This window comes from Pseudonaja textilis, chromosome 2 (assembly GCF_049901715.1).
Source record: "Pseudonaja textilis isolate UNSWEBS1 chromosome 2, rPseTex1.2, whole genome shotgun sequence".
Taxonomy (NCBI): Eukaryota; Metazoa; Chordata; class Lepidosauria; order Squamata; family Elapidae; genus Pseudonaja; species Pseudonaja textilis.
In genome coordinates, this window is record NC_141991.1 from 241,756,955 (window position 1) to 241,829,043 (window position 72,089).

At 41.2% G+C, this 72,089-nt stretch overlaps 1 protein-coding gene across 1 annotated transcript; it reads right to left on the reverse strand.

Moving 5' to 3' along the window:
- Positions 1-17,869: 17,869 nt before the first annotated feature.
- Positions 17,870-45,938, reverse strand: ST8SIA3 (ST8 alpha-N-acetyl-neuraminide alpha-2,8-sialyltransferase 3). Its single transcript, XM_026714134.2, has 4 exons — positions 45,591-45,938; positions 41,481-41,603; positions 22,596-23,153; positions 17,870-20,354 (listed from the first exon to the last, which is right to left on the reverse strand). Exons 1-4 carry the CDS (start codon positions 45,767-45,769, stop codon positions 20,072-20,074), a joined length of 1,143 nt encoding a protein of 380 aa, XP_026569919.1. The 5' UTR covers positions 45,770-45,938; the 3' UTR covers positions 17,870-20,071.
- Positions 45,939-72,089: the final 26,151 nt, after the last annotated feature.

Genomic DNA, 72,089 nt, shown 5'->3' on the forward strand with positions numbered 1-72,089 from the left:
CACTTGGGCTGAAATTCATCCTTTTTTCATGAATTAAGAAAACCCAAGAGTTGAGAGTTGAAGATTGGAGAGAAAAGTTTCTTCTTCCTCTGCTTCCTACCCCTCCCTCCACAGCCCACCCACCTACTTCTCAAGGATATTTCCAACTGGCTCCCCTCCTTCTAAATCAGGGCTCTCCAAACGTGGCAACTTTAACACTTATGGACTTTAAGTTGGAGTCTTAAAGTTGCCAAGTTTGGAGAACCCTGTTCTAAATCAAAGTCACCTAAACTGGAATGTTGCCAGCTCCATTTTATTGAGAAAAGAGAGAAAAATAAGGTGTGTGTCTCTGTGTGTATGTGAATAGAATTGTGTGTGTAAGAGGAAGCAATGTGGGTCCTTCCTCAAGGAGAATTTAATCCAGATTCCAGCATTTATACCCCCAGCTCAGATGAGTAAATTGGACTCTCCTGAGGAAACTGGGAATTGATGCCAGAATAGGGCGGGGCCTTGCAGTGGTGGACTTTGTAAATGACGTTGCCTAAACGAGTCAACGGGCACTGAAGGAGGAAATGCCAGTCTGCTGTGGACAACGTCAAGAATAATATGAAATCGTTTATGTATCTATGGGCAACCAGCAAGGTCGACACAACTACAAGTTCTTAATTGTTGCTTTTGGTATAGCTATTTTTATGGTTAGTATTATTGGTGGAAAAGACCTAGGACTGATTACCCTTATTTTAGGATTTTTGGAGAGTGCCCCTTTAACCTCAGAGGAGCCCAACAGAGGGCTGAAATGAAAGAAAAGGGGAATAATACAAAAACAAAAAACCATTAGGGTCTGGTGCCTATGGCAGTCCCTCCCTTCTGTCCCAGATGAAGTTTTACATCTGTCCCAGATGAAGTTTTATATCGGGCAAGGGAGAGAGCGGGGGGGATGGAATGCTACCGGTTTGGCCTGGTTCTATAGAACCGGTAGTTCTGAAAAGCAGCAGACACCAAACCGGTTCAGTGTGACAATTTTTTGGTTGGTTGTTTGGCCCACCCGCCCGCCTGGGCTCTTGGCTGTCCTGTATTTCCTGCTTTTTCAACCTCAGCTGCTTCGCGCGGCACAGCTGAGGTTGAAAAAGCAGGAAAGAAGAGGCTTTTCAAATGTTGTGCATCTGCGCACAGCGCTTGTCAGCTGTCCAGGCGGCACAGCTGATGTTTTTTTTTCCAAATGCTGTACATGCAAAATGCACTGTCACTGAACCGGTAGTAGCACCAGTTAAATCCCACCCCTGGGAGGGAAGGAGAGTGAGAGAGAGGGAGGGAGGGAGAAAGAAAGAACGTCAGTCTGTTCTGAACCAAATCGATTTGAGCAGATGCATTTCCCCAACATGTGAACCATTAATCCAGGTCAATATTTTGATATTTCAGCTGATGTGCAGTTCAGCCCTTTCGGCTACCTTATGGATACTGTACACAGTGCGAACCCACAAAATGTGTGAGTTCAACTACTGGATAAAGTGTGAAGGCAGTGTGAATACAATCAGGAGTGGGCTTCAAAAATTTTAGCAGTGGGTTCTCTGCCCAATTGCTGGGTGGGCGTGGCCATGGTGGGCATGGCCTAGTCGGCCTTCTGCACTATGTGTGTGTGGGGGGTGTTTTTGCCCTCCCCGGGCTCTGGAGGCTTTCCTTGAGCTTCCGGGAGGGTGAAAATGGCCTCCCTGGGCACTGGAGGCTCTCTGGAAGCCAGAAACGGGCCCATTTCCAGCCTTCCCGAACTTCCAGAAGGCCCGTTTTTTGCCTGAATCTCCACACACACCCTGCACTTACCTGCATCCAAAATGGGCCGCGTGGGGATTCCTGGGAGGTGAGGGGCAGGAAGGATTTGGGATTTGGGCGGTTCTCTGAACTGCACAGAATCTTAGCTAGGGGCTGTCCTGAACCCCTGTGAACCCCCAGCAGCCTGACCCCTGAATACAATGCCCAGTGAGGAAGGAAGTGGGCTTTTTTTCCCATTCTCTTGGCCATCCCAAGTCAAGAAATTTGGGTGAAAGGGATGAGGGTGTAATTTCTAGCTAAATATTGACAAAAAGGCCCAACCAAACCTTCATGGACCCAAAACAGTGTTTCTCAACCTTAGCAATTTGAAGATGTGTGGACTTCAACTCCCAGAATTCTCCAGCCAGCATGGGGGATTCTATCTATTCTATCTCTCTTAATTTCTCTCTATTTATTTCTATTTCTATCTCTCTTAATTTCTCTCTATTTCTATCTCTCTTAATTTCTCTCTATTTATTTCTCTCTCTATTTCTATCTCTCTTAATTTCTCTCTATTTAGTTCTCTCTTAATTTCTCTCTATTTCTCTCCATTTCTCTCTCTCCATTTTTTTATTTATTTTTCTCTTTTTCATATTTATATGATCACCCATCTCACAAAATATATCTCTATAATCAAACTATAGCTACAATTTTAAAGATTCAGCAGATACAAAATTTAAAATTATTATTGAAGGCTCGAAGGTCACAGATCACACATCATAGAGCCTCCTCCTCATGGGGTCACGATCGCCATTATAGGCTCCTTCTGTTGTTAACAAAACTCTATTGTTCAGAAGGACATGTCTATCTTCTAGTATTAAAAATCACAGCCTCCCCACCAAGTGTGGGATTCTGAGTTCCATAACTCCTTGACCAGTAATGCACATTGTCATTGTGGCTGAAGACCATGGGAATAGAAATTCTACACATGTGGCTAATCTTGTAAGAAGACTAGTGAAAAAACCTGAGTAAAGATCTGGGAAATCCTTGGGTTAAAACCCTTCCCAGAAGAAATACGCTTTGTGTGAGCTCTTTTGTTCTTGGCTTTGACCCTCCTCTGCTTGGCAGAATTGCAGTGGATTATACTGAGAAGGTATGTTTGAGGCATTTTGGACAAGGAAAAGATGCTGAATAGGTTATTGTCCATCCAAGACTTTTGCTACAATTCTCTTTTCAAACTTCTGTTTTTTTCCCTCAGCTTAATAGACCGGTCCTAGCTTCCCAATCCAACAGGCCTCTGTTTTGTCTTTGCTCGTCCTATTTCCTTCTCCTTTCCTCCTTCTGTCAGGCACAAGGGAAGTCTGTCTGTGTGTGTGTGTGTGTGAGTGTGTGTGTGTGAGAGAGAGAGAGAGAGACAAAGACAGAGAGACAAAGAGACACAGAGAGAGAGACACAGAGAGACGAAGACAGAGACACACAGAGAGACAGAAACAGAGAGAGAGAGAGGGAGACACAGAGGGCGAGACACAGACAGAGAGACAAGGAGACAGAGAGAGAGAGAAAGATACACAGAGAGAGAAAGACAGAGACAGAGAGACAGAGGGAGACACAGAGAGGGAGACACAGACAGAGAGAGACAGAGGGAGACAAGGAGACAGAGACAGAGAGTTAGAGAGACAGACAGACACACACAGAGACAGACACACACACACAGAGAGTGTCCCATAATGCCAGTTGTGATATCCACAACAGCTTGACCAGCAACGTATTAACAGGTGATTAGGCCTATCTGCAGATTGTTCCAAAAGACACTCCTCCAATTCAGGTCCCAAGAGGTTTCCCTTTCTTTCTGCTTCCCCTCCTGGTCATTTGGTGACCTCTCTTGAGGTTGACCTCCTCTACGAGATCGCTCCACTGTCATCTGATACAAATGGCTCCCGTCATGAAGAGACTGGCCTCCGGAAGTCCTTGCGCTTTCAATGGAGCATCTCCGAGGTGATGATCTAATCAGCTGCCTTCATCCATCGATAGCCGAGTCCACTCTAACCTTTGCTTCCTGGGGCAGAGAAAAAAAAAACCCAAAGGTCAGCTCCTTTCAGCAGAACTGGCCAGTCAAGGGCAGTTGTATTTTTTTTTCCAGTGAGCTCCCGGCTTTTATTCTGAACACCAGCAGGTTGAGTGAAAGCCAATGACACACAATCTCACTTAAAGTGAATGAAAGGACAACAGCAACAACACACACACTCACAGAGGGAGATACCATTCACTTCATTAATCGTTTGAGTTGATGGTTTTAAAAAGGTTTTCTCCCTTGGAAAACACCCTCACGCCCTTATTATTATTATTATTTCATTTTAAGCGGTAAAATGTAAGATTTGCACCTTGCATCCAATCTGCAAGTCTATTTGCTCCACAGAAAGTGCTCCCCCCAAAAAGGATTAAATCCCAGATCGTGCATATTGGGCAAAAATCCCAGCTCCTTTTCTGGATCAGTTCTGGTTCTTTCGATCCCCTTTCCCCCCCACAGCAGCTTCCTATGTTTGACTTGGAAACTTGCCTGTTACTAGTTTTGTTGTGGTTAGCCGGCAGCAGGTGCGGACGGTGGGAGAGAGTGAGGACTTGGATGAGGGGCCGGGAGTGGACTGCTGCCTTCAGGGATTGTGGGGGCTGGCAGCAGCAATGAGAAGTTTCCCAAGGAGCCTGTGCCAAGTGCATGTGAGCACAGGAGGATTCATAGAAGAGAACAGCTGGAGCAGCACGGACAACTCGGGAGTAAGGATGCAATGTAATGGCCCCTCCCTCCAGGGAACATAAGCCTGGTTTCAAAAGATTTTTTGCCTTTGCAGAAGACAAAAATGCTCTAAGGACCCAGCATCCGTGTAAAGTGTCTGGCTTATCTGAAGAATTCTGTCAAGGCTTTTCTGGTTGGACTAATTGGCTGCAAGCCATCTTTTATCTACGAAGAAGTTTTTTTTGTAGATTAAAGCTGTGAAGGTTTGAGTTGCTGCGTTTGAGATTTTCTTGCTGGTACCAGGGTTGGGTTAGAACAAGTTTGTATGAATTCTGATGACAATGTTTCCCAGATGTTTTGATATAGAAATGAGTGAGGAGGTGCAGAGGAAAGGAAAAAGGAAGACACAGACAGTGGAGCTGAGTTTCAGAAATCAGGAGTGGGCAGACAATACTCAGGAGATTAGTTTTCCTTCATATTCATTTTCCTTTCCTAATCTGTTATTTGAGTTTCTTGATTGAAATATGCCATAATGGCAACAACTGGCTGATCTTCTGCAGGCATTTCAGGCATCAAGATAAAAAAAAAACCCCTAAACTGGAAGTTTTTAAGAAGAGACTGGACAACCACTTGTCTGAAATGGTACAAGATCTCCTGCTTCAACAAGGGGCTAGAACAGAAGACCTCCAAGGTCTCTCTCAACTCTGTTATCCTGTTATTCATCTATGTTTTCAGTAGATAACAAAGCGTCTTATTTAAAAGCAATGTATTCTTAGGTACACAATTCAGTTCATGCTTCTAGCATGTAATTCAACAAGCCAGTGCAAATTCCCAACTAAACTTACTTTTGTTGAAAATATTGAAAACAATTGTTTCAACTATTGGGAGAAATATCCACCTGGTTCAGTTCCAAGCCAGGAGAAGGACACAGGAAACATGGAGGCTGATTGAAAAGATGGTTAATGATGAAGCAGAACCACCAAGCACATGTGATTCTGGGTAGCTGACCACATGGAGTTGAACGTGGAAGGTTTTTATACCTTCTCTTGGGCTTTGCATCTGAGCTTCCTGTTCCTGTGCAAGAACATGTATTCTATTGGCTGTTATCAGACTCCCATGGTGCCATTTACAAATCTTAGGAATTTGTCTGAGCTAAGCTTGGTTGAAGTTTGGCAGATGCAATGAAGGGGCTTTGGGCAATTCCTATTGTGGCTGAGGGCTAATCCTACCTTTGTTGGATATTGGGTATTTTCTTATGAATAGAGCTAGCTATCTCATTAACTCTTAAGTGCTGACATCTGCTGGGGGCTATTAAGGAAGGTGGAGGCTGCTTTCCAAGAGCATGTTTCTCCAATTTCTCATCCAGGGAACTATAATATTCTGCCTTTTTAATATTTCTCCAAATATTTCATTTTTCTAGGAGAAGGGTAGGTGCTAACATTCTACAATACCAATTTCTTAACTGCAATAATTATGCAATTATTTTTTTTTTTTGGAAAAAAGATAGGGATGAGCAAAGAACACACTTTGGGATACAATCTGGCTATAGGGAATCCCCCTTATTTCCCTCTGACTTCATTAGGACAATGTGTAGGTTTTTAATGCTCCTAATGAAAACTGTGAGAGAACATTAAACATGTTAATTTTGGCTGGATGGTGTCTTGTAATTAACCAAAGCAAATATTTTCAGATATTTTCAAGTAGTTCTTGACTTGTGACCCTTCATTTGGAGATCTTTTGAAGCTATAACAGCATTGACAAAAGTCAGTTTTAACTGGTCATTGCACCGATGACCAGTGCAGCATTCCCCATGGTGACATGATGAAAATTCAGGCACTGAACCATTGGCCTGTATTTATGAGAGTTGCAATGACTCAGGGTCACGTGATTACCGTTTGCAGGTTTCCTAACCAGCTTCTGACAAGCAAAATCGGGGGTGGGGGTGGGGGGGAAGCTGGATTCATTTAACAACTTTGTGATTCTCTTAATGACCTAGGAAAAAATGGTAATCAAATTAGGCATCTCACTTAACAACAGCCTCACGAAGCAATGGAAGTTCTGCTCCAGATTGTGGCTGTAAACTGAGGAGCACCTGTATATTATATAAAAGAGCAGTGGTGGTGCAGTGGTTAGAATGCAGTATTACAGGTCAATTCTGCTGACTCCAGCAGTTGGGCAGTTCGTTGTGTCATTTAAGTGGAGTCTCTGGAAGGAATGTGAGCTCAGTATTTATGTGCATGTACGTTGGTATATATAATGTATGCCCTGTAAAACTTGATTCATTGGTCAATCTCTAGATTGGGGTTCCCCAAACGCTTTAACTCATCCACTTTTTTTAAAAAAAAAGTTCATATTGTTCCTTGATTCCTTCAAATAATTATAATAGAAAAAATAATTTAATAGATTACTTTAACTAATAGCACTATGAATAAACCCTTCCATTCCCCACCATCCAGTCAGAGCTGAAGAAGCTTCTTGGATGAGAAGCGAAACATCTTCAAAGAAAAACCAGAAAGTCCAGTTGCCTCTTAACAGATAACAGATAATTAGAGTTGGAAGGGACCTTATAGGTCATCTAGTCTAACCCCCCCACCCAAGCAGGAGACCCTACACCATTTCTGACAAATGGCAGTCCAATCTCTTCTTGAAAATCTCAAGTGATGGTGCTCCCACAACTTCTGAAGGCAGGCTGTTCCATTGGTTGATTGTTCTCACTGTCAGAAAGTTTCTCCTTATTTCCAGGTTAAATGTCTCCTTGTTCAGTTTCCATCCATTATTCCTTGCCTGTCCTACAGATACTTTAGAAAATAGCTTGACCTCTTCCTCTCTGTGGCAGCCCCTCAAATATTGGAAGCCTGCTATCTTGTCTCCCCTGGTCCTTCACTTCACTAGACTAGCCATGCCCAGTTCTTGGCAACCATTCTTCATATATGCCTTAGTCTCCAGTCCCCTAATCATCCTGGTTGCTCTTCTCTGCATTTTTTCTAGAGTCTCAACATCTTTTTTATAGTGTGGTGACCAAAACTGGATGCTGTCCTCTAGGTGTGGTCTTACTAAGGCTTTATAGAGTGGTAGTAGTACCTCACTTGATCTTGATTGTATCCCTCTGTTAATGCAACTTAGGATTGCATTAGCTTTTTTGGTGGCTGCTGCACACTGCTGGCTCATATTTACCTGGTTGTCCACTAAGACTCCAAGATCCCTCTCACAGCTCTTGAAAAAGCACAAGTGGCCTGTAAAAGTAAAACAAATCAATTATGTTTTTTTAGCTTATTTTCTGAAAAAGTATGCTGAATGGAAAAGTATTCTTGCTCAGGGATTCTATTTTGTGTATAGGACTGTTGGATGGAGAACACTACAAAATAGTTGATAAGGAAGACAGAATGGTGGAAATAAAATGCCTCTTCAAGGGAATGTGAAAGAGGGCGCTGATTTGTTAACCATTGCTCTCTTTCTCTCTGTTCGGAGAATCCATCCCTGCCAAGGGGAGAGGAGAGACAGCGAGGTGTCCAGACCTTCAGCAATCTTCTCCCCCACAGAAGAATATCATAAGCACCCCTGAAATCCCCTTCCTGCTCTCCCAGATTGGAACCAGCATCTTCCCCAGAGTGGAGATGCTGGTTGTGGCCCCCAGATTCCAGGGCGCCCCCCCGCAGAGGGGGCCCTCCTGCATGCGGACTGGTCCCCTTCCTCTAATACAGTGGTTCCCAAACTTTTTCAGTCCAGCTGTGGCCGTCAGCAATTGTCGTGTATGCGTGTGATGTCGCACATGCGCAATAAGGACTGACTGGGCAGGGAACGGAGGAGCGGGTGGAAAGGAGTGTGGCCAGCTATGGGCCCATTTTATTGGTTCTCCAAACTACCGGGAATGGTAATGCACTGGTAGAATCCCACCCCTGAATTGGGACCCACCTCCAGCACTCCTCTGCCACCCCTTGTCTCTTATCGCCCCTTTAAGTCATCCCAATGCCCCCCCAGGGGGCGGTACCACACACTTTGGGAACCACTGCTCTAATAAGACTAATAATTGGACTCCTGCCCAAGTGCATCACTCTAGGGAGAGGGACAATCAACAGCCCAGCAATGGTGCCTTCCTGCTGGCTGTTTTCCAGGTTGCCAGGGTTGCTTTTCCTCCTATGTGGGGAGATATCGGCCAGCTGGTCACCGCCATTTTGTGAGCTGAGTCTCTTTCTGTATTGGCAGTGTGGCAGCAATTGCAGTTCCCATGGGCCTTGGCACAGGGTGCCATTATCTGCATCCTGGGAGCTATTCTACATGCTAATTGTCCTGTGCACAAATTGTCCAGGGTGAGGGGATGTGGGAGGAGCAGGGGTGGGATTCTACAGGTTCGCACCTATTCTAAGCAGTTCGGAGAACTGGTTGTTAGAAGAAATTACTGGCCTAATCCTGTAAGGAAGGCAGGAAGGAAACATTCTGGTGTTGCTTACAGAAACTGCCTCTCCATTAACCCTTATTACATTCTTGGCAGGACTAGACTTCCTGTCTCAGGAACTTCTTTGGAGTTTTTTCCCCCTCCTTTGCTGGTACTTTGCTTGTGTGGAGTGACCATTCAAAGTTACAGTGGCACTGAAAAAAGTGACTTATGACCATTTTTCACACTTACGACTGTTGCAGCATCCCCATAGTCATGAAAGGCCAGGCGAGGAGATGCGTGCCTCGATGTGAGTGATGTTGAGTTGACCATACCCAGCCAATAATATGACCACCAAGCCACACCCACCCATCACATGACCACCTAAGCCATGCCCACCACCTAAGCCACACCCACAGAACCGGTTGTTAAAATTTTGAATCCCACCCCTGGGGAGGGGTGTCCGGTAAGGAACACTCAGGGCGTGGAGGCTGTGGCAGTGCACCATGGAGGGGTGGGTGGGACAGTCCATAGGGGGAGGGGTGACCATGGGGGATAAGCTGGATGGGTGGAGCATGGCAAAGTGACTGGGGCGAAGTGCCTGTGGCCAATTGTCCTAAACCCCATGCATCTTTCCCTCCAAATTTAGAGACGATGAATAAAAGCTGTGATAATGAACAGCCCACTGAAGACCTGCAGAACCATGTAATGTTACATGTAGTGTTAATGTTACCTGGTGTCATCCCAACTGCATTGACCCATCCCACCGAGTCAAACAAGGAGGGTATGCTGTGTTTCTCATTGTCCAAAGAATTTTGACTGGTGGAATCTAAGGAGGAGGGCCTTCTGTGTAGTTGCCACCCATCCTCTTACCATCCATCTTACCTTCAGAGATGAGATCAGTCCCCATTCTTCTGGTTTTCCAGCTGAGTGTTAAGACTTGGCTCGAGGGCACTCCCTCTGCCTTGTTGATTTTCTTTTTAGCCTTTTGAATGTTTAAACTTCGATTTACATTTCTAACTTGTAATGTTTAACTTTGTTCTTAATCCTGTTTTTTTTTTTATATTCATGAGTTTATATGGTTCTGTTATGTTGTTGTAAACGGACCAGAGTCACATGCTATAAGTGAGATGGCCCGTACAAAAATTTAATCAATAAATGAAATATAAATATAAAGTATTAGAATACAAAGATTGTATAACATTGCAAGGTTGACAAAATCAGAAATGAGGAGGTGATAAGCCTCCTGGGAAAGCCAAGGGTAATCATCAAAACCATTAAAAAGCAAAAGGTAGAATATTTCAGACGTGTGATGCGACACTCGGAAAAATAAGGCCTACTTCATTTAATCCTCCAAGGAAAGATTGAAGGTAAACAAGTTCCAGGCAGAAGAAGAACTTCATGGCTTCAAAATCTAAGGGACTGGTCTGGATAAAACTCAACAGCACTTTTTTTGTGTAGCTGTTGATAAAAATAAGATCGGCAACATGATCGCCAATGTCCTATGATGGATATGACACAAGCAGAAGAAGAAGAATGTTGCAAAATGATTTGGAAGAAATACTTCCAACCTCAATGTTGTTCTGCTAGTTTTAAGTAGCTTGGCTTTTTCCAATCATTTGCACAAACTTGAAAACACTTTCTGCTTGCAGCAGAATCATGTCAGGAAAATAAATAAATAAACCAAGTAACCAAGCTTTACTGAATAATAGACAAGTACTGCAGGGGTAAAAACCTGAAAGAATTTTACTCAAACCATTTTCAAGGCATGAGCTGTCCTATAAGATACTTTTTTATTGTGGAGTCGATCTTGGAATTCATACTATTTGGACAACGCTGTCATCTAAAGATTCATAATGCATTTAAAATCTAAGTGATGCAAGGTTGGAGGGGTTTTATTCCCTGCAATTTCACAATCTGTTATATCCAGCATTAAAACTATTGTTCAATTCCACAATATTTTTGTTTTGGACAAACACAACCAAAGTCCAAGAACTGATTTCTGAAGAAAGTCAAAACTAGCTTGCTTTATGCTATTTTCACATTTGCTTTATGTACACTAGTTTTTCAAACCAAGGGGCACGTAGCAAAATAGATGGTTATAAATCATGCACATTTCTTTAAGACGTGATTTTTGCATCAAAACAGAAAATATTAGTTGTTTTAAAAAAATCTACTTCAGGCAATGCTGAGCTATTGATCCTGAAGTTGGGTTCCTTAATGAAATTTGCGGCTCTAAAATATTCAAATACTGAAATATTAGTGATGAAAACCACATGTAAATAAATTATTGCAGTCTGACCCTTGCTTTGTCAATATATTTCTGAATTCCAATTTCTAATGCTTGAATGACTTATCTTCCTTCCTTCCTCTCTCCCTCCTTCCCTCCCTCTTCCTCTCCTCTCCTCTTTTTCTGAGACCATTAAATTGAAATCAACAAGAAACAGGAGGTAAATATCTTGAAAATGAGAGCCAATAAAACAAACCTGGGGAATCTGGTCTTTCAGTTATTGAACTACACAACCCAGCATCCCATACTATTAGCTATGGACTAATCGGGACTGTTGGTTATTATGTTTCAACAGCTTAGGAAAAAGCAAAAATCCTCATTCCTTCCAGGTGCAAATTCTGGTACAGTGCAGAAAGCTGAACCTTTCTTTGTTCTTTTGAAAGAAAGATTTGTTGATATTAGAGGGAAACAAAGCATACATATTCCTGCTCTTCATTCTTCCTGTTGCTGTTGGAACAGAGATGCAATCAAAATTTCCACTGCTGCAAATTATACCATTCCTGAAGATTTTCATTGAAGGAGGTCTGGTGGATCTTCTTAGCTGTACTCTTACTTTAATGTCTACATACATCAGAAAAGACCAAATCCCATACTGTCAATATAACAAGCACAGACACAGCACAGGACGTGATTATCTCCATGTTCACCCCTTCAAAACTAGTGACTGGTCAGTAGAGGTGAGTAATATTTTTGTATAGGAAAGCACTTTTGTTAATGAGACCACAGAGCAGTGGTGGGATGCTGCTGGTTCACACTGGTTCTAGTGAACCGGTAGCACTGGTGAGCAGTTGCCCCCACCCAATGGTGTGGATTGCCACACCAATCATGCCTACCGTCCCTGTCCCATTGGTTTTTTTAAATTTTTCTTATAAGTATCTATCTCATGTATTCAAAACTATATTTATTCTTATACCTGTATCTTGTAAGCGATTGACAAATCAAATAAATACTAAAAAAATAATAATACTAAATTTAGTCCATCCATGGCTGATTTCTTTAGCGGCACCTAATTACAATAACCGAGTCAAATCACCACTTTGGAGTTACAGGGTCTCAACCACTTTTCCAAGACATTTTTGGCATCCTTATGCACCTGTGTCCTGTGGAAGCATATTACTAACCTCTTCTTCATCTGCCTAGAATTCATGAAAGAATATGACTGAAGCACTGAAACCAAGAATTGCGTGTTCTGTACTGACAGTTCTTGGCAGTGACTGCGTAATGGAGAGTCTCATTTTGTCCAGACTCTTTCTCTAGATTTGTTATTTTTTTCTTGGAAGACAAAGTATGCCAACTGGTCAATTTTAGGTTCAGGTATTTCCACAAGATGGCTATGGGAATGAAGTTAATTTAATGCTTACAATGGCTGAGTCTCATTGGGGTTAAATCCAACCCTTGGGAGTTAACTAAGTTGGTCAATAAAAACAGAGTGTGCTTAGAAGTGGGATTTGCCTGGCTCAATCAACCGAGTTAATGGCCATGGAGAGAGAGACGTTTGAGAGGTTTCCAATATTGGGCTCTTTGGTATAATTGAGTGTTGACTCCCATGTTGGCTAGAGATTATGACAAGTCAACTGAAAGGTTCTGTGGGAATATTCTGAAGAGACAGGAGAAAGAAGACCCACAATTATGATTTGGTGGGTGCACTTTGCGTGTGCACACACACTTTGCGCATGCACGGGCACCAGATTTGCACTTTGCACATGTGCAGAGGCTTTCCTACTCACCTACTGAAATCCCTATAGCTTCAACTGCTGTGCCGTGCAAAGCAGCTGCGCTTCAAAAGCAGGGAATAAAGGTCTGGCGGGCAGGTGGGCATAACAGCAGCTAGTCAGAGAGAACTGGTTTGGTCTTGGCTGATCTTCGGCACTACCGGTATGCCAGAACCAGGCCAAACCAGTAGAATAGCACCACTGCCTTGTGGAATAGAGTCTGGGCAACTGAATGGAGCCGAGTGTTTACTGGCCAGATGCCCTTCCTGTTGCCAATGCAGAGTTTTTTCAGCATGTATTCTCCGTGTGCCCAGAGAGAGAAATATCTGCCTGTACCTAGGATCAAACTCACAGCTTCCTGACTGTGATGGTAGATTTTCTCCATGAAAGCCTCAGATAGGGCAAAACAAAAAAATGGGAATGAAGAAGTGGAGATTTGTGTAGTTGAAAAAGCAACTCATGAAACTATGGGCAAGAGTTAAAATGGCTGCCAGCTACCCTACTACCTATGGCTGCTTGTGGAAAGAAAATGGATCCAGGTAATACCTACTGAGAATGGTGGCTTACTATTGCCGGAACCACTGACAGTGTCGATCTGAAAGCCTGACAGGAGAGCGATCTCTTAGAGATTGAACTTCACTAACATGGAGGGAACTCCTCCCACCACCCAATGGATTACAGGTTAGAATTGCACAGATAAGCAATTAATCATTTTAATTAATTGATTCGCATTGATTTTAGATGGATAAAATATTTCTGAAGCAAGATTACATCATGGTTTTTGGATGCAACACATATGTCATAGCAGTGATCCTATTTGAAGATACATTCACATTTATTATTGGATGAGGAGAAGGGACAAGCACCTCTTTCACTTTGGTGCTTTGTTTATTTGATAAACATGTCTTGCAAAACGCATGTCTGTGTGTTCACACATGTGCATCTAACCCAGCCAACTCATGCTGCAACTGCTGTTCGGACAAGCAGGAATACTCTTTTAATTGCTGTGATTTTTAAAAACCCTTGTTACAAAAATGTCATCAATCAAATGCTGTATCCTTTTTCCTCATGCTGGGGAATTCTGGGAACCACACGTCTTGAAGTTGCTGAGTTTGACAAAAGACTGTTTTAGAGGAATAAATATTAAGAACCATATTCCCAGGAAAGCAGCGATTTACAGTGGATTAGAGCGTAGATATGGCATGAGTTATCCAAAGAAAAATTCTAAAAGCCACTCCAGGTTTTGGGGAAAAATCTTTTGAATCATGGAATCCTTGGTTATCTCTGAGCTTAGTTTCATTACCCGACTAGGTAGTCCCAAAGGTGCTTTTTCAAGAGGCAACTGGACTTTCTGGCTTTTCTTTGAAGACATTTTGCTTCTTATCCAAGAAGCTTCTTCAACTCTGGATGGATGGAGAGGAAGCTTCTTGGATGAGAAGTGAAACGTCTTCAAAGAAAAACCAGAAAGTCCAGTTGGCTCTTGAAAAGGCACCTTTGGGACAACCACCACCTGGATGACTGAGAATCTCAACAGACATTTACCCAGCTAGGTAACATCTTCAGTATAGCCTGAAGTGTAGCATCTTCTTCATAGCGTGCTAGCAGTGCTGAAGATACAACCTAATTGGGCGATGAAATGTCTGCAAGAAAACAACCAAGCTCAGAAAGTACCAAAGTCTCCACTGTTCAGCCCCGAGCTACAAATATTCTTTTCTATTGGTACTTTTAATTCCATCAGAGAAGCATCTGTAGCATATTCACTGAAGCAGTGATATGGCATCTGGATACTTAGGGTTGATGTGATGACCAGGGGATGTGCACCAAGTCTTACTAGTTCATTATTTCTTAGAAAATAATTCTTCAATAGGAACAATGATGTAATCCAATAAAGCATCAAGGAGCAGAAGGGCTACCAGATATAGGCTGCAGAAAACAAGACAGTCACTAGATGGCAGAAGAGTAATGCAGAACTACTGCTTCTCTGCTGCCATCTAGTGTCATCTGAATTTTTTGCGGCTTAAATTTGACAGCCCTAATCAATTTCAGCAGTCACTTTATCTTAATGGAAAATTGCACAAATGCCCAACATCTCATTGTAAGATAAAGCAAAATTCTGAAATATGGAGCATAATGGACATCTTGAAAATCACCCTTCTTTGTAATTCACACTCATGGCCTCATCCATTGAAGAAATGGAAGGGGTTTGTCCCAGGAAGTTTTTTTCCCCTTTCTTTGTAAACAGTGTTTGAGAAAAGACCAGATTACCCCAACTTCTACCTTGCTATGTACAGAGAACCATAGAGATGGCCTTGGATAAGGAATTTAACAACGTTAAACAAAGATGAATTAAACTCAGGAAAAGAAAAATGCTTTAGAAAGAACCTTAAAATGACTCTGCCTTGATACTGTTTAGTATAAGGAAGGAAGGAAAATACTGTTAGGCTTTTAAGGATCTTCCAAGCCTTTTGAGGTATGCCAGGACAGAAAACAGATTTAACAGGAACTACTACTAGAACTGCACATAGATACAATTTGGGAGCAGGCAATCACTAATCACCACTACCACCATCATCATAGCTATACATCTGACTAACTGTCCTAGAGCTGCTTTTTCAAAAGGCAAATGGACTTTCTTGGTTTTCCTTGAAGACGTTTCACTTTTCATCCCAGAAGCTTCTTCAGTTCTGAACTTCAGAACTCAAGAAGCTTCTTGGATGAGAAGCGAAATGTCTTTAAGGAAAACTAAGAAAGTCCAGTTGCCTTTTGGGGAAAAAAAAACAGCTATGGGACATCTATGACTTGGTTGACTGAGAATCTCCATAGACATCTGACTAAGTGTGTGTCCAACAATAATAATCCCACCTGATTGAGAGCTGTCACCTAGAGACAAGGAAGATCAAGGAAGCACTGGAAATAATAAAGCAGCAAATAACAGCTATAGCCAAGAAGGTCAGTAAATATGAAGCTTGAATTGCACATTATAGGCAGAATTTCCAATTTCAGTTGAATCAGAAGCACTTCTATCAATCCATCAATGGAGAAAGCGAACAATGAACCAATGAAGACCTGACAAAGAAGAAACAGTGCAGTTCTGGGTGCAAATACGGCCCACCCAAAGAAATACAAGAACAATGTAGCTTCAATAAAGGACAATAGGAAAAAAGAAGCTAAAATGAATTAACTCGCAATAACAACAGAAACAGTGGACAAAAGGTCAAGGAAGATCAAGGATTGGTCAGCACCAGGTGAAGATGAACGGCATGGTTTTTGGTTGAAACATCTGGCTGATCTACACCTACTCATTGGCAAGTAGTTTAACAATTAACTACACCAAGGTGAAATTGAAGCTTGGTTAACAACTGGCAAAAACTATCTGATAAGATCTAGCAAATGAGGCATTACAGGCAATTACAGGCCAATTACCTGCTTACCAACAACTTTCAGGTTGCTAACGGATGTGGTAGTGAATGCAATCCAACACTGTTTAGTTGAAAACCAGCTCTTTCCACTTGAGCAAAAAGGAAACTGTTCAAACAGCAGAGGAACAAAAGATCAGTTCCTAAATTATAAGGTGATTCTGGGAAATTGCATGAGAAGGAAGACCAACCTGGATGTAGCTTGGATTGCAAGAAGGCATTAGACTCCCTGTGACATGATTCGATAATCAAATGCCTAGAAATAACAGGAGACAACAGAAAACATCAGCAGCTTTGGGCAAAGATCAATGGAACAATGGAAGCCACTGTTGCTGATCAATGGTGATAGATTGGAAGAGGTTAATATCAAGAGGAATTTTTTAAGGAGATTCACTCTCACCACTAAAGTTTGTCATTTTCATTTGATTGATTCCTCTGTCAAACAATACTGAACCAGTCAGACTATGACTATCAAACATCTGTCAAGTTATTTTACTTCTTTACATGGATGGTCTGAAGCTGTATGGAAAAAAATGCCACCTGAAATAGAATCACTGTCTAACCCAAGCTATATTGTAAATATTGTCCAATAGAGTTTGGACTGGACAAATATGCCACCCTTACTATCAACAGGGAAAAAAATAGCAACAACTGAAGATATCAAGATACCCTATAGAAATAACATCAAGAGTGATGATGAAGTAGATCACTATCAATACCTGGGCATCCTTCACACTGTCAATATCAAGCACACTGAAGTTAAGAAGGAAGTAATGAATCCATCAGAAGAGTGAAGAAGATCTTAAAGACCAAACTCAGATGCAGAAATGCTGTGGAAGCGATTAATATCTGGGCAATTCCAATCATTAGATACACAACTGGAATAGTGGAGTGGATGCAAACTGAGCTAAAAACTTGGGTAGTGAGACCTGAAAAATAATGGCAATGAATCTTGCCTTCATCTACATAAGGTTGATGACACACTCGATTTACCAAGTAGGTGCATATGAAATGTTGCAAGGTCACAAGATAGCTGAAAAAGAAAACAGGGCATTGGAAGAAAGAAAGAAAGTTTTAAAAAGATGCACTGAAGCTAATATACCACGAAGGCTTACTGAATCTCAAAGAAATCAAATTAGCCTATTAAGAATGACCCAACAAAGAACAGAATAGAAACATGAGGAGGCAAATTAATATATTGCCAGTGCATTAAAAAACCTAACAAGTCAAGCAGATAACAATAAGACGTTATAATAACTAAGAACAGGAAAGTCGAAAAAAGTATCAGAGGGGCTAAATCTGGCTGCACAAAACCACATCTTAAGAATGATTGCATATAAAACCAGAACTGAAAAGACAGCAATAGACACCAACCCTTCCTCTGCAAAGAATCTGAAGAAACAGTGGATTACTTGGTTACTTGCTGCAAGAGGATCGAACAATCAGACTACAAACAACAGCCTGACAATTAGCAACAATGGGGCATTGGGATAGCTGCAAGAGATACCACTTGCCTGCAAACAGGAACTGTTGGAACCACAAAATAGACAAATAGTAGAAAACCAAGAAGCTAATGTGCTCTGAGAAATTGTCTGAAATTCAAATAGACAACATGCCCCAGATTTAATAGATGTGGATAAGAAAAACAAAAGAAAGTCTGGATAGTGGACAGGGCAGCAGCCGAATAAGAGAAACAACTGGAAAGAAGCACAAACTACAAAGACCTGCAAATAGAAGTAGAACAACTGTGGCAAAAGAAAGCAACAGTAGTACCCATAGTAATAAGCCCCTTGGGTCCAATTCTAAAACATCTGGAGCATCAACACCATCGGCATTGACAAAATCACCACCAGTCAATTGCAGAGGGAAGCTTTACACTTTACATCCATGACAATATCTTAAATTATTAAAGAACTGCCTATTCCAGGTCCTTGGGAAGGACTCGTTGTTGTTAGTTGCGAAGTCGTGTCCGACCCATTGTGACCCCGTGGACAATGTTCCTCCAGGCCTTCCTGTCCTCTACCATCCCCCAGAGTCCATTTAAGCTCATGCCGACTGCTTCAGTGACTCCATCCAGCCACCTCATTCTCTGCCGTCCCCTTTGTTAGGAATGAAAGTAACCTAACAGGTATTTGGGTTAGAAATATATAAACCAGGATAGACATTTTAATACTGTCTCTTTAAGAGCATGCTAAAAACTGCAATTGGGTGTGGTTACTCTAATGGCCATAAGATGGAGCCAGAAACCTGGGCTGTTTTAGTCTTAGTCTTAATCTCAGAAGAGAGTGTGCCTCAGTCTCTGTTTCCTTCTGTTGGAAAGTATTGCCGTTCTTCCATTTCTTCTAATTGACTGATATTCCTGGATTTAATGTAAGTCTGATACTGAACTGTTTTTGACACTGGACTTTGATATTTGGATTATCCCTGGATTGAAAACTGACTGATTTAATTTGTGAATGACTTTGGATTGCTTGTTTGGACTTTGCTTAACGTTTCTAGAAGTAAAAACCTACATTTACTGTACAATGTATCTGTGTGCTCTGTGTGTATTATTCCTACACTACTCTATATACGTCTCCCTGTATGCGCTCATTCTCCTAACGGGGAATTACCTCAACACCCTTCTTCTTCTTTTGTCCTCAATTGTTCCCAGCACTCAAGGACTCATTAGGTGGACAAAAATGCCAAATCCAGTCTAAACATCTGGCTGACTGTGCAAGCCATCATAATAATACCATAATTGATTCATGTTTTGCTAAATGCTGCCATGTTCTTTCTCCAAGACCATCTCTGTAGTTCTCTACCTATGGAATCATGCAAGGGAAAGGGATGTTTGTTTGTTTTTAATTTGCAAGAGATAATTGGCAGATCAGAAACATGCTGTTTTTATTTAAGCAAACACACGGTGTGCAAAACGATGGTCTTCTTGCACAGATACCACGTGCACAGAATTATTTTTATACCGATAGTGCCACAGAACCACATTAGCTGTTTAGTCTGAATTGTACTGATAGTAGCTTCAGCAAACACTTTCAACAGGAGATCTAAAAAGAAGAAACGGCTTTGAAAATTGGGTCAAGGCCAGGCCAAATTGCCATTTGGGTATTCTGCCAATCATCCCTGCCATATATAGATGCTTAAATGCATGGAAAATATCTTCCCCTTTTCCTTGATTTTGACCTCCAAAGAGAAAAAAGTAGACTTTGGGAACAGTTCAATAGTCTCTTCATCAGGAGATCTTCTTGCTTATCTAAATAGGCCTACTGCCTATTCACACTGCCCTAAACCATCATTCAGTCCAAACAGTCATGAAAAAAATTTCTCAGGCTGATCATGACTAAACACAGGCATATTCATCCACTATGAATAGCGATAGCATAAATTGACCCCAAAGAAATCCAGAAACAACAATAAGCTAGTCTGAATAAGCAAACACCGAAGTTCTAACCATTGATAATGTCCACCCCCCCTTTTTTTTCCTTTCGCAGAATGTGAAAAATATATGACTATGAAAATACTTTAATATTCTTGGCAGCATAGCTAAGACATTCAAAACTTTTCTGCTATGAACAGCCTTGGATTTTCCTACTTCAGGAAGATAAGAAATACTTCTGTCTTGCAAAACTGGCAAAGCCGCCCTCCACAGGCTTTGAAAACTGGTAATTATAAACACGACCCCAGAATTAAACATTTCCCCACCTTATTCCCACCTTTTCCCTTTTTGAATTCTGCTTCGAAGAATTTGCAAATTCGGTGGGGGCACTTCCCCCTCCCTTTTAAAAAAATGACAGCAACAATCTTTTGGCACTTCAAGTATGAAAATCCTTAGGCACAGTGGGATAAAGTCAGTTTTGCAAGTCCTTCGCCATGCATTCGAAAGAGCTGCTGGAATTCGGCGGGCAGCTGGTGGGATTCTTGCCATTTCGTGGTAAACTTGGTTCCTTTCTTGTCAAAATAGTGGTAGGGAAGATCCTCTTTATTGTTTGGGTTGAAGCCAAAGGGCCAGAACCCATACAGGTGGATTTCATCACAAATAGCGGACGCAAGGGTGTACATCAAGATACCTGTGCTGAGACGCTTGGGGGCCAAATGCTTGTTTTTCCAGTACCTGTAAATCAATACAGTATCGTTATTTTGGGGGAAATACTATTTCACATTCATATATATTTTTTGAGATTCTTGGATGCTTTGGCGGAGCAGGGCCTTTTTGGTGGTGGCAATTCTCAAAGTTCCTCCACAGAAATATCCACCTATCTCCTAGCTTCTAGCTTGTAGTTATTTATTAAATTTAGATGCTGCCTGTATCACTATCCCAAGTGACTGGGTGGCTTACAGTAGTATAAAAGCATAGATATAAAAACATTAAAAGTGTTAAGATTAACAACAAATTATTATTCAGTAATAATATTAATTAATATTTAATTAGTATCCTAGTATGATTTATGTTGATTGCTTATTTAGTATTCATGACTATCACTAAGTGTTGTATCTAATGTTTTATGATGAGTGCATTTTTACAATGACTATGATAATGACCTATCACTATTATTGTATGTACACCGAGAGCTTATGCACTGGAGACAAATTCCTTGTCCAATCACACTTGGCCAAACAAAGGTATTGTATTGTTTTGTGTTGTGTTGTATTGTGTTGTGTTGCATTGTGTTCTGTTCTGTTCCATTCTGTTCCACTCTACTCTACTCTACTCTACTCTACTCTACTCTACTCTACTCTACTCTACTCTACTCTACCCTACCCTACTCTATTACGAATATAACATATTTTCAATTACTGGTATGTTGTCAAGATAGTTATGGTGGAAATATGTATGCTGTTATCAACCATTTTTATAGTTTGTCTATTTTGACTGTTTTACTTGATCTTGTTAGACATCGTATCGTGTTGTGTTGTATTGTAATGTATTGTGTTCTGTTCTGTTCTGTTCTACTCTACTCTACTCTACTCTACCCTACCCTACCCTACCCTACCCTACTCTATTATGAATATAACATATTTTAAAATAACCAGTATGTTGTCAAGATAGTCATGGTGGAAATATGTATGCTGTTATCAACCATTTTTATAGTTTGTCTATTCTGACTGTTTTACTTGATCTTGTTAGACATCGTTATGTACTTCTTGTTTTCAGTTGTAAAAGTAAATATTAGAATCAGTTCAGTGATTGTTGAACTGAAGAAGTTTCTTGGATGAGAAGCGAAATGCTTTCAAAGGAAAACCCAAGAAAGTCCAGTTGCTGTTTGGCAAAAAGCACCTTTGGGATTATAGTGGTCATCTTTGTTGATCAACATGGATGATGATCATAACACAGTAGATTCCTCCTTAGTTATTAGCCGATAAGCTATCTGAACAAATCAAAAATTTTCACCTTCGTACTGCACTGGGATGAGCTTTGGGAATTTCATTGCTTTCTAGTCTTTTCAATTTGGAAAGCAGATGTATCAAATTAGTGGATTTTTTTCCAATGCTTCTTCTTGGTGTTCTTTATTGTTGGATGTATTAAAAATGAAGCATTTAATTTTTTTAATTAGTTCCTTCTTGTGTGACACTTTCTATGAGTTGCCTCAGAGGCCCTTTTTCATATGAAGAAGCACAGAATCAATCCAATAAACATAACAAGGCAGGAAGTCAGATGCCATTGGCTTTTTCTGCATTTTTTTTAAAAAATACACACCTACCCTACCTTTTTGGGCTTATTTACGGTGGTTGTTTCTTCTCCAATCTGTTCAGATCCTTCTTAGCTATTTCAGGTAGCCAATGTAAGCTAGAAGGTGTCTTCTACCTGAGTTCACAAACTTCCCACCCTCCCTCTTACAATTGCCATAATTTGAATATCCTTTAGTTACACCAAAAACAATCTAAGCCAGATCATCACGTAATTTTCTATGGGCTGGCTTTGGGGCGGGGGGAACAGAATGGATGCCTCGTGCAGCACTCTTCTGGCCAAAACACGGCATGGGGGGGGGCGATGTGTGCCCCCCTGTGCCCTATTTTCAGCCTGGACAGCCTCCTACAGCACTTTGCCACACAAAACGGGGCACGGGGGGCCGTGCACGGTCCCCCCATCCCCATTTTGGTTGGCAAAGTGCTGCAGAGGGCCATCCAGGCCAAAGAGGGGGAACAGGGGAGCCAGACGCGATCCTCCCCACGTGGCCCTCCCATGCCCCATTTTGGCTGCCCGAGGCATGGTCCTTTGCTATTTCCAGGCTGGCCCTGTGGGCCAGATTTAAGCACCTCGCGGGCTGGATCTGACCCGTGGGCATTGAGTTTGACACTCCTGAACTAAGCAAACAGCACCAAAAAGTGAATGATGCACAACAGCAAATCGCACCTGTTAACATGTTGCATTATATTTCCTGGCCAAGCCAGCTGGACTTTTAATTGTCCTCGATGCTCAATAAAGAAATCTACCAAAGTTCTGGTAATAGTGGCTGACGTATGGAAGAAAAAAGCTGGAATCCAGAGAATAGCTCCATCCAGCTTCTTCAAGCTTAGAAAAAAGTTATTGCGATCTTGAATGGTCAACAGGTTGTTGTAATACTTCTCCAGAATGCTCGGGTTAAAAGTGGTGATGTTGGTTTTCCTTCCCACGTCTTTCTGGAATGCTTCGGTGGGTGCAAAATTGCAACGAAAAACAAAATCGTACTTGTCTATTTCCTGCCCGCACTGGCTGCCAAGAAGAATCCCGCTGTTGCCCACGACAGCGCAAATGTTATAGTGCTTGTTCTGAATCGGAGAGACATCCGGAAGCAACAAACGGAAGCTATTGCTAATGGAAAAGACGTACTTATGGCTGGAATAGTCGTAATGCATCAGCTGTCCAATCCGCACCATGTTCTTTGTCAAAGAAAAGTTTTTGATCACGTCAACATGCTGAAGGATTTCTCGTCTAAAAATAATAACAGAGAAACAATGACAATGAATAGTCTCAAACATCCGGTTGTTGGCCTTGTTTTAATATTAAAAAAAGACACAGGGATCTCAAACCTTTCATATACAGGCAATCCTCGGCTTAGAACACAACCGAGCCCAAAATTTCTGTTGCTAAGTGAGACATTTGTCAAGTGAATTTTGCCCCATTTTATGACCTTTCTTGCCACAGTTGTTAAGTAAATCACTGCAGTTGTTAAATTAATTACATAATTGTTAAGTGCATCTGTGATGCCCCAAAGGGGCGTGGCACAAAGGCAACACATCAGATAATCAGTAGGAATCCCTTTATTAGCTCCAACTTTGCCCCCAATTTCCTGGTTACCTTCTGGCTGGAGAAAAACTCTCCCTTTGGCTGCAGAGAATCAAGTCCAAAATGTGGTCAACAAAAACTGTAACTATAAGTCCAATCAAGGCAAGATGAGGTAATTAGTCCAGCAAGGCAGGAGAAGAAATTCCAGACGTGAAGGCACGGAAATAACTCAACACGGTTGGGAGGATGCCAGGAACGCAGATAAGCAAAGTCGGTACAAGATAAACTCACGTTTGTTCCCAGCAGACGCTGCACTCAGCATGCATTTCTTTTAAACTCTTTTCCCAGGTGTGGCTAATGAAAGGAATCAGGGCCCTTTCCTCCCCGTAAACCACACAACCCACATTGCTCCCTTCTCTGTTTCTCCCTGTGTGCCCTAGGATGAAGAGGGGGTAGACTTGGGTCTTCCTCTGAACTCCCTCTCCCTTGTTCTACCTCTCCCCTGCTCTACCCAGGCAGACTTTGCCCTTTCCCAGCCTCCTCCATAGCCAACCGAGCCACACTCCCACTCCCTGTCAGTTGTTCGTCTTCCTCCTCGGATTCAGACTCCAACAGGGGCATGACAGAATCTGGCTTCCCCATTGACTTTTGCTTGTCTAAAGATTGCAAAAGGGGATCACATGACCCCAGAACATTGCAATTGTCATAAATATGAGTCAATTACCATGCACCTGAATTTTGATCATGTGACCATGGGGATACTGCAATGGTTGTAAGTGTGAAAAATGGTCATGTCACTTTTTCAGTGCTGTTGTAAGTTTGAACTGTCACTGAACAAACTTTTGTAAATCAAGGATTACTTGCATTACATCCAATGGATGGGTGGATGTGGTTGTTCTTTTTGAAAATGCATAAACTTTTAACATAAGGTGTATTTGTATTTTTTTAATACATGAATCAATCATTGATAGGAAGGACTCAAAGTTGGGGACCTTGGTTTTCTGTTTGATTACATTTCAGCTTGTTTCTAATTATTCCATTTTATTCTCTCCTGATGAAACAAATAAAACCTGTTCATTCAACTTGGGGTATGCATTCTAATTCCTTGAATAGAGGGCCAGACCCCCCAAACCCTCACCCCTCTCTATGTATGTGTGTGTGTGTGTGTGTGTGTGTGTGTGTGTGATATTTGTTTTCTGAGGTTCTCATGGTATTTGTATGTGGATCTTTGGTTGTTGGGTTTTCTCCCGCGTAAGATTTGAAGTATCTAGGCAGCGTTTGATGAAGTCTCATTCATCATCTTCAGGCTTCTGTCTCCGGCACTCTGAGAAGCACAGAGCCGGAGACAGAAGCCTGAAGATGATGAATGAGACTTCATCGAAACGTTGCCTAGATACTTTGAATCTTACGCGGGAGAAAACCCGAACAACCAAAGATCCACACACATATATATTCGTAGATTTCATAGTCTTTGCTCGCACAAGCATGAAGCCAAAAGCACCAGCCTGAAGATGGCGTGGGACCTTGTCGAAACGTGTGTGTGTGTGTCAACAACTGTACAGTCAATCCAAATTCCTACAGCAAATCTGAAAATGTCATATATTTAGTATTGCTTGTATAATTTCAATTAAAAATTAAAAATAAATATTATTGATACAAATGCACATTTAAAGACATTGAGAAAAATTAGCAAGGACTCCTCCTCACCAAGAAGCTATCAAGCAGCTACGCAGATGGATAACTAACAAGTCTAAAATAACCAGCAGATCTAAAATCTAAAATGGTGAATATATTCTAATATCTCTAGAGTGCCACAGTGGCAAAGTGGTTAGAATGCAGTACTACAGGCTACTGCTGCTGATTGCCAGCTGCCTGCAATTTGGCAGTTTGAATTTCACCAGGCTCAAGATTGTCTCAGCCTTCCCTCCTTCCGAGGTGGGTAAAAAGAGGAGCCAGATTGTTGGGGGCAATAGGCTGACTCTGTAAACTGCTTAGAGAGGGCTGTAAAGTCTAAGGTTATTGCTATATATTAAATAAATAAATTCTAGAATCCAAATTTGAGAAGTATTATAGCACATTTCCAGTTCTGACCTAGGCTTCACAAAATCACAAAGCAGACTCCTGGTCCTGACAAAAACCTCTTTTCTTTAGGCTAATGTGAATTCCTCTCATTCACATCCAGCAAAGTCCTGGCAAACAGTCTTTCACGAGTGATTTACAATCACAGATCTTATCAGGTTTGGAGAGTTGCCAGGCCGATAACTTCCAAGCACAAGTGAAAATACTTGGCAAGGAGTCAGGAACAAATCTAAATGAATGAACTAATTGTCTCCTGCAAAAAACACTCCCCTTTTGCTCCTCTTTATTCCCTATGGGAGGGGGGGGCATTCATTGTCCACCTGTGCCTTTACTCCCAAGTCGACCCTTGTTCCTCAACTGCTTCCTTCTTCTGGCATCTCTGCACATGCGCACATTGGAAACAGGCTCCAGCTGTTCTTCTGCCCCACTGATCTCTGCCTCTTAAAACAGCTGACAACTGTCAGACAGCCCTGGGCCCAACTCTGCCTCTGACACAGAGCACTTGTCAGAGCCTTCCCCAAACTCCAGGACTGGCCCATGTTCCTCCCCAACCTCCTCACTGTCCAAGTCTGCCACCAGCTCTGTTGGCGGGCCACAACATTTCCATGCATAAACTCATAGCACAGAAATGGTTTCCAAATAAGACTGAATAGTAACCTTTTAGATATCAAGTTATTCTAGGCATTGAAATATATCCAATAGTTTAATTACCATTCTGTACAGGGGATTAGATATTTTTTCTAATGAAAAGTGTATAAAATCCTTGCAGTTATCTTATACAATGCCATTTCAGTACTTTTTTGGGGAGGGAGGGAACCGATCACATAATTTAGAGCTGCATTCATTTTTCTGAAAAAGAGTGACCTAGATTGGATCTATGTTTTTAATCTTCTTTTATTCTCCCCAAGGTAAGCATAGATCTGGATAAGGAAATGACCATAATATTAGGGATGAACCTATTAATTTCCTAAAAGAGGCTTTATTGGGTTTACCTCAAAGTGGACTCAAAGGGTGCAATCTGGTATCAAGAGACTCAGTTGTTCTGCCCTTGTTGGACTCAAGTCCAAAGCCAACACAGTAATATCTAATTGAGTCCAATTCTTTATTTGCTTATACCTAACAGACTGGCTCTTGCCAGGCTAAAGTTATAACCATCTAACCTGCGTTCTTAGTTTTTGAATTTCTTCTTCTTTTTCATTTTACAATTGCTTCTAGCTTTAAAAAAATACTGCCACAGATGTTCCTCATTGTCTTTCATTCAGTTGCATTCCTATTCAAATTAATGGTATGCTTAATTAAATAAGTTTATCAGGTTAAATTGCAAAATACCTCTAGCTATTGGCGCATGATTTGTCTTCTAAATATTGCCTAATTGCACATCATTTAACAATGATGCAGCAATTTAAATATCACATCATGATTTACAACCCAATATAAGTTCTGTGTTACCATGAGAGAAGATCTAATTTTGGCTATTTATTGAGATGCCGTATCTTGAGGAATGATTATTCTATCTATGGATATCATTTAATTTATCAGACTGTTTTCTTGGTTTAGAACAGCTCTTATTTTACTTTCATTCACACAATTAGTCTCATTTTCTCAAAAGTGCCCATCTTAGAGGCACTGGTTGAAGACAGTTTTGTATGTTATAACTGTGGATTTTGGAGCTGTGTACAAGGTGAGAAGACAGGACTTCCAATCATCCATGGTTGGATAGGGCTGGTTCTAGGATTATGAAGGCTCTTAGTCATGGTAATTTAAGTTCCTACCCACAAGATGAAAAAAAGAATAGAAGGAATTAGAAAAGTGAAGTTTATCTTAGACTCTATGACAGGGGACCCAAAAGTTGGCAACTTTAAGGCTTGTGGACTTAGCTGGCTGGAGAATTCTGGGAATTGAAGTCCACAAGTCTTCAAATTGCCAAGTTTGGAGACCTCTGCTCTATGATCTTCTTGGATGCTGAAGGCTAGGTGGAAGTGATTCCATTGGCAGGCCAATGAGGTCTGCTGGCCTTTATGCCCAGGCAAATAGACAATATTTCCACTTTCTGGAGCTGTCTCTGGTGCTGAATGAAGGCCGGAAAGATACATTTATTTCTCAATGTATTTCAGTTTGTAACTGACTGATTTCCAATGCCTCTGGGTGATTTACAGGATAAAAGAATACAGCAATAAAAACAGCACAACAATAGAAGAGGTGAAGGAGGCAGAACTAGATGAAATTTTCTTGATTATCCTTTCCCTTTCTCTCCTCACTGCCTGTAATGCAGACAGTGAGCTCTTTCACCTCTCTTCCCACAAGTGGTTTAATACCATCTAATGCAGGGGTGTCAAACTCAAGGCCTGGGGGCCAGATGTTGCCCACAGGCCCACCCTGAAAACAGTTAAGGACTGGCCCGTGGTGTCTATGCCTGTGAAAAGAGAGCTCAGGAGGGCCTCAAGCAGCCCTCCCGGGCTCTGTTTTGGACTGTGATGACCTCCTGCAACCCTCTGCCATGCAGCCTCCCTGAGCTCCATTTTCACATAGGGTTGCAGGATGTGGCCAGGGTGTATGTGGTCAGGGTGGGTATGGCCAGGGTCGGCATGGCCAGCTCGATGTCACTCACTGAGGATCTGTTTTCGGCCACGACAGCCCTCCTGGGCTCCATTTTCAGCCATGACAGCCTCCTGCTGCCTTCTGCCAGTAAAAATGGAGCTTGGGGGAGGCTGCATGGAGGAGAGTTGTAGGAGGCTGTCGCAACCCAAATCAGAGCCCAGAAGGGCTTTCATGGCTGAAAACAGAGCCTCAATGAGTGACATTGAGCTGGCCATGCCCACTCTGGCCACACTCACCCTGGCCACATCCACCCGGCCCCCCCGAGGTCAAACACAACCCTGATGTGGCCCTCAATGAAATCAAGTTTGATACCCCTGATCTAATAGGGACGTCGAGCACCATAGTTCCCTGATGCCTGAGTTGTGCTATACAATTCCAACAGGCGGACACCAGTGCCTTGATGTCAGTCTGCCTCTGGGAACTTCCAATGAAATCACTGAACTGCTTGGCATTGCCATCTTGCCAATTTGTAATTAATCCAAAGAAGAAAAAGATTACTTTTAGGACCCCTGCAATGCCCCGATTCAACCAAGAATATAAAGTATGTATGTGCAGGTCTGGAAACTTCTATCAGCTCAATTTCTGCCATTGCTTAGGCATGGCTAGGTGGGCATGGCCATGTGATTGGGTAGGTGTGACTTTTTTGCAGCACCACCCCTACCCCATTTTGGGGCCTTCCTGGCCTCAGGGAAGCCTCTAGGGGGGTGTTTTTGCTCCCAGAAGGCTCCGCTGGGGCTCAGGAAGAAAAGAAAATGGAGCAAAGGAGGGGACTTTTTTGCAGCACCCCTCCACTCCATTTTGGGACCTTCCTGGCCCAGGGGAGTGTCCTGGGTGAAGCAGTAAGAAGCAAGGGGAATTTGTGAGGTAAAAAAAAAAATACCTTAAAATACCTTAAGAAGTGACTGGGTGGGTGAACATCGGGCAGATGGGGTGAATGAGCATCGGGCATCGGGTGGGCAGGACAACCGAGTGAGTGGCAACTGGGCAACCGGGTAACCAGGTTGGGGGCATGGCCAGCCAGATGTTACTATCGGTTCGCCGACTCACGCCAAATCCTTGCTACCGGTTCGGCTGAACCAGTGCAAACTGGCTGAATACCACCACTGGTTAAGTCCAATAGAATTGGATTTACCTGATATAAAGCAATTATAATATTGGGATTGTCCTGCAAATTGAGAATTTTAGATCCTGGAGCTTTTTCTGTTTCTGGGAGAAGGATAGTTTTCAACTCCAAAAAAAAAAGAAAAGAAAAGAAAAACAATTTATGTTTGTGTGTGTATTTACTGATTTTTTTTTAAGAGTGTAGTCCCTGTCTGCAAAAAAGGCTACTCACCTTTGCATTAAGTAAAAGACAGTTGCTTGTCAAGTTTACTGGGGGAACATTTTGACTGAGAAATAAGTAAATCTAGATTTGTTCCAGTTAAAACCTAACATTTTGTCCTTGCCATTACTAAGGCATTCTCTTTTTGGCTGTAACCCCATTGTAGAAAATTGTTTCACATGAATGTTAATATTATGATTCTTTACATTTAAGGTAAATAATTCTCACATTAGAAAGACAATATTATATGGAATTGATAATAGGAAATGCTTCAAACATTTCCATTTTAGCCTAATAATTTAACTGTCCAGCCTTATTTTGTAGTTACATATTTCCTCTTTCAGTAACAATAGCAGTAGCAGTTAGATTTATATACCACTTCATAGTGCTTTACAGCCTTCTCTAAGCAGTTTCCAGAATCAGCATATTGCCTCCAACAATCTGGGCCCTCATATTACTATCCTCGGAAGGATGGAAGGCTGAGTCAACCTTGAGACGACAAGGAATCGAACTATTGAACTGCTGGCAGCTGGCAGTCTACAGAAGTAGCCTGCAGTATTGCATTCTAACCACTGCACCATCACGGCTCTATCTTCAGCTTCCCTGGTGCTCACAACTTAACAACAGCAATAGCATTTAGATGTATATACTGGCCCATAGTGCTTTTAGAGTTCTCCCTGGGCAATTTACAATGTCATTATTTGCATATTGCTCCCAACAATCTGGCTCCTCATTTTACCAACCTTGGGAAGATTGGAAAACTGAGTCAACTTTGAGTCCCATCAGGATCAAACTCCAGGCTGTCGGCAGAATTAGCCTGCAATACCGCACTTAATCTATTGTGCCACCAGTGCTCACTTTGCTAAAGTAGAACTGAGCCAGAATGAATTAAAGTCTTCTTCATTCTGATGCTTGAAAAAGTGGTGGACTGGAGATGAACAGAAGCTGGAAACCAATAAGCTGCATTGCCCCTGGATGAAAAAAGTTGTTTTTAAGGACAACTGGTAGACTGCGCATGGCACAGAGTTCCTGTCTGATGAACATTCAGTACAAGCAGGCTGATGTGCTTGTATTGATTTTTGATTTGCATGTACAACATAATAACTCAATTGGAATACAAGAACCAGTGTTATCCTAGGTCACTATTGTTTTACACTGACTAAAGTGGTTTTTTTCAGTTTTTCAGGAAGGATTTTCCCTGCCTCCTCCCTGGACCTGTCAAGAGTTCACATTCACATATTTTACCATTAAACTACATCAGTCCCCCATCTCAATGTTTCAGTTTTCCGATCCTCACAAAACTACCTGGATTAATGAAAAGAAGTCATGATAACTACGGTTACTGTAACAATGCTTTTATAATCTATATATATATAAGCGAAATACCACTCACACATCATCACAAAATCTCCAGAACCGTAAAGCCTACAAACTTGAAATTTGGCACGTATGTTCCTCTTGACTTCTAGGTGCTCACTAAGAAAGGAATGTTTGAAATGATCATCAGACTATCAGAGTATTTTCTATATTATTATTGTTGTTGTTGTTGTTATTATTATTATTGTTATCACACTCTGATGCTAAGGAGTTCTACTCTCCCTCCTCACCTGAAAAGAAATCTCTTCCAAATGCAAAATACAAGCAGAGCAGAGGAGTTTCAGTTTCAGTTTCACATCAGCAAGCAGCTCTAGTACAGAACAGTTGAGCTAAGCCATGCTCAGGCTCCTTGCTGTCTCCTTGCTCACACAGCAAATACCGTTTCAGTTTCCAAACATCCCTCAACTCTCTCACACACTGACAGGATGCTAGCCAGATGAATACCAATAGATGCTGGTAGGCAGAGGCAGAATTTTTTTCCCTTATTTTCCTCCCCCAAAACTAAACCTGACCACATAGTTTCGTAGCAAAGCATGGGTATCGAGCTAGTTAATTTATAATTATAAAAGCGGTATATTAGTCTAAGTGCTATTGCTATAATTAATTTAACTAGTGCTTTCTTTGCTTCATTCTCCTCTGCTTTTTTCATTATTGATGTTTAATCAAATTTTTACTTCTAATATAGAACAACTAAATAAGTATAGCAGGGGTCCCCAACTCCTGGACCATGGACCAGCACTGGGCTAAAGTGATCCAGAAACTGGCTGTGCACACGAATGAAGCCCCATATGCTCACATATGGGATCCAGACAGCACATGAAACCATGTCCCCCCCAGTCCATGGAAAAAAGCAGCCCTCTGTGGAACCAGTCCCTGGTGATCAAAACTTTGGGGGGACCGCTGAAGTAGAGTATTTCTCTATATCAATTATATTAAGACATGTCATAGCAAAAATAATGTAGCTTGTGTGGGAAAGTCCCAAAGGTGCTGTCATGCCCTTGGTAGAGTCAGACTCTGAGGGAGAGGAGGAACAGCTGACAGGGAGTGGAGGTGTGGTTCCGAGGGTTGTGGAGGAGGCTGGAGAAGGGCAGAAGCCGGCTGGGCAGTCAGAGGAAGAACCAGGCCCATCCCCTCTGCATCCTAGGACATGCAGGGAGGAACGGAGAAGGCAACAACTTGGCTTATGAGAGAGGAAATGGCCATGATCCTCCTCATTGGTTGCAGCTGGGGAGACTAGTATATAAGAGTTGCCAGAAGCAATGCCTGTTTTATTTTGGGCTGAAGTTATCTTGGTTGGCATCCTTCCAACAGACTGTGCCTTGTTATCTCCTTGAATTTGGTAATTACTTATCCTGGTCCATTGTGGAAATTTCATCATTGTAGTTTGTTTGGTTTTTTAATTCACCTCTATCTGCTCATTAAGTTTGGACTGTATTGCTTTCTTTTGAAGACTATTTTTGAGTACGTTTTATCTCCAACGGAGTATTGGAGAAATTAAAGGACATTTATTTATATTTTGAATTTTGTTACATTTGTGTTACACTCCAGGTCATCCCAGGTGCTTTTTCAAGAGGCAGTCCACTTGTCTCTTGAAAAAGCACCTTTGGGACAACCATGACCTTGATGACTGAGAATCTCCAAAGACACTGTGTGGTAAAGGGTTCCTTAAATATAATATCTGGTTTCATTGGAGGTTTTTAAGAAGAGACGGGAGAGCAATTTCTGTGGAATTTCTGTGAAATGGGGTGGAGGAGCAACGCAGCATCCTCCCCTGCACCCCATTTTTTGCCTTCTGGGATCAGGGAAGCCTCCTGGGTGAAGCAATACAACAGTGAGGTAGAGGATCAGCTGTGCCACGCGATTTAGATTAGCTAGAAAGCAAGAAATCCGGCGATTTCCTGCTTTCTAGCTAATCTAAATTGCGCGGCAGAGCTGATCTTCAAAAAAACAATTGATCAGTGGGGGAGAAAAAGGAAATACCTTGATCTTCAGAGAGAACTGGTTCACTCCCCACTGATCTGCGGAACTACTGGTTCGCCCGAACTGGGCCGAACTGGTAGAATCCCACCCTCAGAAGCAGAGTGTCAGCCTTCAAGACTCCTTTCCTTTCTCTTGCATCTTTCAGCTGCCATAGTAATGAGGGGAGGGTAAATAATTGGGCTTTGTGGGTGTGGGAGGTTTTGAAGAATGAACTGTATAACTTGGGGGAAAAACTTTATCATTTATGCTTATTTGCTTGCTTACTGTGCAACTGTGAGTTTTTATCAAAATAGGCCAAGGTCAACGGCCCAGATGTCTGCATCACTACCTGAAGATGCCCCACATGACACATCTTCGATTGGATGGACCGTTTGAGCTATTGTGGGTGGGAACATTGCCATCACTTTGTATATGTGTTTTTCACGCGTAATTCCTCGGATCTAGAATTACTTTGATGCTACCACTTGATTTCCAGTAAAAGTTCCTTTTCTCTATAACAATGGAGTCTAAGAGTGTCTTTCTTGGATTTTGAATGGAGCACCACCTGACACAGAGTCAATGGGACAACCTCTATTCGCTTCATGACCAAATGATTCATTTAACAACTGCAGAGATTGACTGAACAATTGTGGCTAGAAAGGTTGTAAAACAGAGCAAAACTCATTGAATAATGGTCTTGCTTAGCAATAGAAGTTTTGTGATCAAGTTGTGGTCCAAAGTTGAATGTATTTTAACATTGCTCCTTTAAAGGCAATTGAACATGTTGTTTCTTTATAATTGTTTAAAGATTGGCTTTTAATGAATTGTTACATGCATGTTTTATGAAAAAAGGACTAGGGGTGATATAATAGCAGTGTTCCAATATCTAAGGGGCTGCCACAAAGAAGAGAGGGATCAAGCTATTCTCCAAAGTACCTGAAGACAGGACAAGAAACAATGGACGAAAACTAATCAAAGAGAGAAACAACCTAGAATTAAGAAGAAACTTCCTGACAGTAAGGACAATTAACCAGCTTTCCTCTAGAAGTTGTGAGTGCTTCATAAGGTTTTAAAGAAGAGATTGGACAGTCACTTGCTAAAATAGTATAGGGTCTCCCGCTTGAGCCAGTGGGGTTGGACTAGAAGACCTCCAAGGTCCCTTTCAACTCTATTTGGATTGATTGATTGATTGAATCCAATCATGTTTGCTTACACACAGAACTACTACATCAACCTGAATAAATTGAATTGATTTCACTAGACTGAATCCAGATACAGATAATTATTTGGAAGATGCTCTGTTCTGTAAGTCACAGAAAGATGGAATACTGTAGATATCCTACTTATATATAAGGATACAAGAATGGATAGTTCACCTGTTCCAAGTATTTTCTGGATTGCAAAGAAGGATTATTGAAGTCCAGACTTGCAAACGATTGATTGGAGGGGATGAATTATGGAATGTGGCCCAAGTTAGATTAAAGGTACTGTTTCCACAATTTCTTTTATAATAACATTTTAGCTAAGATGTTATAGTATTTTCTTTAAGAAACACTTTTCTTCATGCCTAGCATACTGCAAGACCACTTTACCTTGTAATCAAGAAGCCAATGTAATTTTCAAACTCTGCTGGATGGTGAATGAAATGTAGTTTTGATTGGAACTGCAATTTGATTGCTACACAATTTTGAGGAAACCTTTTCAATAAAATAATAAAATCTTCTGTTCAGGAGGCAAGAAAGAACTTGGAAAAAGGAATTCCTCCTGGCTTTTGCAGTCCCCTCGGCCTTAAATGGCTTGAAGAATAATGGAGCTGAAGTCCTGAAGTGAGTCTTTCCAGTATCACAACTTGGCCTCTTGAGCAATATTTGTGTATCTTTTGCAGACACAGAACCCTTTAATATTCTATTTGGGGAACATTGAGAATATTAAATTTTCCCCTAAAGTATACAAGGTTAATAAAAATGCCATTAGAGTTTGCATTTGCTCATCATAAGTAAACAACCTGGCTTTGATATAATTACTTCTTTCATCTTCATTTTGGTACTGAAGTGTACAACTTGTTCCTACCCTAAAATTCTGCAATCTGGCTCACGAGCCTTTCCGAAAGTTGAGACCACATTGCTTTTAAATGAGACAGAGGGGTAAACATTTTTAGAAGAACGAAAGTGGTAGCGCTACAGTGTAGTGCGATACTACAATATATATACTGGTAGTTCTTCACTGAAAAGTAAAAGAAGCACTTAGATCTAGTAGCACAATAGCTGTATTATTGTGTTTAATGAACCCAAGTTGAATTTAGTGTATTGTTGTGGTTGAGCTTCTATCTCAACAATACACAAGCACACAATAGGCTGTCTTTAACTTTTAACTTTAGACTTTAACCTTAGACTGTCTACTATTGACCTCACCCCTTTCCTAAGAGGTCTGTAGGGGGCATGCATAAGCGCACCAAAGTGCCTACCGTCCCTGTCCTATTGTTTCTTTTTATTTTTCTTATATGTTTCCATTTCATGTATTCATAACTATGTTTATACTTATACCTGTTATCTTATAATCACTTGACAACATAAAATAAATAAATAAAATAAATAAAATAAAATAGAAACAAACTCAGAGTAAACCGCACAAAACTTAATTGCAGAAAATACGACTTCAGCAACAGAGTGGTCAATGCCTGGAATGCGCTACCTGATTCTGTGGTTCCTTCCACTAATCCCAAACACTTTAACCTCAGACTGTCTACTGTTTACCTCACCACATTCCTAAGAGGTCTGTAAAGGGTGTGCATAAGTGCACCAACGTGACTACGGTCCCTGTCTTAATGTTCCCTTTTATTCGTATCTATGTTTATACTTATATATATATTATCAAATGCATGTTTGACAAAATAAATAAATAAACATAAAAATAAATAGTGTAAGCATTGAAATATGTAGATTTTTTTTTCCTATATAGGAATATTGAATTGAAATAGGAAATATCTCCTTATTTCTAGGTTGGATCAAAGAGAGAACTAATCTAGAATTAAGGAGAAATTACCTATTTGTGAGAACAATTAATCACTAGAATGGCTTGCTTCCTGAAATTGGACTAACATTTGTCTGGAGTGGTATATGGTCTCCTGATTTCAAGCAAGGGGTTGGACTAGAAGATCTCAAAGGTCCCTCCCTAACTCTGTTGTTCTTTATTTCTGTCTGCTTTCATCCATATCTTGGTCTTATCTCACCTTCAGTGGATGCTCTAACAGTTATCAAAAATCAAGTGTATCTGTTGGTCCATTAAAAGTTGTACAGATCTTCAAGAGTATAGAAATGTAGCTGTGAGATGGAAAAATATATGCTAAATCTGACATCAACATTACTCTTAAAATCTGTATTAGCATAGATTCTTCAATTTTTCCTGTAACATCCAAGCCACCTTCCCTCGTGTCTTGAGATGCCTTTTGTGCATGTGTGGAAGGTAAGAGTTGCCCATGTTTTGAGTTGTCTTCCACCCCAGCATGGAGTATGGCAGAACAACATATATAATATGATGATCCAACAAAAGACTGTTACAAAAAGTTATCCCCATTTTTTAAAAAGGAAATCTATATGAGATATTAAAAATGTATCATTTTAAAACAATTTTGGAGGTTGTGCACAAGATGTAGGATTTTATTTTTTATTTTTGCTGGATGCTGAATATTGATATCACACATTATCACATTTTCCCAGGGTGGGGGAAATAAATATGGGTGGGGAAAATATTTGGCTGGGGTGGAATGAAGAAATATCAAGAATCCCTGTTCTTGCACCTCTTCCCAATTACCAATTCAAGACATTATACATTACATTATAGATCAGGGGTGTCAATCTCAAGGCCTATGGGCTGAATCTGGCCCACGGGCAGTGGTGGGATTCAAACATATTTACTACTGGTTTTGTGGGTATGGCTTTGTGGGCGTGGCATAGCTTTGTGGGCGTGGCAGGGGAAGGGTATTGTAAAATCTCCATTCCTTCCCCACTCCAGGGGGAAAGATACTGCAAAATTCCCATTCCCGCCCCACCCCACTAACCTGCTTTCCAGCTCCATTCTCCTGTGCAGGACCACAAAAGAAGACCCAGCCAATCAGCTGGGATTTGGGAGGCAGAGAATAGATGGGGACAGGGCCAGTCAGAGGCGGTATTTGCTGGTTCTCCAAACTACTCATCATTTCCGCTACCAGTTCTCCAGAACTGGTCAGAACCTGCTGAATACCACCTCTGCCCATGGGGTGCTTAGATCTGGCCCATGGGGCTACCCTGGAAACAGCAATGGGCCAGCCCGGTTCCTCTGCCAGTGAAAATGGAGCTTGCAAGGGCCAAAGGTGGGCCACAGAGGATCTTGTAAAGGCCACGGAACTCGTGAGCCCATTTTCCTGGTAGAACACTAAGGTCACCACAGGCGCCCCTGACACGAGTGATGTCAAACTGACCATGCCCACCCCAGTCCCCTGAGGTCAAACACAACCTTGATGCAGCCCTTAATGGAATTGAGTTTGACAGCCCTGTTATAGATATAGTTCCAGATACAAATCCATGGCTCAGAAATAATTATAACCTTATTCTCTCCCCCTCCCTCTCCCTCTTTCTCTCTCTCTCTCCCTCCCTCCACCCACCCTCCCTCTCCCTCTCTGTCTTCTCTCTCTCTCTCTCTCTCTCATATTTTTGGAGACTCCTGAGGGAAATTCCTTGCTTTTTCTAGGCAAGGTTTTTCTAAAGTGATTTGTCATTGCCTCCTTCCTACACTTCTCTTTTAGAAAATTAGCTTCGTCTAGTGGCTAAGGCACTAGGCTAGAAACCAAGAGACTGTAAATTCTAGTCCTGCCTTAGCCACAAAACCACCTGGGTTGCCTCTCTCTTTCTCTCTCTCTCTCTCTCTTTCTCTCCTCTTGGGTTAGGGTTAGGATTAGGGTTAGGGTCAGCCCCTGGAAAGAGACAATAGCCAACCACTTCTGAAAAAACTTTGCTAAGAAAACTGCAGGGACTTTTCCAGGCAGTCTCCATGAATCAGACACAATTGATTGAACAGAATAAATAAATGCTGTAGCTTATGGGATGGCATGCACTCAGTTTGGTCTATCAACATTTGAGAGCTAACAGATTCAGGAGGTAAATCTGTCCTTCCCTCCTCCCATAAAATTAGCAATTTTTCAGTTGGAATCTAGAGTTTGGTGCTTTTGTAATTTTAGATATACGTTAAAAACCTGACTTAAAAATTCCCAGAAAAATTTGAAATGCCATATGGAATTCTTCCTGGGACAAATGAAGGCAAATATATATGACCCTGATAATTGGATTGGATAATTGGATCTTGATAACGTTGCAGGATCCAAACTGGGTTGGCCACTAGGACCAGAAGTTTAGTTCGTTGAGCTTTCAGGCTTGTACTAATGACCATCCTCAGGTAACTTCTCTGTCAGGATATGTGCTTTTGGGTTATTCTATGTGTAGTATTAATGGGATATCTGGTTGTGTGTGGTTGTTTTTTTCTTTGTTGATGGCCAGCTATTAACTTGTTTGTTTTTTTTCCCCTCAATGGACATACTTTCAATTTTGTAGCTGCTGAGATTGTTGGCTGAGCAGGTACAAAAATAGCCAGGGAAATGATGGAAGCCTAGGAATGGGCCCCTTGTCAGACAGCAGGTGGTTGGACAGATGACCTACAAGGTTCCTTCCAACTCTGATTATTTGTTAAATGTGTTAAACAGGATTTCTGATTAGCATCAGATTATCAGGTACTTAGGAACCATGGACCTAGCAGCAAATTTCTGGAAGAGAATTCTGAAAATCATTCAGAACTATGATTTTTATTTATTTATTTATTTATTAGATATGTATTCCATCCTTATTACTTTATAAGTAAGTCAAGGTGAGGAACATATCTAATATTCCTTCCTCCTCCTTTTTCCTCCCCCCACAACAACATCCCTGTAAGGTGAATTGGGCTGAGGGAGAGGGACTGTCCCAAACTTACTCAGCTGGCTTTCATACTCAGAGGACAAGAATTCATAGTCTGGTTTGTTGGCCAACATTTTAACCGCTACACCAAACTATGTTAACATATACTATGTTAATAGTACATGTTACATATTATTACATATTACAAATTATATATTACACACACACACACACACACACACACAATATGATCATTTACCAAATGTACTGAATTTGATATAACCAAGTTTTTTATTTGAAAGTCAATCTTTCAGCTTTATCTGTAAAAGTAAAAAGCGATATTTAGTTTATTTGACAAGACAGTCCAATCTTACTTCAAAATAAATTAGTTTTAAAATGGAAAGTTTTAATAGCACAGTAACCAAGGAAGATTGTTTTTTTCTGCTTAATATTCATTTAGGAGTGGGTTATTTTAAGTACAGTTATCTTCCTTTCAGGTAATTATGAGGGGAAAAAATCATGAAGGATTTATTTTAAGAGTAATATAATATAAACTGCATTGTGTAATGGTATATCTTTTTCTCTATTACTCACACAGAACAAAACTTAAATTATTCATAACGAAATTAATATTTTTGATAGGAAGTGATATTTCATCTTCTTTTAAAAAATCTGTTCTGGATATAACAATATAAAGAAAGTTGTGGTACAGTTCCCTGGAAATAATATGGCCTTGTGACCTTCTTGATGGAGAAATTCTATAATGAAATTGAAGCTGAATGGACTGTTGCTTCTTTAATGAAATTTTATATTGTGTTTGTATCTGTCCTATAAAGAATATTAGAATGGAAGCTGAGTTGGTAACATGCCTCACCCAAATTCCATTGAACTTGCTTTCCATTCCAATTTTTAAAGCTATGTAATCTACCATCTAGCTTCTCTTCCGTGCAATACCGAATAAAATGTAATCAAATCAACTGCTAACATATCTACTCTTCTTACCCAGAACTGAAGCTATTTCCATCCTATTTTATTTTATTGGATCCTCATCTCCATCACTCCCAAATTGTATTTAAAACAGTGCAGTATTGAAACAGCTTGATTTATTTGAACAAAATAGGTAATTTCTGGCTAGGTGGGAATCCATATATTTCACTCAACATGGATCATTGTAATCTTGGCTGTCTGTTAGCTAATGATTAAGCCATTATTACAGAGATTTAAAGAATGAATAGATTGCAAAGCGATGGCTCATATTTCCCATATTTCCTCTCTTCTTTCAAAAGAATTTTTTTTTCCGTATGGTATTGAAAGCTAAAGAATATTTGAGAGCCACTGATTTTATAATGCTTCCATCCCTCCTTCCACCCATCCCCTCCCACTTATGACTGTATGACTGTAACCTTGTTGCTTGTATCCTAATGATTTATATTGACTGTTTCCTAGTGTGATTTGATTGCTTATTGTACCCTATGACTATTATTAAGTGTTGTACCTTATGATTCTTGACTCTTGATGATTGTATCTTTTCTTTTATGAACACTGAGAGCATTTAGACCAAGACAAATTCCTTGTGTGTCCAAACACACTTGGCCAATAAAGAATTCTGTATTCAAAGCTAGCAAGGATTTATTATAAGTAGAATCTTTAAATGCTGGCTCAGGAATTCTGGGAGTTGAAGTCCATAAGTCATATAATACAGCCATCACCACCTCTGCTCTAAACCAGGGGTCTTCAAACTTGACAGCTTGAAGACTTGTGGACTGCAACTCCCAGAATTCTTCCTTCAGTCCTTCCTTCAGTCCTCCTTCATGTTAGCTCAGGAATTCTGGGAGTTGAAGTCCATAAGTCACAAAAGAGCCATCATTCACCATCCCTGATTTCGAGTCTTGGTACAATCTGACCTATTTTGAATGTACAGGGAGCAAAACTGCTAAAAAAAGAATAACATTAGCCCACTATAACATTTATTTGTGGTTTCTTTGTGCTGTATCTTGTGCACTCTTGGCAGGAAAAATTACAACCCCATTCCTTATTAGGACACCTTGGCTTAGTTGATATAATTTAAAAGAGCAAAATATCCAATTCAGTGTCCCCAAATGATCTCTTCATCTCTCATCCTCAAATGACTTGAGAAACAATCAAACTACTAGGTGGCAAATGAGAATTTCATACATGCAGACATAGAATGCATCTAAATATTTGGGACATTTATTCCCTAAAACACTGATTGGATATTTGTCAACTTATAAAATATTTCTGTGGTCTTTTCAGAGTTGCCAACAGAAAGGGAGGGGAAAAGGGATTTGAAAGAACAGTGTAGCAGCTTGGAAATATAAAGTGCATCCCATACATAGTTTTTCAAAGATACTAACTAGGTGACTGAAGTTTCTGCTGCACAAAATTCTAACTGGAGAACATGACTGATGACTCTTGCCTATGGATGTGTCTCATTGGAGAATATGAATTACGATACACTCGGGGTGGAGGGAAAACCAGGGTCAAGGGTGACAATGAATTATGTGTCTCAGAGTCGGCTACACCCAGGCAGTGTGGGACATGTTAACTCCCAATAAATCCTTTTAAAGTTTTGAAAGTTGGCTCAAGACTCATGATTTAATTGAGGTAACAGTCGGAATCCTGACAGCTTTTTTGACAATGTTCAAGGGCACCGTTGTCTGTTGCCAAGTGGCTGTGCTTAAAAACTAGCCTTAGGGTGGATTTACCCCAAATCTAATCCTTCTGATCTTAGCCTCACTTTTCAGTTTTTTTTCTCACCTTTGTTGTAAGAATGCCGTTCTGTTGAATGTCCACTTGGGTGACTTGTCCTGCATCTCCTGATTCAAGGAATTTGTGTTGGGTACAAAGGAAGGATCAAGGAACTTCAGCGCAAACTGTGACCTGAAACAGATGGCAGATTTATGCAATCAGTCAAAGTATTTCTGACATTAAGGCCACATTAAGAAGGTTATCATTTCTACTCACTCTAATCACCATTGTCCGTTAGACATTCCCTGACGTATGACTCTCAACATCTCAATATGTTTAGATGGATGGGAATTACTGTTTTGCTTTTCAATTGAGCAGCTTGTTGGAAATGGCATTTTTCCATAGGGAGGAAGGTCTTCATTACCCAGAGGTAATCGGTAATGAACAGGTAGTCCTCAACTTACAACTGAGTCCAGAATTTCTACCGTGTTGCTAAACGAGACAGCTGTTAAATGAATGTTGCCCCATTTTACAACCTTCTGTGCCACAGCCAAGTGAATTACTGCAGTTAGATTAAACAGTTAAATTAGAGTTGTTAACGAAGGGGATCGTGTGATCCTGGGACACTCAAACATGATAAATATGAGTCGGTGGCCAATCGTCAGAATTTTGATCAGGTGACTGTGGGGATGCGGCAACGATTGTAAGTGTGAAAAACGGTCATAAGTCACTTTTTGCAGTGCCGTTGTAACTTCAGATGGTCACTGAATGAACCACTGTAAGTCAAAGACTACCTGTGTTCCAAATATGATTGCCCTTCTTACAGCCCAGCTGCCAGGAAATATATTACAATTAGGTTGCATTAACTATAAAAATTATATGCTGTGAGTATTTTGAGAATGGAATTAGAATAGTTTAGCAATTCAATTCTGAATTCTTGAAGTAACTGCAGACACCATCATCATTTCAGGGGGGCGGGGTTGTCTTTTTCCCCCTGCAATATGGATACTTCATGATTCTGAGTATTCTGCAGCACTTAACCAAACTTTATTGATCTCCAAAGAGCCAAGCTGGTTAGTAGTTGGAAGAGAGACAACTATATGAGTCCATGGAGGCAAGACTTTAAAAGTTTATGTCTCTCTATCTATCATCTCTCTCTATCATCTATCACAAATGACTTCTATAGTGCTGCACTTTTAACCTGTTCTTCCTCTTCTCTATGCTCACTTTTTAATCTCTTTTCTCAACGATCCAATATTTCTTCCATCTAGTTCTCCATGAATATCTGATTTCTAACTGTATGCTCTCAACTTCCAGGCCCTTTTTTGTTTAATACCTCCTCATTCTGTCTTCCATTTCACTGTCTGATTTGTTTCCTTCCTTGCAAGGTTCTGTTTCTGAGATTCTCTCTATTATGGAGATCAATCACACCATCAATTCTTCGAATGTTGACTTGTATGCATATAAATTGAAAGTATCCATGTACATTATCATTAGGAAAAGGGGGGGGGGGGACCCCATCCCACTAAACCAAGAATTGGAGATGTTAAATGATTGTCCAAAGAGGGAAGGGAAGAAATGAAGCGAACAAACAGCTAAGTAGGGAACAGAAACTTTCCAAAAAGCAGGATTAAATTCTGTGATATTAAACTACAGTTTCCATTATTTTATACCAGAAAATAGAGATTGTGAAAAACATAATCCCCAATTACTGGTACCTGCCAGATTCAGGAACATAGGACTTCTCTGTTATTGGGTGATATTTACACAGCAGTTTCCAAAAATTGGTTCAAGCCTATAAAAATATAACTTCTCTAAAGGTTGTGCAAAATTCTTTGATTTCAATGGAATGCTTTACTAAAATTTCATGAAATGCAAGCAAAATGACTATTCATAGGCTTCCCTTGTCTTTATAATATGATAGTAACAACCAGAAAAAACAAAGACATGAATAAAAACCTGTCCAAAATGAATTTAACTTATTATGAATCAACAATATATTGAAAATAAAGTTTAGTTCCATAGTAATTTTCCCTAAACATCTAAATGTGATTGGGGTTGGCTTCCAACTGAAAATTATATGAGTGCTTTGGTCAGAAATATGGGATAATATTAGTCCTAATATAAAATAATACACGGCAGTCCCACATGCAAATATTTTAGTTAGTCCACACATTTATTCAGTGATCATATCTGATGAGTTATGTGAGAAATTCAAATTTTCCTTTAAAAAAAGGGTGGGCAAAATATAGACTTCCATTTCTTACTGAATCACAACCCCTAGAAGCTTAGACAATCTGCTAAATGTAGTTCAAACATGTGGTGGACCTCATGTTTCCTCCTCTTAATCTAAAACATCCTCTAGCCTGCATATATTTTTCTAATTTATTCATTTATCTGTCATGATTGAGTCAATATTCTTTAAAATATCACTTTGCATATATAACTTCTCCATAGCAATGTCACAAGAAGATGGGATAAAATTAGTTTCTCTTGTCTCATGATATGAACCAATGCATTCAAATGGCAACAAACCATATGCTAAATTGCAAGAAGCAGTCTTAATAATTAGGATTTCAGTTAAACCTGAGAATCAACTTCTTGATGGTACCAGCTATATTGGACAGTAAACAAACAGACCTTAATGGTAGTGGGCTGTCATCCACTAAGGAGATGGTCACCTGCCACAATACAATTGACTGGAGAAAGTTGGGAGTTGCTACAGATTTGGGAATCACTAGCTTGGAAAGGGATGCTACAATAAGCGATGGTTAATGATGACTATGAAATGGCTTTTATATGCTAAAGTCAACATTAAGAGGAGAGAACAGAGAAGCAGCTTCCCAGCAGATTCCATCAAAATATAAGAACCTTGTAAGCTTGGTATTTGTTTACTTTGATCGGCAGAGTAAGCTTACTAATAGGTGGCATCTTTGATTCCTTGGGATGCTTTGAACCACTGGGAACAATATTCACATGGGATGTTTTAAACCCGGAGCTTTCAAAACGAATGCCAGATCATCAGGAGCAGAGAGCGGAGGCGCGATCAGCACCATGGACAGTGGCCTGTCTACTCAGTCTCCCCCTGCGAGAGAGTTGCCTTCTTCTTCTTCTTCCGCTTTCGGCATCTCTGCCCAATTTTAACTCTTCCCAGCCATATATTATAGGGCGTTGGCGTAGTCAAAGACTACACCCCCGCCCCCAACAACCATGGGTGGGTGTCTGTGTCTCACTGGCCGTGAGACCCTCCCAAACTGCCCCAGTCTAGGGATATATTTGTCTTTGGGCTTCCAAAGGAGGCGAAGAATGAAGAAGCTTGGATTATTCTCACCACTTCCGGCTCACGCCTTGCCTGGAACCACCCTACCCCCCCCCCGCCCCCACAACTCCTAATTTTCTGGCCTTGGGCTCCTCAGGCTTTAAACACGGGGGAAGCCCAGCGAGGAGGAAGGAAAAGTCAAACAAAGGAATCCTCCGTTGTCTCCTGCCCGGTTAGATAGGAGAGCCCGGACACCGGACCGGGAGTTGCAAGGAAGGCAGATGGGAGAGGAGGAACTGAGAGGGAGATTAGGAGGGAAACACCCCACCTCCCATCGCTTCCCTTCCCTTCCCTTCCCCCGCTTTGCTCATTTAAACACTGCGTATCTGCGATTCCCCAACACCGGGGGTGGGGTGGGGGACACACACCGGGACCATCTTCCCCCTCCACGGCCGAAGAAACAAGGCGCCTGCGCCATTAGTTCCGTCCTCCGTCCGGAATATACATGAACCGGCCAAACCGTCAGCTGCCCATCATATTGTATGTCTAACACCCACCCCACCTCGCCCTCCCCCACCGCACCCCGCTCCCCCCGCCGGCCACTGATGCAAAAGCTCGAAGCAGCGCTCCCCGATCGATTTCCACACAAAGCAATTTTAAAGGAGTGTGGGGGGGTGTTGGTATTGTACGGTTGGCACAAAAGCCAGAAAAAGGGGTAGGGGGATATCCCGGAGCGTGGATTCAATAATAATAATAATAATAATAATATTCCCCTCTCCCCTCCTCCTCGCTTCTTCCTCAGCTTGCATACCCTCTACCCATCTCTCCAGCATGCCTTTCCTCGGGGAAGGGGGAGGGGGGAAGGGAAGGGAAGGGAAGGAAAGGAAAGGCAATCTATGTATGATTTGACAAGCACTCACCTAAATCCGGCATGGAGCATGTACATTCTCGGCACTCCCGTGTTGGCATATTTGGGAGTGGTGAAGATATTGTCTTTTTTCAGGGACACGTAGCTGATCAAGGACAAAATCAAGAGAGCCACGCTGACCATCACTAGCCCCAGAACACTTACCACTCTGACCATCTTGCAGCTTCGCATACCTAGGGTGGGAGGGGGGAGAGAGAAGAGTGGGGGGGGGAGAGAAAGAGAGAGATGCCCTGGGTTGTGAGAGCTACATTGGAGATAACACACCCAGAAAGGAGGGATGGATGGAGCGGATGTGTGTGTGTGTGTGCGCGCTTGAATGTGTGTGTGTGTGTGTGTGTGTGTGTGTGTGTGTGTGTGTGGATATGGCTAAGAGCTAAGGAGGGGGAGGGAAAAAACACATGCAACTGAAGGATTAATGCACAGTGTACTGGCGCACAGATGCACATGAGCTCAGGCAAGTAATAATCATGATGAAATAATGCTGGTTAAGATCAGGAGTGTTCAAGAAAAAAATGGAAGACTTTTTTTTTTAGTGGCTCCAAAACAAGCTCTGCAAACTAATTGTCGGACAGCAAAATTAATCATGTAACAAACTACAGTAAACATTGCCTTTGTAGCAGGGGGAAAAATTTACGTTTGATCAATGTAGAAAAATTCCACAAGCTGACTATAAGCCATGTCATGACTGAATTGCTAAAATTACTCAGTGGATTTAAATGGATTAAGAACTACCGGAACCAACAAGTTGATTAGATGTTGGCAAAGAGCGGGTTAGGAACTTAAGGGACTTTAATATTCAGACAGCTCTTGTTTATAACATACCTAATATAAAAGTTACTGAAAAGAAGGAAGTCTGATGTTGCTATACCAGGTGATGATGGGATAGAGGTAAAGTAATTCATTGGAATTTCATCGGAATTTTTGCAAAAAATGAGGACTTGAAGATCAAAGCTGGAAAAAGAAATCTGTTACATCACCAATTGTGATGGAGTTTTTGGGGACAATACATAAAGGATTCCCTTGATATTTGGAAATTTAGAATTTATTGGACCTGAGCACCCTAATTCTACCAAAAAACCAAAACAAAACACCTCACCTTTGCTTGGAATTGTCTATATTCTCAGATCCTACTTTAATATGTCTTAAGTTCTTGGCTAGGATTTGAGTAAAGTCTCAACTAGTTTTTGTGAATCTAATTCTAGAGATCTAATATTAATTTAATATCATGTCTCCTCAAATGGTTGAGTTACAACTATTGCCAAATGGTTGCCAAGCTCAGAACTCAAACCAATAGCCTAATTTAACATCAATATTATAATATGTTGCACTACCTGGAAACAGCAGAAAAGAGAAAGAACTGAAGAAAATAACAAAATACAAAAACCTACAACTAGAAATAGAACGACTGTGGCAAAAGAAAGCAAAAGTAGTGCCAATAGTAATAGGTGCCTTGGGTGCAATCCTAAAACATTTGGAGCATCCTTTGAACACTATTGACCAAATCACTATCGGTCAATTGCAAAAGGCAGCTTTGCTTGGAACAAACATCAACATCTGCCTATCCCAGGTCATGGGAAGAATTTAACAGGTGGGCAGAAATGCCAAATCCAGTCTAAACAACTGGCTGACTGTGTGATCAGGCATAATAACAATGCAGTATGGGAATGGCAGCTTTGAAATAGCAGTAGGAGGATTGTTTTAAAATTTAAAAGAAAAAATGGATCCTGAAAGGAAGAGGAGAATGCTGCTTTCTTATGCAGGAAATTCCAGAATCCAGATAGATTGATAATGATGGATGATGGATGATGATGAAGATTGTCCAAAATAGTCCACATGAGATCCTAGAAAACTTTGGAGAGAAAGAAACTTTGGTGTCCCATTTTGACCACGTGACTGTGAGGATAGTGTGATGGTGTAGCCGTCACTTTTTCAGTGTCCTTATACCTTCAAACAGTCACTAAATGAATGGTTGTAGCCAAATTGTGGCCTACCTATAGTTTATAGCTATTGAAATTTATGACTGATTCTTACACCTAGTGGCTAAAGCAATAAACCTGTCTAACAGTAGTCAGCAGTATTAAGTATCTGGAGGTGCAGATAACTAACAATCTGAATTGGTCTCTCCACATGTCATCCTTAGTGAAGCTTGCAAACCAGTGTCTTCATTTCCTGCATTGGATGAGGAGAGCACATCTTTCTCCTTCTGTCCTGGCCACTTTTTACAGAGGCACAACGGAGAGCATTTTAACAGACTGCATCACTGGTGGCAGCAGTGCCTCAGATAGAAAGTCCATACAGAGAGTGGTAAGGACCGCTGAGAAGATTATAGGAAGCTCGCTTCCTGTTATTCAGGGTACTGCTTATAAGTGCTGTGTATTTAGAGTTCTGAGCATTGTTAAAGACCCCACACATCCACTTGATGGTCTGTTTCTGTTGCTCTCCCCTCTGGGAGGAGGTTTCAAAGCATTTCTAGCAGGACTACCAGATTCTGTAATGGCTTTGTTCCCTATGCCGTCCATTTGGTAGACTTGCAAGATATACATGTATACATCTGGACTAGACTGTGTTGTTTCTCTGTGTCATATAATATATGTGGGTACATGCATAATTTTGTATTTACTTATTTATATTTTTGACATGTTTATGTAATGTATATTGTATACCTTATATGCAATGAAATTTCATTTTAATGTTTGATGATCAGTGTACATTCAAATTGACAATAAAGATTCTATCCCCATTCCCAATTCCCATTCCATTCCACCTCATTCTATTCTGTTCTATGACAGCAGAAGCTCTGGCTGATCTCAGAGCTGTGCAAAGTTTCAAAAAGGTGTTTTGCTTCAATGATTCTTCATGTGAAACTCTTCATTGAAGGGCTTCAAGATGCAATATGTTCTACTTCTAAAAAGCAAAGTACATTGTTTTGGTTTGTGTTCTTTTGACAGCCTCCAACAGCATTTCCAGTAGTTAGAAGAAGCTTCTCTTCACTGTAGAAATATCTTGTGGATAATATTAGAGAGAGCCCTCGGGAGTGTCTTGAAATACCTCGAGAAGTCTGAACTTCAAGCAAATGAAGAGCACTTTTGTAGTATGAAGTATTTTACTGAACCAAACTGCTGAGAGAATAAACCTAATTTACCTAAATCTACCTATCCATAAACCTGGGCTGGAGTCTAATCTGGCTGAGGCAAAACCAAAATAATCAAAATGTTTTCAATGACCTCTGTAGGACAATTTGTTTCCCCAGTGCACTTTCTTGAATAAAGTTGCTGGAGTTCAAGTGAAAGTTATGAATGAATCCAATGTGGCATGTCACAAGTCAAGTAGAAAACACGAGAAGATTTGACACAGTATTTGTGGTCCCACCAAAGTAGCTTTAATTGATCCAACTCATTGCTGCTCTTCCCACAGTGCTTGCTCACCTGTAAAAGCCCACGCCTGGCCAGGCTTTCCCCTTCAAATGGAAGATTGGATGAGAGAAATCGTGGAGGGCGCCCCTTTCTTCCTATGTCATGTAATAAAGGAAATAATCTGGGCCTGGCCCAGGCATTTGCAAAACAGTCTGTTCCAAGGCCTTCTGGAATGCAAGCAATCATACTGCTGTCATACTTTTTCTGACAACCTGTAAACCGGCTTCCCAAAGTTAATTCACCGTAAGTGGCTTCCCATGTCAGACAAACTGTCTTCTCGCAGAGCTACATAAGAGCAGGACATTTCCAAGATGTTCCAATATGCTGCGCTGGTTTGAACACAGAAGGAAAAACTTTACAAGGTCATATGGACGATTGGCACAAGTTAAGAAAGTTTCCTCAGTAGCTCAGGTCTCTGTTCTCTTTGTCCCCTTTTTTTTTCTTGTTCATCCCATTTGAGGAGGGGAAGCCCCAGGACCACAGAGCTGTTGAGTCCTGCATTCCACTGTCTTGAATGCTGTCCTCCTGGGTTCTTTCAGAAACGATTCATGAAGCTTTTTATCCTTCTGGTTGTAAAATGTGATTGCAGTTACAGTGGGGTATGGGCAAGAGCAGCAGAGGTTTTGAAAGGAGAACTTTATAGCGAGTACTTAGAATGTGCCTTTAAAAAAAAAAAGGACGCATAGGCTCAGCCAATTTGATTGCTTCCCTGCTTAGCTCAGCTGGGGCATAAGAGCTGAATTACCCCTTATTTAGCCACCCCAGGGAAGATGGCTGTGGTGCTAAATTACTTATTTTATTCCATCTCCCTGGTTTCCTTTTCTTTCACCATAATGAAAGAAAGCAGAAATATTTAGGGGGGTGGGGGTGAAACCCTTCCACACGCACAATGGAATGGATCATCCAGATTTAGTCATGCTTTGGACAGGTATAGTAAAGCAATGTTCAGTAACACCAAGGCTTTTAATATGGAAATAACCAGGTAATTCAATCATGTGCACGCATGATCAAACCCCTCTAAGTTAATAGGGGCTCATTTCTTGTATGCAAACATATTGCTATATTAATAGAATGGGGGTGAAAAGTGCCAATTATATCTGATCCAGGCAACATAGAATAGATAGATAGATAGATAGATAGATAGATAGATAGATAGATAGATAGATAGATAGATAGATATAGATATAGATATAGATATAGATATAGATATAGATATAGATATAGATATAGATGAGAGATCTGAGGAGGTTTTACAGCTAGCACAAAATCCATGGCAAAAGTATGAAAGGTGCCAAATGTGTTGTGGACTCACAAAGAGGCCCATTATAGAATATAGAATACAATTTTCTTTTGTTTATATCAATGTACTCTAAACAAAATTAGGGTCGGGCCAACTCATTTAAAACCGGTGACTTGAGGAAGAGCACGGGGCTTAAATCTTTGTAACTGAATTGCAAGCAAAAAAGGCAAATGGTTGAAACCACAAAAGAAAAGCCTTTTTAAAAAATGGTATATAAAGAAACAGTGATTTGTGAATGGCACAAAAGTAGAAGTGTTTAGTTCTTCAGCCATTCTAGGTTTTGAAAAGTCCATGATGACTTTCAGTGGGTTTTTTTTTCTTAAGCCAGAACATCCATCTGATCAGGATGTACATCTACTAAATGGGCTGGAATTTAATCTTAGATTAAAGCTTTGATTAACCATTTGATACCTTTTGACCACGCAGAACTTCATCTTGCCAAAATGTAATAAAAATGTCTTTTAGCAGTTTAACTATATTGTAAATCATCTGCAAAAGCACAGATGCTTTGGATGTTGACTCTCATTGCCCTAATAAGCATAGTTTATGGCAGGAGATTCTGAGAGGAGTAGGAAAAAAAAATTATCTGGAAGGTTTTAGGCTACCTATTCCCCACTTTAACTATTGAATATATTTACTGAGGTTAGAAAAATAAGCAGGCGATGTCCTAATCTCATAACCTGAGATCCCAGTTGAGGTCGCAGAGAACTTCCAGCATTGCTATTAAACTGTAGTTTTAAATGTGATATAAGAGGAAAATGATTTGGATTTCTTTAGAATTTGCAATGCAAGGGTTGGATCTAGCAAAAGGACTCAGGCTAAGACTGACTCAGGACAGGGGTGTCAAACTTACATTGTCATGTGAGTGACTTTTTCTCTCTAATGCTAATCGGGCATGGGCTTGGCCAGTGCATGATGCATCTGGCCCATGGGCCGCGAGTTTGACAGCCCCGGTCTAGGAGTTGTTCAATCTAAATCCCGAGAAGGTGTGTGTGTAGCTGGATTCAAGAGATGGCTCATGTTTAGCACTTGAAGGCAAGATAAGAAGCAATGGATGGAAACTCATCAAGGAGAGAAGCAACTTAGAACTAAGGAGAAATTTCCTGACAGTTAGAACAATTGATCAGTGGAACAACTTGCCTCCAGAAGTTGTGAATGCTCCGACACTGGAAGTTTTTAAAGAAGAGATTGGACAACCATTTGCCTGAAATGGTGTAGGGTTTCCTGTTTCAGCAGGGGGTTGGATTAGAAGACCTCCAAAGTCCCTTCCAATGCTGTTATATTTAAGGGAGAGAATAATACCCTCTGCCTTCAAAGTGGTAATAAAACCTTCAGCTGATCAGGCCAGAATTGAGTAGAGGCGATCTCTGAAGTAACCCAGTCAGTCCCACACAGGGCTTTATAGGACTGCGCCAGCACTTTGAATTGAACCTGGAAGCAAATTACTAATCTGTGCCGTTCATGAAGCAAAGATGTAACATGTTCAGATCAGAGCTGGTATTCAGCGGGTTCTGACCAGTTCTGGAGAACCAGTAGCAGAAATTTTGAGTAGTTCAGAGAAGCGGCAAATACCACCCCTTACTGGCCCCACCTGCATCTCTCCTCTGCCTCCTGAGTCCCAGATGATTGGCTGGATCTTCTTTGGTTGCCCTGCACAGGAGAACGGAGCTGGAAAGCAGGTTAGTGGGTGGGGAGGGAATGGGGATTTTGCAGTATCCTTCCCCTGGAGTGGGGAGGGAATGGAGATTTTCCTTCCCCTGCCATGCCCACCAAGCCACGCCCACCAAGCCATGCCCACAGAACCGGTAGTGAAAAATGTTTGAATCCCACCACTGGTTCAGATCTAGCTGAGCATGCAACAGCCTGAACCATAACTGGAGCTTCTGAATGTTCTTCAAGGGCCGTCCCATGTACAGCGCATTGCAAGGAGTCTTTGACTTACAACCATTTGTTTAGTGACCATTTAAAGTTACAACAGCATTGAAAGAGTGACTTGTTTTCTGCACAACAGTTGCAAAATCTTCATGGGATCACCCTGTGCAACCTTCTGACAATCAAAATCAATGGGGAAACCAGATTCACTTAACAACCTTGTTCCTAACTTAACAACTGCAGTGTTTCACTTAACAACTGTGGCAAGGAAGGTGTTAAAATGAGAAAAACTCACTTAACTGTCTCCTTTAGCAACTGATTTTGGGCCCAATTGTGGTTGTAAGTCTATACCAGGGGTGGTTAACCTTTTTGGGCTCCTGTGCCAAAAATTGTGGGCGCACTAGCATGCATGCACTAGCATGCCAGCACCCAGAATGCAATGCGCCCCCCCACATCACCTGTGCATATGTGTCCAATCCCCCCTCCATGCCACCCCCTTACCTACACTGCACCTCACGGCTGGTTTGAGGCCTTTTTCGGTCTCCCAGAGGCTTGGAAAAAGCCTCTGCAAGGCTTTTCATCTGAAGAATAGGCCTGTTTTGTCACTTCCGATATAACAGGAAGTGACAAAATGGGCCTATTATTCATCCTGAAAAGCCTTGCAGAGGCTTTTCCCAAGCCTCTGGGCGGCTGAAAAAGGTCTCAAACCAGCTGAAAAATCAGGTGTGTCCATGCGCAGTGAGGTAAGTTTGCCTGCTTGTCTGCCAGCACAAATGGCTCTGCGTGCCACTTGTGGCATGCATGCCATAGGTTCGCCATCACGGGTCTATACAGTAATCCATATAGGAAGTGATCAGGGCTAGGAATAGTTCTAAATATTTACAGGATAATTTTTTTCCCCCTCTTACAACCAGTAAGTTATCTTGATGAATCTCTAGAAAACTAAGTACATGCTGATTATACCACTTGTAGCAGTGGTGGGATTCAAAAAGTTTTTACTACTGGTTCTGTGGGAGTCGCAGGGGAAGGGTACTGTAAAAGGATACTGCAAAATCCCCATTCCCTCCACACTCTGGGGGAAGGATACTGCAAAATCCCCATTCCCTCATCCCACCTGGGGGAAGGATACTGTAAAATCCCCATTCCCTCCCCACCCCCACTAACCTGCTTTCCAGCTCTGTTTTTCACCTCACTAACCTGCTTTGCAGCTGGGTCTTCTTTGGTTGCAGGGCAACCAAAGAAGGCCCAGCCAATCAGCTGGGACTCGGGAGGCAGAGAATAGATGGCGGCGGGGGCAGTCAGAGGTGGTATTTGCTGGTTCTCTGAACTACTCAAAATTTCTACTACGGTTCTCCAGAATTGGTCAGAACCCACTGAATACTACCTCTGACTTTTAGAGACACCTATAGGTAATCCTAGGGCTGTGGGTGATATTGAGAAGCTGAAATACATCCTGGAGAAAGGCCATGACAGACTGCTTCCAGGGTTATGGTTAAGAAAACTACATGGAGAGGTAGAAATCAAACTTATCTTAAATCTTCAATTTCCATCGAATGAATACACATTGATTCATCATATTTAAGAACCACCCACCTCCTTCAAAGGGGGACTCTGGGGAATGTAAAATACAATATTGCTTCAATTTTAATAAATGCATTGTATTCAAGTACACCTATACTTGTGTTTTACCCTGGGTTTGGTGACCTTTTGCAAAAATTCTGAAATGTCCCACAAGAGCCACTTGCCACCCTGGGAGGGGGGGGGGCAAGGAAAGTGGGGGACTCAACAATATGGTAAGCCACAAACACAAAGTAAAGCACAACACAAAGGTCTACAGAGATGCTTTGTCATCCAGGGCATGGTTGTCCCGAAGGTGGTTTTTCAAGAGGCAACTGGAGAGCTGAAGAAGCTTCTTGGATGAGAAGTGACACGTCTTCAAAGAAAAAGCAGATAACAGATAATCAGAGTTGGAAGGGACCTTGTAGTCATCTAGTCCAGGGGTCACCAACCAGTGGGCCGGGGACCACTGGTGGTCTGTGAGAAAATTTGGGTGGTCCACAGAGAAATGTTCCTCCCAAAGCATCTCCCCCCCAAAAAGCAATTAATCCAGGCTGTGTGGGAACACAAGGCTGTACCGCCCACATGACCCGCGGGAACACAAAGCTTGCGTCGCTTGCATTGTGAACAACATGAGATAGTGAGGGGAGAGGGGAGAGGGGAGAGGGTGGAGGAGGGGAACTTGCTTCACTTGCCCCATGTGCCTCGCCTGGCTACCGGGCTGCTTCTTTCCACTTCTTTCTTCTGCTTTTGGCTGCATGCAAGGACGGCAGCAAAAGTCTTTCTTTTTCTCCCCCAAACTCTGCCAGAAATGAGTCTTTGGGACCCTGCAAGGCGTCCTGCTCCATGAGGCTGCGCCATTCTGGCAGAGTTTGGGGGAGAGAAAGAAAGATTCCTGCTGCTTCTGCTGCTTTCTTGCATGAAGTCAAAAGTCGTCTCCCCCCCCCATCTGAGAATGGAGCTGGACACAGTATCCTGCAATCCCAAACAAAGAACGATTGATCGGTAGGAAAACGGGGTGTGGAATTTTCCTGCAGACTTTTTTGGGGATTTTCTCAGGGAATCTGGTCCGAGGGATTTAAAATTATGAGTTTGGTGGTTCCTCAGGTCCAAAAGGTTGGCAACCCCTGATCTAGTTCAATTCCCTGCCCAAGCAGGAGAGTCTACACCATTTTTGACAGATCCAATCTCTTTTTCAAAGTCTCAAGTGATGACAAAGTCCAGTTGCCTCTTGAAAAAGCATCTTTAGGACTTGGAAATTAAAGCTAATCATGTTAATGTTGTGAGATTTTTAGCTGACCTGATTATACATGCGGGGCCAATGCAAAGCACTTTCATTTCCCACTGAGTGTTGTTGTGAAATCCTCTTCAGTGTTAGTTTGAGCCGGATTGCTCTGTACATCTGGGGGGTATTGGTGGACTCACTGGGATGCATCCAACAGGAAACTTGGAGAAAAACAGATTTGCACACATGATGTGCAAATGGGCCCCTTGTCAGTCAACAGGAATGCTGATTTACCAGCAGTTTATCAGGTACTTGGGAATCCAGAGTGCAGCAGCAGAAGGAAACAACAATCAACAACTTAATAGCCAGCCAACAACACCCTGATTAGCAACTAAAAGTTGCACACAACCAGACACCATATAAATACAATGAATAGAACAGTTCTCTGCACATATTCTGGAGAGAGAGAGTAGTTCCCTTTTAATGGGCTCCAGCACGAACCCAAAAGCTTTGAAGAACAAACCTTTGGTCCAAGTGACTGATTCAGTTTGGATCCTGCACAGAAATATTCCTTGAGACAAGAGAGATTTCTTTGGAACAACACCTGTTGTGATGCAGGACAGTATCTTTTATAAACATAGAGGCATTCACATATTTTGTACTGTTTCAAAGGTATGGAAACATGACGAAGAGACTTTTGGAGAGATTTTACTCTCTTGTGCCAGACTGAATTAGGAACACCTTCTAATTGGATCTTCTAGGAAATGACCAGGCTAAGCCCAAGAGTGGGGTCATCGGTTTATGCCCTTTAAGAGATCTAAAGTTCAGCCCCACCACTCCAAATTCCATTGACTCTTATCTGGCACCAATTTGCCTTGATGCTTAGTAGATCAGATTTTTGTGTGTAGGTAAAGTTATAGTACTTTAGAACTCTACCCTTGCACCTGACAGATCTAGGGTCTCTACAAAAATAATACGGCATTGCAAAAGCATTTCTGATGATTTTTCAGCAAACACATTTAAAGGTTTTTTAAATTTTAAATTTAGAGGTTATCTGTGGGACTGCCTCTCCCTGTGAGTATATGCCTGTCCCTTCCCTAAAATCTTGCCAGGTGATGAGTCATTGGAAGTGTACAATTTCCATGGTTGTCCTCCTTTATGGAACAAATTCTCCCTGGTGATTTGGCAGGACCTCACTCTTTTAGCCTTTCAGGAGGCCATCAAGATCTGACTTTTTACCTGGATAGAGTGGGGATGACTGGGGTTGGGTGGGTGGCAGCCTGAGGGAATTAATACTGAGTCGCTGAGTTTTATTTTGGTTTTGTGGCTTTGTGGCTTTAAAAAAAGAGTTTTGGGTTTTATTTGCTGAGCCAGTCTCATCTGGCACCCTCCAAGTTCCATCGATTAAACAATGCCACCAGTTGGGACCCCAGCATTGTGCTTTCTCCGTACAACACCACACAAGTTCTCCAGAAGATTTTAAAGGCTCCCACTCTACTGTATTTTGAAGAGCCCTAGAGACCTGGCTCTTCTCCCAGGCCTTTGGCGAGCTTGATTAAAACTTCTATTTCTTCTTTTTCTTTGTTCTCCACTGGGCTAGTTATCCTGGCCATCTTTGCTTTTTTCCAGTCTTTGGCAGATAGTATATAAGTTTAATACATTGTTGTTGTTTCTTGTTGTTATTGTTGTTGTTGTTAATCACTGCACAGCCAGCCAGATGTTCAGATTGGGTTTGGCATTTTTGTCTACCTATCGAGTTCTTACCAAGGACATGGGATAGGCAGATGTGGATTATTGTTACTATAGTTGTTGTTGTTATTTTGTCACTGTTATTTTTAAAGATGGATGGTCATACAAATCAAATAAATATTTTTAAAGCTAGTACTTCTATTAAGTGAAAAACAAGTTTCAAAATGTGGCTATCAAAAATTGGCTGCAAAAATCCAGTCAGCCACTAGATGGCACTTGGGGTTTCCCATAGACCTTTGCTGCCCTCTGGTGGTCACCTGGACTTTGGAGAAGTGATATTTTAAGCTCACGCTTTCTGCAATGGAAATAGTCACTTTAAAGTAATATTTAAAATCTGGCAGGAACAGTTAAATAACCCCAGCATGAAAGGTGTTCCACTGTAATAAATTCACCCGAATGTCAGTTTTGTTGGAATATTTTCCGGGAGAAAACAAAGGGCTGGGAAGGGTTTTTTTTTTTTTTTTGAACTTCACATTTTTAGAGATGGTAGGATGTCAGTAGTCCCCAAGAGGGAGTGAAAGTAAATGAATCATTGCAAGAAATTGAGGGATATCATCCGTTCTGAATGGCAAAAAGAAGTCCAGAATAGTATCTTCATTGATTTTTCTATAATTGACACAGAAGCTGCGTTTGCCTTAGGGCCTCCAAATGAAAGAGGTGGTTAGGCCTATGTACAGGAAGGCACTTTCTGTTACAACTGGTGCAAAATTGCTCCTCAATTAGTTGTGTTTTTCAAAAGGGCAATAATGCTACAGACAAGAGTCTGGGTTGATTAGTCTGCATTTTCCATGGTTCATTCAGGGAAATTAAGCTGTTTTCATGACATGGCATGGCTGGGGGAAGAAAAAAAAAAGCATAGGCAATGAAGGGACCTGACATACTTATTACAGGTCTATGCCTTCATTGGGAAAGATATTAATATAAAATACAAGGGCTGACAGCTCCTGCTTTCAGACACTGTTGTGTGCAAGATTTTTTTCCTAATTGGGTATCAATGAAATATAATATCCTGTAGATTTCCTCCATAGAATAGAATAGAATAGAATAGAATAGAATAGAATAGAATAGAATAGAATAGAATAGAATAGAATAGAATTCTTTATTGGCCAAGTGTGATTGGACACACAAGGAATTGGTCTTTGGTGCATAAGTTCTTTGTGTACATAAAAGAAAAAATGAAATACATTTATCAAGAATCACAAGATACAACACTTAGTGATAGTCATAGGTTACTAATAAGCAATCAAATCATACCAGGGTCATAGGTTACTAAAAAGCAATCAAATCATACCAAGGAACAATAAAACAATATAAATCATAAAGATACAAGCAACATGGTTATAGTCATAAGTTGGAAGAGAGGTAATAGAAAGGATGAGAATAATAATAATAATAATACAGTCTTACTAAATAGTTTGACAGTGCTTTGGGAATTAGTTGTTTAGTAGACTGATCACAATAGGGAAAAAACTGTCCTGGTTGTTTTGGTGTGCAGTGCTCTATAGCATCATTTTGAGGGTAGAAGTTGAAACAATTTATGGCCAAGATGTGTGGGGTCTGTAGATATTTGAGGTATAGATATACTTAGGGTATAGATATAAATAGGGTGAGATGTGTGCCTGACAGAATTTTCTGGAATGCACTTCCAAAATAGGGAGTTACCCAAATCTATGTTTCATGATGTGATATGCCATTTAAAATATTGAGCCGGTATCTAACTGTATTTTCTGTAGTTACGCTTGCTATTTCCAAGCTGATTTTCTTATTGCTTCTAGTTCCTCCCCGCCTTGTCTCAGTGGTTTGGCAAAATTATTATATAGCCAAACGATGATTGACTTTAAAACCAGATGATTATTCCCAGCTCAACTAAATAATTGCCAGCGTGGTTTTTTTAAAAAACAAAACAAAACAAAATAATGGGATTGGCAAACTAAAGCTGCCTTTAGTTTTTCTGGTAGTAACTCCATACATTGTTCATATTATTTATTGATTTTATAATAAAGTTCATGTCCATTGTACGATTCTGTGAAGAGTGTGGAGAGCAGCCTTGGGCAACCTGTGACCTTACGACAATGGGCAGCTTTTGGCCTAATTACATGCCTAAATTCAAAGTCCTTCTGCATCTCCTCAATTCTATCCTCTGGAGAAAGTAAAAGATGTCCCTTATCTTGACAATCTGGTAAGTGGGAAAGGGAGAGAGAGAGAGAGAGAGAGAGAGAGAGAGAGGGGGGGGAAGAGAGAGAGAATTAGTCTGTAACTCCTACACTCAAAACAACACGATAGAGCACTGCACACCAGAACAACTAGACACAAGGACAGTTTTCCCCCGAATGCCATCACTCTGCTAAACAAATAATTCGCTCAACACTGTCCAACTATTTACTAAATCTGCATTACTATTACAATCAATCCTCTCATCATTCCTATCACCCATCCCCTCCCACTTATGACAGTATGACTGTAACTTTGTTACTTGTATCCTTATGATTTATATTGACTGTTTCCTAGTATGATTTGATTGCTTATTTACCCTTTGACCATTATTGAGTATTGTGCCTTATGATTTTTGCTGAATATATCTTTTCTTTTATGAGAAAAGAGCATTTGCACCAAGACAAATTCCTTGTGTGTCCAATCTCACCTGGCCAATAAAGAATTCTACTCTACTCTACTCTACTCTACTCTACTCTACTCTACTCTACTCTACTCTACTCTACTCCACTCCACTGCACTCCACTGCACTCCACTCTACTCAACTCCACTCCACTCCACTCTATGTAGTTCCAACTGGAAGAAAAACTTTAGTGTATGCATATTTGTGTGCTAGTGGGACACACCATCCTTTAACAAAAATTGATTGGATTGATGTAATTTCCTAGGGTAGTATTAATTTTCAATCTGTTGATCTCCAGAAGCACAGGTAGTCCTCAACGTATGACCACAATGGAGCCCAAAATTTATGTTGCTAAGTGAGAAATCTGTGAAGTGGATTCCTCCTCCCCCATTTTACAGCTTTTCTTGCCACCGTTTTTAAATGAATCCCTGCAGTTGTTAAATTAGTAACCCGGTTATGAAGCGAATCTGGCTTTCCCCATTGACTTTGCTTGACAGGAGATAGCAAAAAGGGAGTCACATGACCCCAGGACACTGCAACATGTCATAAATGTGAATCAGTTGTCAAGCATCCAAATGTAAATCACGTGACCCTGGGGGTGGGGGATGCTGCTGCAATGGTCGTAAGTGTGAAAAATGGTTTGATTGGGAGGAACATTGCAATGATATGCAAGAATCCCAGCAAGTATCATTGTCTTCCGATGCTGAAACCCTTTACAGGCAATTTGGTCCTGTTGGATTCTGGCTTTCTTCCTGTTGGAAGAATTATCCTTTTGGGTTCAGTTCCAAGTGGGGAAGAAAGACCCTGGAAACATGGTGACTGCTTGGAAAGATGGTTTAATGGTGGACAGGGCCACATGGCTTGGAGCCCCAAAGTGAAATGGACAATCACATGCTTCAAGATGTTGGGTGACGGAAAAGAAGAAGGGGCAAGATCAGAGGTGATATTTGGCAGGTTCTGACCAACTCTGGAGAACTGGTAGCGGAATTGTTGAGTAGTTCGGAACAAATACCACCTCTGACTGGCTCTGCCCCCCTCTACTCTCTGCCTCCTGAATCCCAGCTGATCGGCTGGTCTTCTTTGGTTGCCCTGCACAGGAGAACGGAGCTGGAAAGCAGGTTAGTGGGGTGGGGAGGGAATGGAGATTTTACAGTATCCTTCCCCTGCCTTGCTCACCAAGCCACACCTACAGAACCAGTATAAAAAGATTTGAATCCCACCACTGGTCAAGATGCTGAGAGATCCTCATATACCCTCTGTTGGGTCCCACCGTAGTGTTTCCTGTTCCTGTGTAAGAAATGTATCCCATTGGCTGTCAGACTCCCAGGGGAGGAGGGTCTTAATTAACTTTGTAGGTTTTGTCTGGACCACATGGCTTCACCCGAGTGCTGGCTGATGCAATCTTCCCAGATGCCATGTGGTGAGATGGGTAATCCTATCATTTCCTGAGAGCCACGTCTTAATCCCATCACCATGGAGCTGAAGGGGGTGGGGGCAGGGAGCTGCAGGAAGCTGCTTTGTCTTTAAAACACGTTTCTCCTTTTCTCATCCAAGGAAATGTAATATTCTGCCTTTTTAATATTTCCTAGAATATTTCATCCTTCTAGGAGAGAGGTGGGTGCTAACTTTCTACACTACAAAACTATGAAGTTGCACACATCAGTTCAAAGTGGGGAAAAAGACACGGGGTTCATGGAAGTTGCTTGGAAAGAAGGTTTAATGGTGGACAGGACCACATGCCTTGGAGCTGCTGAGGGAAAAGGGCAGAGATGCTGAGAATCCCTTGGTTTCATACCCTCTGTTGGGCCCCACCGTAGTGTTTCCTGTTCCTGTGTAAGAAATGTATCCCATTGGCTGTCAGACTCCCAGGGGCGGGGGTCTTAGCTAACTTTGTTTTGTCTGGACCATATGGCTTCACCTGAATGCTGGGTGATGCAATCTTCCCCAGCCAGGTGGTGAGATGGGTAAAGGGCTTTGTTATGTAGAATACTCTGGCCCAGGCCTTAATGGCCTGCCCATTAACATAGGAAGGGGTGAGCTTCTGCTTCTGAGTTTCTCCTTCTCTTTTTAGGGGAAATATTCTGCCTTTTTAATCTAGCCTAAAGTATTTCATTTTTCTAGGAGAGGGGTGGGTTATAGCTTCCAACATTCCTTTCACACTTCTGGTGTAACAGAGAGGGTACCAATCTCTTCTGAGAAGGTGAACGTAGCCTTGTCTCATAGCTCAGGAAGCTATTAGCTCTTCCACCAAAGACAAATGCTTTGGGGGAGGTTATGGTGCTCCGTGGTCTACCGATACTTGGGGTGGACAAAGGTCATGCTAAAGTGGAAATGGAACCATCCCCCAAAGACACCAGCTAGCATATGTTAATGAACAAGTTGCAATGCCAGCTGTAACTCTAACTGAAATGGAGTAATAATTCACTCTGTAGTATGGAAGACCATAACCTGATGACCTTTAGAGCCACCCGTTCTCTTGTCCAAGTGCTGGACACAAACTCTACTCTTTTTTCTTATAGTCCTTTGTTTTTGAACCAAACCTGGAGCAAAATGGAACATCAGATGAACAAAATGCCACTTCAACAATGGGATCTTATTGTCTTTCCACCCTTCCAAGATTCTCAACATTCCCTTTGGAGGAGCCTACGAGTCATTGGAAAAGACGGTTGAAAGGAGCTCATCAACGATTGCCTTGTGCCTTGAATGGAGGAACTAATTCTATTTTATAGATAATCCTCCCCTTATGACCACAATTGAGTCCAATGTTTCTGTTGCTAAGTGAGACAGTTGTTAAGTGAATTTTGCCCCACTTTATGACCTCTCTTGCCACAGTTGTTGAGTGAATCATTGCTGTCTTTTAAGTTAGTAACATGGAGGTTAAGTGTATCTGGCTTCAGCATTGACCAAAGTTCACAAAAAGTCATCACATGACCCTGGGACATTGCAACCATCTTCAATTTGAATCAGTTGCCAAGTGTCTGAGTTTTGATCACATGATCCCTGGGGATGCTGCAATGGTCACGTGGAAAGTAGTTTAGAATAGAGCAGAATTGAACAAAAACTCTGTTTTGTGGTATGGGACACTCCTAAGTCTGATGGAGTGTTGCCAGTTAAAAATTATCTCAAGGATACTCAGTCGGGTATTCTAAAAGGGAAGTTTCTTTCTTTTTCTTTTTTCTTCTTTCTTTCTTTCTTTCTTTCTTTCTTTCTTTCTTTCTTTCTTTCTTTCTTTCTTTCTTTCTTTCTTTCTTTCTCTCTCTCTCTCTCTCTCTCTCTTTTTCTTTCTTTCTCCCTTCCCTTCCCTTCCCTTCCCCTTCCTTCCCTCCCATTCTTTATTTCCTTTCTCCTTTCCTCCCTTCTTTCCTTCCTCCCTTCCTTCCTTTCCTTCCTTCCTCCCTTTCCTTCCCTTCTCCTTCTTCCCTCCTTCCTTCCCTCCCTCCCTTCCCTTCCCTTCCCTTCCCTTCCTTCCTTCCTTCCTCCCTCCCTCCCTCCCTCCCTCCCTCTCCCTCCCTCCCTCCCTCCCTTCCTTCCTTCCTTCCTTCCTTCCTTCCTTCCTTCCTTTCCTTCCTTCTTTCCTTCTACTCTTTTTCTTTTCTGCAGTTGATTTATCAAATTTCTATGCCATCCAGGTCATCCAAGTGACTCTGGGCAATTTACAAACAAGATAAATAAAATATAAAACATGACAAAGAGTACAGTAACCAAAATTAGAAAACAAGATTTAAGTGAAAGGTGAAAATCAAAATAAAAAAGGTCACAAAGCTAAAAGGTTGATAAAGTGCAGGGAGTGCCCTCAAGCTACCAGCCACCCCCAGGGTTGCTTAAACTCTTAGAGTCCCTTGCTAATTGGCAGAGACCAGTCAATTCCTATTTTTATTTCTATATCTATTTCACTTTATTTGTATTTTTTATTTCACTTTATTTCTTTTCCTATATTTTCCTTTTATTCTTTTATTTTTAAAGTATGTATTAGTGTTTTTATTTTTTTCCCCATTATAATGCTCCATAACATTGCTATTTCTTTTTTTTAGAAAAGGATATCCAGTTAGGTCTCCTGATCTGAAATCAAGAAAGGTAAGTTAAAGGGATGTCTAACTTTGTATCCGACAAGATTTATTTTACAGGGATCAAGGCTTCAGTCTCATAGGGGAATTAATGATATTTCTTCTCATTAAGAAATCACATAATTACTGCAGCAAGGTTGGCATATGCACAGAATTGGAAAGATAAAGATATCCCAAATTAATTGGAAATATTAAAGAAAATTATAATGTGCACAGAAATGGATAAATTAACAAAAGAACTTAAAGAACTTAAAAATAAGGAAGATTCGGATTATTATAAAACGGGAGAAATTTTATGGTTGGCTAGCGATGAGGAAGATCAAGGAGAATAAGGAATGATTATATGTGTATTTAAAGTGTATATATGAAAATTATGTATTGGATTTAGCGATGTAATGACAATGATTGATGTTAGGGAAACTGTACCACGTTCAACGTTTTTTATTGTAAGAATTGTGTGTCTTTGTGTTTGTTTAATAAAGAAAAAAATTATAGATAAAAAAAGAAAGAAATCAGGTACATGGTGCAAAAGAAGTCATTACCACTTTGAAACTGACTAGAATTAAAAAAAATAAAACAAAATCCATTGATGGAGTGATCACTTAAGAAAAGTTCTCATATTGTTATGTATTCATTAAGGAAGGTGGGGGGAGAAGAAGTAGGTAACCATTTTAAGTTCTCAATAAAATTCTGCTTTGAACATTTGCACCTTTCAAAGCGAAATCCTTTGATGTTGATGAAATATAGACTTAAAGCCGCAGTATTTGAAAACTGGATTCCGTGTGTGTGTTTTAATCTTTTAAAAAGAGATGCTTGTTAGCCTTTGCTGGGGCATGTGAAGTTCTATGAGTTCATTATCAGATGCAGGTTTATTAATCCTCTGACATGCAGGCTTGGGACTTACCAGCTTGCTTGCTTTTGTACATTCAGCAAACAGAGTTCCCCTTGAGAAATGCACAAGGCAGAAGCAGCTTGTATACCAATAATTGTCTTCCCTTAAGAATCTTCCCATCATTTGGTCTTACAAAGTCAGCTGCTTTATAACTGCAGAGGTAGACTGTGAGAAGTACATTAAAAATGAATCCACAGACTTTTGATAATCTGATCCCTAGGATGCTTTATTAGGGAAAATACTGCAATATGGACTCCTTGACTCCAAAACCATGTTTAGGAGAAAAGGAGACATTTCCATTTAGTGAATACAGCTTATATAGGTTTATCAAATCACATGGTTACATAACACTTCCTATTTTCCATATATGGAAATTATACAACGTTTTCATAAGAAAGTTCCAACCTTTCATGGACAACTCCCAACATTCTCATTATAGTCAGATTTCCTGTTATTCAAATTCCAGAAGATTATAAGAAATCATTAATATTTCTTAATGTGACGTCTAATGTCAGAGCGCCCCAGCACATACCTCTAACTTATGCCAAGTACATAGTTTTGCAATCTTGTATAATTTCTAGCAGAAAACACATTACAAATGTTCATTATAAATATACACATTATAAATGTTCTGAGCTTCAAAAATTCAGACTGCGGACACAAAATGGCTTCAGTTTGGCTCTTTATATTCTCAGGTGTAATAACCAAATTATCACCTATAAAATAGACACTCTCCCAAGGACACTCCTCTTTTCTTACTAGGAAAAGTACTGAAGGTTTCCACTAATCAACAACAGTGGTGGAACTCATCTCCGGGGTTGGGGGATAAGTCTGCCTACTGAAATGAGGTGGACTGGTTGCTTTTGTGGTATGGAGACAATAACTTGGTCCTCAACACCAATAAGATGAAGGAGCTTATAGTGGACTAGAGAAGGAACAGATCAAACATCCAGCCCTTGCTTATCAATGGAGACCAAGTGGAGCAAGGGGCTAGTTTTAAGTTTCTGGGTGTTACCCTAAAAGAGGACCTGACCTGGGGTGCTCACATTGCAGCACTGGTCAAAAGGGCCCAGCAGAGATTATACTACCTGAGACTTCTCAGGAAACAATAACTGAATGAAAAACTGATGGTGACCTTCTACCGCTGCACCATAGAGAGTATCTTAACTTACTGCACCTCTGTATGGTTTGCCAATTGCATAGTGGCAGATAGGACAGCACTCCAGAGGGTTAACATCATTGCCCAGAAGATCATTGGTTGCCCTCTCCCCTCTTTGGAAGAGCTTTATAGCTCCCGCTGCCTTAAGAAAGTTCAAAACGTTCTCAAAGATCCATCTCATCCTGGGAACCCTTTTTTTGAACTATTACCATCTGGCAGACGGTACAGGATAATAAAACAAAGACAAATAGTCTGAAAAACAGTTTCTATCCCAGGGCAGTAACTCTATTGAATTCTACCATATAGTGCAGTGTTGGTCAGTGTTGGGGGTTTTCAATTGAGTGTCTGAATACACACACACACACACACACACACACAAATTCTCTCTCTCTCTCTCACACACACACACACTCACATAGAGAGAGAGAGAGAGAGATAGGGAGGGAGAGAGAGAGAGAGATTGGTAAAGTAGTTAACAATACTAATTTCTTTTAATATAAGTTTCCATTCCTTTAGATCAGGGGTATCAAACTCAAGGCCTGGGGGCTGGATCTGGCCTATGGGGTGCTTAGATCTGGATTGTGGGGCTGCCCTGGAAACAGTGAAGGACTGGCCTGTGGTGCCTCTGCCAGAGAAAACGGAGCATGGGAGGGCCACACAGAGCTCCATTTTCGTTGGCAGAGGGCTGCGGAGGCCGTCACGGCTGAAAGTTTCCATTCCTTTAGAACTGGAGTCTGTCATGGCTGAAAACAGATTGGGAGCCCGTTTTCGCTGGCAGAGTGCCCGGGCCGCCACAGGCGGCCCCGACATGAGTGACATCAAGCTGGCCACACCCACCCTGGCCACGCCCACCCCAACCTTCGAGATAAAACACAACTCTGATGCGGCCCTCAATGAAATAGAGTTTGACACACCTGCTTTAGATCAAAATAAAAATATAATTGATATGACTGTTCCTTCTTATTTTATCATTTCCCTGTTCTTTTACATTTTAAAGCAGTACAGTTTGGTGGCAGAAATCTATAGAAGTTCTCAGTCATCCAGGTTATGGTTGTACCAAAGGTGCTTTTTCAGGAGGCAACTGGATTTTCTTGTTTTTTCCTTTTGAAGACATTTTGCTTCTCATCCAAGAAGCTCTGACTGGATAGTGGGGAATAGAAGGATTTATATTCCTTGCAGACAGCTGGTGATTTGCATCCTTTTTTGGGATGAACACCCTTCAAATGGTGTGGGAGGAGGAATGGATTTCCGGAGGAAAAAGTGCAGACTACAGGAACCAGGAGCACAACTCTGGTGACCCTGAAGATACAGATAAACCTCCAAGTGCTTCAATGACCCTAAAAAGGGATGCAAATGACCAGCTGTCTGCAAGGAATATGAATCCTTCCATCCCCCACTATCCTGTCAGAGCTGAAGAAGTTTCTGGGATGAGAAATGAAACGTCTTCACAAGAAAAAAACGAAGTCCAGTTGCCTCCTGGAAAAGCACCTTTGGGACAGTTTGGTGGCAGGTTAGGGGGGAATTTTAAGGACCACAGCTCCATCACTAGAGGTTTCCAAGAAGAGAGTGGACAGCCATTTATCTAAAATGGTTTAGGGGGTTGGACTAGAAGATCTCCAACTTTCCTATCCTGTTATTCAAGCTATAGGTTCTACTTTTGACATGATTTTGGGCAAGAGGGGGTGAAGAACATTTGAAGTTTTGAAAAGTTGGCTTGCATGTAGTAAATGCATAGTGTTCAGTAGTCATAATGGTGGTTGTAGATTTTGCACTAGGTTTCTGGAAAACAATAACAACCCTTCTCTACCAATGGTAGCAAAACACGAGTGGGAGGCTTTGCTGACAGAGTCAAGGATCTTCTGTCTCTTTCTTCCCGCCAAATATCAAAGATAGACATGGATTGTCTATATTGAATTGTCTCATTCAAGAGACTTGTTTAGAACAGATTCAACTGTGCACTTTTGGGACCTTATGAGGGCATTTCCATCAGAAAAACCATTACCCTCAAAGATTAGAGAAGGTGCAGAAAATGGGAAGGGATTATATAGCAATATATTTATGAACAAAAAAATTAAGTATTGGCCCTTTTTGCTAAAGGGACAAGAAAGTGAATATTTCTGCTGATTCCATCTGTGCTGATTTTTTTGGCTGAAGTGGTTGCCCCTGTTTTTGTCAGGGATATTTGTCAACTCTTGATTCTAGTCTACGGTTCTGATATTTTCTAGTGCAGTGTTTCTCAACCTTGGCAACTTTAAGTTATATGGACTTCGTCTCCCAGAATCCCCCAGCCAGCTGACTGAAGAACTCTGGGAGTTGAAGTTCACACATCATAAAATCTTGAGAAATACTGCTCTAGTGGTTTCCAATTCAATGACTAAGGAGGTGCTTGAATTCTGAATCCAGATAGCGTCAGCCAATGGGACATCTATGCCACACTCCAGTCCAGAGATGAACAACTTAAACAATTTACCATGTTTAGATACTATGGGTTTACTGAAGCATTATTTTGATCGCATTGTGGCTGTCCCAAAGGTGTTTTGCTGGGAGGCGTGGACTTCCTCGTTTTTCTTTTGAAGACATTTTGCTTCTCATTCAAGAAGCTTCTTCAGCTCTGACAGGATAGTGGGGGATGGAAGGATTTATATTCCTTGCAGACAGCTGGTCATTTGCATTCTTTTAGAGCAGGGGTTGCCAACTTTTTGGACCTCAAGGACCACCAACTCATAATTTTAAATCCCACGGACTAGAGATCCTGGGAAACCCCCCCAAAAAAAGTCTGCAGGAAAATTCCCTACCGCATTTTCCTACCGATCGATCGTTCTTTATTTGGGATCGCAGATACCGTTTCCAGCTCTGTTCTCAGGGGGCGGGGGGAAGAGACACCTTTGGCTTCCTGCAAGGAAAGCAGCAGAAGCAGCAGAAGTCTTTCTTTTTCTCCCTCAAACTCTGCCAGAATGGCGCAGCCTCTTGGAGCAGGATGCCTTGCAGGGTCCCAAAGACTCATTTCTGGCAGAGTTTGGGGGAGAGAACGACTTTTGCTGCTTTCCCTGGGTGCAGCCAAAAGCAGAAGAAGAAAGAAGTGGAAAGAAGCAGCCTGGTGGCCAGGCCAGGCATGTGGGGCAAGTTCCCCCCACTGCCCTTCCCCCCACTCTCCTCACTACCTTGTGTTGTTCGCAATACAAGCGGCGCAAGCCTTGTGTTCCCACGGGCCAGGTGGGAGGCACAGCCTTGTGTTCCCATGCAGCCTCGATTAATTACTTTGAGGGGTGCTTTGGAGGTGACATTTCTCTGAGGACCACCTGAATTTTCTCATGGACCACCAGTGGTCCCTGGCCCACTGATTGGCGACCACTGTTTTAGAGGGTGGTTGAAGTACTTGGAGGTTTATCTGTATCCTCAGAGTCACCTGAGGATGACTCTGTGTTCCTGGTTCCTGTAGTCTGCAATTTTTTTCTCTGGAAATCCATTCCTGCTCCCACATCATTCCAAGGGTATTCATCCCAAATTGGATAACTAAAAGTTTGTAGAGCTTTTCAGTCATCCAGGTCATGGTTGTCCCAAAGGTGCTTTTTCAAAAGCTGAAAAAGCTTCTTGGATGAGAAGCGAAACACCTTCAAAAGAAAAAAAACAAGAAAGTCCAGTTGCCTCCTGAAAAAAACACCTTTGGGACAACCATGACCTGAACCTCTACAGACTTTTCACATTGTGGCTGTTGACCATCAGGTGGCAATTCTATCCTGCCCATTCAGGGGAGAGCAGAAGTGGAAAGAGTTTAGAAAATTTAAATGCCAACAACAAAAGATCAACAAGCAATGTTTTTTGCAGCCTGCGAGCAGGCTTATTGTCGTTGCTGTAAACAAGCAAATTACAAATATGCAAAAAAAAATAAGTATTACAGTGATGTGTTTTGCAGTTGTGCTCTGATTTTATGACATTTTATAAAATCGGTAGACAAATGCAAAACACATATAGTTGTAATACTTTTTTTTTGCACCTTTGGAATTTTTTTTTGCACCCTTGTAATGACATTTTTATAAAATCAGTACACAAGTTTCTCTCTGGCAATAGGATGCATTAAACCTTGAATGTTTGGAAAATGGCTGTTCGTGGACTTGGCTATGTGGCTATGGCAGCATTTCTTTGAAAATGTTCATTCGCATTTAGGTTTGAATTGCTGTCTCCCGCGAACCATACGCATATTTGGTTATGGATTTATGTACAAAAGACTGAGGCTGAAAATGGTGCTGGGGAGATTTAGAGATTTAGTTTATCCAACCTCCCACTGATTATTTGTCTTAAACCCTAATCCTTTCCATTCAACTCCCCAAATCTCTTCATTTTTTTTTTAAATAGAGCAATTATCACAGACAGTAGGATAATTGTGCAAAAATTAATCTCTGGGGAATAAGATCAATTTGGGCAGTAGAGGAGCTATAAGACAAAGGATTTGGCCCTCTCAGAGCCATGCTGTTATTCAAGCCTTGGCCTCTTTGCCCTTGTAGGCATTGTCCTGCTGCTGGAGCGAACTGCTTCTACTTAAGCACAACGTCCAAAATCTTGTGGTTTTTTTTTTTTGGCTGGATAAGGGATAGAGAGGTGGGAGCAGAGAGAAACAGAAAACCATCCCTTCCATATGATTCCAAGCCAGCAGGACAGACACAGACTTCGATCATTAGGATTGCAGAGAAAACAATTATTTATTTATTTGATTTGTCAATCGCTTACAAGATCATAGGTATAAGTCAAAACATAATTATGAATACATGGATACATATAAGAAAAATAAAAGAAACAATAGGACAGGGATAGTAGGCACGTTGGTGCGCTTATGCACGCCCCCTACAGACCTCTTAGGAAAGGGGTGAGATCAATAGTAGACAGTCTAAGGTTAAAGTTTTGGGGGTTTGGGGAAGAAACCACAGAGCTAGAGGTAGAGTATTCCAGACATTGACCACTCTGTTGCTGAAGTCGTATTTCCTGCAATCAAGTTTGGTGCAGTTAACCTTGAGTTTGTATCCATTGTGTGAGCTTGTGTTGTTATGGTTGAATCTGAAGTATTCATTGATAGGTAGGACATTGCAATGTATGATTTTATATACCATACTTAGATCAGAGCAAAGACAGTGTAATTCAAGGTTTTCTAGGTCTAGAATTTCAGGTCTGGTGGTATAAGATATTCTACAATGAACAGAGGAGTGGAGAACTCTTCTTGTGAAATATTTCTGGACTTTCTCAACTGTGCTAATATCAGATACGTAATGTGGGTTCCAGACTGATGAGCTGTATTTGAGTATTGGTCTAGCAAATGTTTTGTATGCTCTATTTAGTAGTGTGATATTACCAGAGAAAAAGCTATGTAGGATTAGGTTAACAACTCTTAATGCCTTTTTGGCTATGTAATTACAGTGGGCTCTAGCACTTAGATCATTAGAGATGAGTATTCCAAGATCCTTTACAGAGCTTGGATCATCAACAAGGTCTTAACTATTCAGCTTGTATTTTATTTTCTGATTTTTTTTGCCAATATGTTAGACAGAGCATTTATTTGTTAAGATTTGAAGTTGCCACTTGTTTGACCATTCTGATACATAGTCAATATCTTTTTGAAGGGTAGCAGTATTGTCTGTGGTATTGAACAGCTTTACATCATCAGCGAAGAGAACACAGTTGCTTTTAATATGACCATAGAGGTCATTTATGTAGAGTATGAAGAGAGTTGGTCCTAGAACACTGTCTTGGGGGACACCACTATTGATAGGTACAGAATTTGATAGTGGTGTCCCGCAAGGCAGTGTTACTACCAACCTGCCTTCCATTGAGGACCTGTATACTGCATGAGTCAAAACGAGGGCTGGGAAAATATTTACAGACCCCTCACATCCTGGATATAAACTGTTTCAATTCCTACCCTCAAAATGATGCTAGAGCACTGCACATAGAACAACTAGACACAAGGACAGTTGTCCCCCGAACGCCATCACTCTGCTAAACAAATAATTCCCTCAACATCATCCAAATATTTACTAAATCTGCATTACGATTACAATCCTCCCATTGTTCCTATCACCCATCCCCTCCTACGTATGACTGCATGAACGTAACTTTGTTGCTTGTATCCTTACAATTTATATTAACTAGTATGATTTGATTGCTTATTATACCCTATGACTATTATTTTGTATCTTATGATTCTTGATGAATGTATCTTTTCCTTTTATATACACTAAGAGATTTGCACCAAGACAAATTCCTTGTGTGTCCAATCACACTTGGCCAATAAAGAATTCTATTCTATTCTATTCTATTCTATTGTGTTCTATTCTATTCTATTCTATTCTATTCTATTGTGTTCTGTTCTGTTCTATTCTATTCTATTCTATTCTATTCTATTCTATTCTATTCTACTGTATTCTACTCTACTCTACTCTACTCTACTCTACTCTACTCTATGTAGTGGGACCTTACCCCACATCCTTCAACAAAAACTGCTTGTATTTATGTAATTTCCTAGGGTAGTATTGATTTTCAATCTGTTGATCTCCAAAAGCATAGGTAGTCCTCAACATACGACCATAATTGCAAATGTTCAAAGCAATAAAGATTTCATTGATTCATTCAAACAAGAGTCCTCAGTTAAATTGGGACA

Bases quoted from the DNA above. Each gene is read 5' to 3' on its own strand.
- ST8SIA3 (XM_026714134.2), bottom strand. From the start codon at position 45,769: ATGCGAAGCTGCAAGATGGTCAGAGTGGTAAGTGTTCTGGGGCTAGTG. The intron at 23,154-41,480 runs GTGAGAAAAAAA...TATTATTTTTAG, and splicing joins ACGGCATTCTTACAACAAAG to ACGAGAAATCCTTCAGCATG. The intron at 20,355-22,595 runs GTGCGATTTGCT...ATTGATTTACAG, and splicing joins ATAATGCAACATGTTAACAG to GTACTGGAAAAACAAGCATT.